At 38.9% G+C, this 72089-nt stretch overlaps 1 protein-coding gene and 1 pseudogene across 2 annotated transcripts; both read left to right on the top strand.

Moving 5' to 3' along the window:
• The first annotated feature begins 14496 nt into the window (after positions 1–14496).
• Positions 14497–14870, top strand: LOC114201306 (large ribosomal subunit protein eL34 pseudogene; annotated as a pseudogene).
• Positions 14871–26974: 12104 nt separating this feature from the next.
• On the top strand, positions 26975–56810 carry HERPUD2 (HERPUD family member 2). Of its 2 annotated transcripts, none has more exons than XM_028093895.2 (9): positions 26975–27063; positions 27240–27639; positions 37927–38004; positions 41042–41155; positions 43101–43255; positions 51326–51448; positions 54046–54369; positions 55104–55194; positions 55945–56810. In XM_028093895.2, the coding sequence occupies exons 2-9, from the start codon at positions 27493–27495 to the stop codon at positions 56104–56106; spliced, it is 1194 nt and encodes a 397-aa protein (XP_027949696.1). In that variant the 5' UTR covers positions 26975–27063; positions 27240–27492; the 3' UTR covers positions 56107–56810. The 2 variants fall into 2 exon arrangements, with proteins under 2 accessions (XP_027949696.1, XP_027949695.1); XM_028093894.2 differs by having other exon boundaries at positions 55077–55194.
• Positions 56811–72089: the final 15279 nt, after the last annotated feature.

Here is a 72089-nt window from a genome sequence, read left to right as displayed (position 1 = left end):
TGGTAATGGGTTGCCTATCCATCGCCCATCCACCCCTGGCTCTTACTCATTGGCGGAGTGCTGGTTTTTTTCAGATGTAACCATCTCCTACCACCAGGGACTACATCTAGGTAAAATTATCCCCCTGGTCAGTGATTCATGTAGGGAAGTGCTTGTGACTTGATCCTGGTCAATAAGAATAAGTAAGTGAAGCAAGTGGTAGAAAGATCCACAAATGTTTCCTTACTCTTAACATGAAACTTAAGAAAATGATATGGTATGGTATGATAGTGGCTATTTGCTAACGAAGCTCATCTAAGGACAAAATTAACATGTGGCAGATGGTAGGGCAGAAAGATGGAAAGAATGTGGGTCCTTGATTGATGATGGTGAGCTACTGAATCCAACTGACCATGGGACTACCCTACTCTAGACTTTTTATTATATAACACACCGCGTTTTTCTTATTGCTTAAGTCAGCTGGGTCAGCATTATCTATTACTTATACCTGAAGGCTTCCTGATACACCTGCCTATGTCCATTAATATGAACACCAAAGAACCTCAGCTGGTAGTCATAGGTAAGTTTTTGTTTGACCATTCTGTGATTTCAGGAGGAAAAGAACAGAATGAGGAATTCACGCCAGGGACTTATTTATTTAATTATGATCAAATTTTTAAAGATAACTGTAGAGCCACATGCAGTAGGAAAAACTAATACAGGGAGACCTGGTATATACCCTTCCACCAGTTTTCCCCAGTTGCACCATCTTACAGAGCTATCACACAGTATCACAACCAGAAAATTGACATTGATACAACCCACTGATCTTCAGATTTCACAGGTTTTATATGTCCTTGTTTGTGTATGAGCCTATTTTGTTGTATGCAATTTTATTCCATGTGTAGGTTTGTGTATTCACCATCATAGTCAAGCTACAGAACAGCTGGCCTTTAGTTTTTCAAGAAACTTCTAAACTTTTTTACCCTTTTGGTATTTCTCACAGTGCTTTTCAAACAGTGTTCCTTGGAATCCTTGAGGATCCACCTCACTTCAGTTGGAGCAGGTCCACATATGTGTATTTTATATTCTGAGCTTCATTACAAGCCTTCATCTGGGGAGTAAGTTCTTAGCTTAAAAACAAACAACAACAACAAAAAATGGAACTGATAATCTATGGTAAATACACCTTTGATATCCAAATAATATTACTTGGAGAGAGCATTTCAAGGCCCTTGATTATGTGACAGCTCTAATTATGTGACTAAACCAATGAACTCATGAAACAAACATGTATGTGATCAATGGTTGTGGGAGGCTTAATGTAGGCATGGTCCACAGGAGCTGAGCAGTTAGAGAAGGAACCCTGGAATTCCATGGCACAAACTCCTCACTCCTCTGCTGGGAAGTTAGCACTGACCCCCTGAAGTGTTTCCCAACTCCCTCCCTTGGTCAGGTCCCACCAGAACTGAACATTAAATCCTTTGTGTCAAAGGACAGGATTTGTTAGGGAACAGGTGATTTCAGCATGGTGCTGAGTAGCATTACAGAAGCTGGGAAGCATTGTTCTATAAGATGGATGCTTTCAGGTTCATCACCTGTCATGCAACAAGGTTCATGATGAATTCCATGAGATCTCAAAGGCTTTACTGGGGAAATTTACAAAGCAAGAATGAACGAGAGAACAGAAGAGATGGACCATAATTCTCTGCTGGACACACCATGGGTGGACATTCCAGGGAAGGGAACTTGTTCCCTCGCTGCTCTCTTTATTGGGCAAGAGTGAGAATGACCTAGATGGTGGGGGGATAACCAAACTTCTTGGATATCATCCAGTCTGGGGTTAGATACTATGTCTTTATGGGAGCTGCCTGGGAAAACCAGTTGTCCAACACTTGAGGACCTTGGTTCTATGGAAGGGAGAAACTGGTTCCATTATAAGTTTGGGTGCAATCCCTTCTGTGGTAAGTGAGGAGCCCAGGTCCCAGCTGGCTCGTCCAAGCAACCCAGAATGAGGTCAGTTTTTGATAACCCTGCTTGTGGCACTGTGAGTCTTATTCATCTTTCCCCAGGACTTAGCACGGAGCCTGGCAAAGGATGGGTACATGAGCAATGCATGGTGCGTTAATGAATAAATACACTTTGGTGCCAACTGAAAACAACGGATTTTGTTCTCACCGATGAAATGAGAGGAGATCAAATAAGAAACGTTGTTGCCCCCATTTCTTGAATCTGGGTAAGTCCATATGCATGCTCTGCCTCTGCTTTGGTAAAATCTCTTTGAAGAATCCCTAACGTTATGAGAAGGCTGCCTGGCAGCAAGGTCTACTTCTACTGAATTTCTATCATTTCCTTGCAACTCTGGCAAATCAGACCGTGGGATCTGGATCTGAGTGTCTGGGATCTGAGACACAGAGTAAAGGAAGTCTCCACAGGCGGCAGCAGCTCTGGAATTTCCCACAGCCACTCCTCCAACAAGCTTTGTAAATCTTCAGTGCTTTGATTGAATGAGATGCAAGCATAATGGGAAATAAGCCACTGTTTGCAAAATGTTTATGAAAACAACTTGAAAATTTACATCCCTAAAACAGTTTTCTGTAGGACAGTGTTTTCTAATCTCTTCCCCACTGAAAACCCCCTTTAATGTGATTTCCCCCACAGAATCCCTGCTTTGACAAGAAGCAAACACATTTGTTAAGTAACAATGAATTTATCTTCCCAAAAGGAAATCAAGGAATCAAGAGGTTTTTATTTTTTTCCAACTAAAAGTCATCCTTGAGGCTTTAAGTAAACAATTACTTTGAAGCCTCCTGAAAAACTGAAAGTAGCAGGAGGAATTCTCCCCTGCCCCCTCAGACTGCAGTTATTACGTTCTGAAACGGCTAAGCTTCTAGGTTTGACACCAGCGTTCCGGATGGCACCAGGCAGATGGCTCAAAATTAACACAAACCTGTGACTTGTAGGTTTTTTGCTATCAGTTTGTCCTCGTGCTGCACTGCGGGAGTTATTCCCGCCCCAAGTTCTCCCTGTCTAGGCGTCCTGCCGGGTGGGGACAGTTTTGTCTGCCAAGACTTTCGCCCCAGCTTTCTGTTAATGTGATACCTCGATGTCCAAAAAGCAAACTGGAGTATCCGATGCCTTTTACCTAAGGAGCTGTCCCTTTGAGATGCAGAATAAGTCACATGTCTCCCTAGATGAACCTTTTTTGTGGTACAAAGTTGTTACTTTAGGATGGGGAAAAAATTCTCAAGTAAGAGCATAATAAAGCAGTAAGCAATACCATTTTCTCAAAGAAAAAAAATAATTATTATCTTCATAAATTGCCATAGCACTTTTTTGGGGGAAAAATTAGAATAAATAGGAGCTTGGAAATCTGACCTTGGCTGGTGTAAGGATAGAGAGAATCTGGTAGTTCTTAATTTCCCATTTAGGTTCTCAGTGTTCCAGGAAGCGGTTTGCTCAAGTTTCTTTTCTCCATTTAGCTCTCCTGAATGCCCAGCTTCAGTGCCTGGGCATTGCTGCCAAGGATCCTGCTGGTGCATTCAGCTGCCATTCAAGGAAACAGCCCTCCACACCGCCTCGTACTTGGAAGTCTGTCTTACAGCATAAAACAGGTGGAAGGACATTCTGCCTTTGGAGTTCTACTGGCATGTCTTGCTACTTCTATTGCTCAATGCCAAGAATGACAAAAATCTTTTGTGTATGTTTGGGGGTGGGAAAGACCAGATAGTACTGTGAATAACAGTTAACTTGCTGTTTGCGCAAGATTCCCAGGGCAGCTGTTGTAACTCAGGCGGCAATAACTCTAACACTTGGCTCTGTTGCTAGGATGGATTGATAGAAACTTTGGACAAATCATTTTAAAAATTATGCTCCTGTGATATGTTGAATATATCACTGATCAACTCAAAAGCTGAATATTTGTTAGTATCATATTAAGGAAGTACAGTGAGCATGTTCATCAACTGGGGTTGTGTTTACACTTCCATTTCCATTCTAATTTTCTGCTTTCAGTAAAGTCACTGGCATCTGTTGGTAAAAATTTGAACTGACCCAAGATTTGCAATCTGTAGTTACAACTGAGACCGGATTACCTTTTTGATATGCTGACAATCTTATTTACACTAACAAGTTAGTTAACTTCACAATGGAATTATAAATTCTAACTTGTGAATTTGCCAATCGTTTTTCTTAGCTAAAGACTTTAACCTACGTTTAATTTTTAGTCTTGATGCATACATGTGCACATACATAAATGTTCTTTTATTTTTTGTGTAAGGAGAAAGATTATGTTAGTATTCAAATGGTAGATATTTACACTAAATTAAACTTAACACTTTAGTGTAAGATAAAAATGTGACCAACTGAAATAAATTATTTCTGGAAAATGTATTCTCGACATAAAGTTACATGAATCTCAACATTGTCAAGTTAAATCTCCTCAAGAGATTAATTAATGAGCATCAGTTTTAAAAATAGCTGCATGGTGGGGTGCCTGGGTGGCTCAGTAGGTTGAATGTCTGACTCTTGGTTTTGGCTCAGGTCATGACCTCAGGGTCTTGAGACTGAGCCAGGCCTCAGGCAAATTCTCTCTGCCTCTTCCTTTGCCCCTCCCCCGCTGCTTGTGCGTGTGTGCACTCTCTCTCTAAAAATAAATTAAAAAATAAATAAAATAGTTGCACGGTTTTGCCTTCATCATTTCCTTTTTGTTGAACACATCCAGACCAACAATAAAGGATACAATTGCCCCTATTTCAGAATGGGTTTAGCATGGGCATTATTGATGCAGTTAATGATCCTGTATCACCAGCAAAGCATAGAATTCAAATTGACCTTGACCTAAAGTGACTTACATTTTAATTCGGTTATTTGATCACAGCTGGAAAATTGGACACATAGTAACAGCCATCTGGCCTGCCCTATGTCTGTTCATGCTGGCCACTCGCTACCTTGGCTTACCTATTTGGTCTCTTCTACTTTCTCATATTTGCCTCAACCTCCCTGATCCAAGCCTAGCATGGCCTCGGCTGTGGCACTGGCCAAGCTGGTTTGTCCTGCCCAGTAGCTGCCGTTCACCTGTGCCAGCTCTCTCTCATTCCTGGTGCCTGATCGGCCCAGCAGCCTCTGCCGGTTTTGCCGGCTGCTTCCTAAGCTGGGCCTCAACAACTCCTGGGGTGGGCTCCTCCACCCTCACGCTTTCCCTTACACGCTTGATTTCTGCCTGTGTTGGCAGCTATCAGCTCAGCTGCTGGTACTTGCGTGTGAGTGCGCCCGAGTACTGATAAAGCCAAAGCACAAGCTAAACTCTTGGCTCTCCCACACCGACTTTGGTCCTTCCCCCAACCTGTGGGACGTGGCACTGGTACTTGATCTTCCTGGGATTCTAATCTTGGTTTTCCACTTTTTCTTTGAGAATTCCTTCCCCCTTGCTGCCCCCTCCTTCCTGCTCTCAGCAATTACAGTAACGGTGAGGCCTCCTTTGTGTTGCCGTCTCGTTAATGCCTGCGAGTGGCCCAGCCCGGCGGGTCCCCAGGCCTGGCTCAGATTCACTTGGATGCTCTTGCTACCACCCGCTTATCTACCCTCCATAATTGCAGCGCTTCTTGGACAGGTTGATAGTGTTGCCTCTGTTCACCTGCCTAGGGTTTAAGGCAAAATATGCCTACAGATCAGAGCAGATACGGCTAAATGTAGGTGGGAAAAGTGAAACTTACTGAGAGGAAGGAGTTATGGGAAAGGAGGTGGGATGCAAGAATCTAAGTGGAGGTATTGGTAGGAGCAAGAACGAAGAGCAGTGAAATGGAAGACCGTGGGAGTGAGGAGGCACTAGAAGGAGATTGTGAGTATTAAGAGAGCTATACTTGACCATGAAATCTTACCCATTCAGAGCCCTGGCATTTGACGATAGCATGCCCTACACACTTAATGGACACACTTTAATAGACCAATCCTCTTTAATTAATCAATGTCCTAGAAGATTTAATGAGAATAAAATGAAGAAAGGAAGTTCTCTTATTCCTTAAACGTGATTTGTGAATTCTCTGGGAGTAAGGCTGTTAGGTAGAGCAGTAAAGGAAATCTGCAGCTTTAACATGAGTTTTTAACGTAATTTTATCATATCCCCAAGAGATGATGTAATTGCTATTCGAGTGCAAAAATCCTGGGGAAAAAATGGACCAAAACATTATGTGATGAGGATGGTTTTCCACAAAATTAGATGGTTTCTTTCTGAAACAAGACAAAATAGGGCAATTCCCCATAGCAATAAGTGAGGGATGCTTCCATACTAAAAAGGAGTGGGAAACAGGTTGTTCAAAGGCAAATCATCATTATAATCTGTTATTCGTGAAAATTTATATTTTTTAAACACAGTATTGGTGGACAAGTTATTAGATACTTGGGCAATCATCAAGATTTATTTTCACACTCTTAGCACCTATGTTGTTTCTATCCCTGATCACACTTTTTAAATTTACTTCAAGGTAAATGGTGGTTTAAAAGAATTTTCTTTTTTAAAGATTTTATTTATTTGACAGAGAGAGAAACAGAGAGAGGGAACACAAGCAGGGGGAGTGGGAGAGGGAGAAGCAGACTCCCCGCTGAGCAGGGAGCCCGATGCGGGGCTCGATCCCAGGACCCTGAGATCATGACCTGAGCTGAAGGCAGACACATAACGACTGAGCCACCCAGGCACCCCTTAAAAAGATTTTCTTGTGTCTCTTTTGAAATTGTGGACAGGAGTTGGTAGGAGTGGGAGGATGAGGGAGATAGAGGGGTGGCATTTTTGTGTTACTATAAAGCTTCCAGTGTTATAAGATTATATTTTTTATTATGCTCGGCCATTTTCCAGACTGATAGTTATTGATATCTACAATCAGAAATTCAAAAATCCTCTAACATGACTTATTTTATTTTCCTGATAAAGGACTGAGGGAGGATTCTACAGGTTGCAGCTTTAATAAAAGACCTTACTCTTATATTTGAAGGGTCCAGGAAGAGTAACTGAAACTGCCAAATATCTGCAGGTGATTCTAATACTATACACTCCCATCTGCAGTCCTTACAATTTGCCTACATATAGATTACAGATGTGAACAAAGTATGTCATGAAGTCAAAATTGTAACTATACACCTACATACTAATTTAAATAGTTAAATACACTCTATGTCCTAAAAAATGGGTATTCATACATTATGCAGTTTCCTTATCAAAGGACTGTAATAAAATTTTATTTCAGACAGAAAATGAAATTCTAAAGCACAGCACTTAAAATAAATTTTAAGCCTTTATAATTTTTATTTAACTATTTCACAGATCATTGAAATTCGTGCCCAGAGGATCTGGTCCAACTGATTCATTTTATAGATGAGAAAATTGAGAGCCCAGAGGACTATAGATAAAGTGCTGAAGACAGTAGAGTCAGGACAAGACTGTAAGACCACTAACTCCCAGGGACAAGAACTCTCCACTCTACCATACAGCCCAAAAGCTCCAAAATGCATTTATTGGTGTTCATTACACATAGAAAAACTTTTGGGGGTATGAATTACTTGAATAGCCTAGGTCATCTTTGGAAACTACATGAAAAAGACTGAAAACAGACCATTTTTCTTAGTCTGTTTTTCCATGGTAAACAGATAAGATTAAAATCATGGCTGTTTCAAAAATTGTTTCCTCCACTAAATGGTAAACTTCTGTAAGGCCAAACTGCCTAATGAATAAGCAAAATCAGAGAGAACTGAGCTGCAGGTCTAAATTAGAACAAATGAAGACTGATGGTAAATGTAGCAAAATGGAGAAATCATTTATCTATATTTTTTTAATTTTTAAGATTTTTACAATTTATTTATCTGAATGAGAGAGAGCGCGAGCGAGCGCGCATGCGAGAGCATGAGCAGGGGGGAGAGGGAGAAGCAGGCTCCCCGCTAAGCTGGGAGCCTGGCATGGGGCTCAATCCCAGGACTCCAAGATCATGACCTGGGCTGAAGGCAGACGCTTAACCGGCTGAGCCCCCCAAGCACCCCTATCTATTTTTAATTCCAGCCTAATTAACATACAATGAGTGTTATATTAGTTTCAGGTGTACAATATAGTGATTTGACAATTCTCTACATTACTCAGCGCTCATCACAGTAAGTGTGCTCTTAATCCCCATCACCTATTTCACTCATCTTCTCACCTACCTCCCCTCTAGTAACCATCAGTTTATTCTCTGTAGTTAGGAGTTTTTTTGGTTTGTCTTCTTTTTTTGTTTGCTTGTTTTGTTTCTTAAATTCCACATATGAACGAAATCATGGCATTTGTCTTTCTCTGACTTATTTCACTTAGCATTATACCCTCTCAATCCATCCATGTTGTTGCAAATGGCAAGATTTCATTTTTTTATGGCTGAGTAATATTCTCAAAATGGGTAAATCTTAAAAATACAATGTTAAGTAAAAAAAGCAAATTGCAGAAGGCTGTATACAATATGGTGCTATTTTTTAGAAAAGGTTAAAATGTTCATTTATATATATTTTATTTAGGAATACATACATATGTTGTCAAGCTATAAAAACATGCACGGGATGATAAACGCCAAATTCTTTGTAGTGGTTACTTGAAGGGAAGGATGATGAGCAGTGGGGTTAGAAGAGATGGTACCAGGGATTTCTTCTGTATCTAAAATATTTTAGTTGTATTAAAAAATTCTTAGGGAAATGCTCAGGCAAATAAGGAAAATGTCAAAAATTGTCTTGGCTGTATAATGGGCACCTGGAAGTTCATCTTATGATTCTTTATAATTTTCTATATCCTGGAAACATCTCATTATTAAAAAGGAATAATAATGGACTCAGGTTGCAGCAAGAGGAAACTGAATATTTGCACAAATGAGACATTTAGGAATATTTAAAAACATTTTTGATCTAAAACTTTGTTGACACAAGTCTATTTATGGATGAAGAATGTTATAGATTTAGCCCCATTTAAGAGTTGTAATTCAAATATAAACTGGTGTTCCATGAGATTCAGCCACTGCAGAGTTTCATTCAAAAAATACGTCTAATCCCAGAAGACATGGGAAATAATGAAGCCTCTAGGGTGGGTGTGGTTGCTGCCATTTGGCTCCCACACTACGCAAATACGCTTGTTTTTGACTGGGGAGATAGTACTATTGACATATGTGACAGCCAGCATAGGGATTTGACCCACCCTTGGGATGTATGACATGACTAGGCTTCTAGGGTTTTGTGTGCATTTATCTTCTCTGGGTAGGATGATAGCTGTGATTTATTCTCTCCCTGATCACCAATTAAATTCCTTATTTCTCTCCCCTTTTACAGAGAACTCTATGAATTATACAAGATTAAATCATTCCCAAACCTGGGATCCAAGATCCTACATTAGTTCTTCTTCCTTATCTATTTGAACATGTTTAAAACGGTGTATTCTCCAAGTCATGACTGTATTTTTTTCCTGATAAGGTGAACTTGTTTAATTTCTACTTTCTCGCTTGGAGTTCTGTAGGCTACACCAAGTTCTGTTTTTAGTTACTCTATAGTGTGTAGAATCAAAAATATGTTCTCTAATTTCGCTGCTGTTTGAATTCAAATTTTTTTTTATCTGATCCCATCATTCGTTAGTTTTCCCAAGCAGATTAGTAAATCAGTTATACAGCTAATTTATTAAATAGCAGTGATTACTAACTCAAGTATTCACATAATTGTGTTCACATTTAGGGACATCTGAGACTCTGAACCATTTATGTTAGATTTCTAGAATTCCTTTCCCCTGAAGGAATGATTCAGGGCTAAAGTAGAATTTTTAAAACAATGACTCTCATTCAAAAATTATATGCTCGACCTAGCAAATGAAAAGGGACAGCAAAAAAGAAAAAGATGGGGATAGGAAATTGAAAAGGAACCAAGAACACAGAAGAAAGTGATAGGTTTAGGGTTGAAAAATTAGACTAAAAGAGAGGATGGAGAAAAAGCTTATCATCAATGCATGAAATGCAAATGTAATGGCATCGAGAAATAAAAATTGAGGTCAGGTTTCTCAGTTATGATTAGACTCAAGGTACAGATCTGTGATTCCAGGGAGATTTAGCCTTAAGGATCCCTTATTCAGAGGCTAACACTGCATCTCTGGGGTTTATTTCTATCTTCTATTCACGAGTCCTTACCAGAACACAATGACATTTTTTCAGAGGCAGAAGTTACCTTTCCAAAAGAGGTAGCTTTCTACTTTTCCAAAAGAAGATACTAAGTTCCTGTCTAGTGGTAACTTTCTTTGTTTTTACTGGTATTATTTTATTATAGGACTCTGAAAATGATAGCTATGAAAATAGCTAAGATGTCACAAATGAAGAATTTTTGGTTCTGATTAAAAAATTGGAATAGGAAATGATGAAACGTTAAGGAAAAAAAGGAAAAAAAGCTTCTCCTTTCCTTTTCTCAGCAGATCAAATGCCGTTATCAAAGAACACAAGAAAATACTGCATACACAAGCAGAACTGTTTCTAAATAAAATGTTGAGAATGTAAATGCTGCATCAGTTCCTAATTAAGCATTCTGTAAATAAAGCCTTACTCTTCATCTTCGGTTTTATTGGAAACTTCCACTGGCAGAGATAGTGAATGGAGTGAAACAGTAGAGCCACCCAGTGGCTAATGTGGTTAACCACAGCAATAGTGCATTTCATGGTTCATTCTGTTTCCTGTTCTACAGATGAGTATATTTCCTCATGAAAATACGACACTAAGTACCTCTAAGAATAAATTTAATAATGTGATAGTAAATATGAAATCCGTACCTTGAATATAACTCTCAAATTAGGTCTTCATCTAAAATTCTGAAGAATTTGTGAGCAAATTTTTAAAATAAAAATATCATTCAATCCTGCTTACTCTCCAAAAAAAAGTAGTTTTTTAAACCACCAAAGTAGGTTACTTTTTTAGTATCAGTTTTGATTTTAGAAAATGTTCCTTATAGAGATTAAAACTTAAAACATGAAATTAACTTAAAGCCTCATGTCTGACTCCATCCAGATTGTCAATAAACAAAATACATTAGTATTTTAAAATATAAGCATTTAGGGCGCCTGGGTGGCTCAGTCGTTAAGCGTCTGCCTTCGGCTCAGGTCATGATCCCAGGGTCCTGGGATCAAGTCCCACATCGGGCTCCCTGCTCAGCGGGAAGCCTGCTTCTCCCTCTCCCACTCCCCCTGCTTGTGTTCCTGCTCTCACTGTCTCTCTCTGTCAAATAAATAAATAAAATCTTAAAATATAAGCATTTATTTTTTTAAGATTTTATTTATCTATTTGACAGAGAGAGAGAGAGTGCACATAGGCAGGGGGAGTGGCAGGCAGAGAGGGAGGGAGAAGCAGGCTCCCCGCTGAGCAGGGAGCCTCATGACCCCAGCTGAAGACAGATGCTTAACCAACTGAGCCATCCAGGTGCCCCAAAATATAAGGGTTTATGGAAAGAACTGGTTGTCCTTGTAAAATGTATATTTTATTTAAAAATAAGAAAGGCCAAAACTGAGAATAATGCCAACACAGCTTGCTGCTGAATCAAGTGATAAGTGAGCTTTTGGGCGCCTGGGTGGCTCAGTTGGTTAAGTGATAAGTGAGCTTTTACAAGTTAAAAATTACTTTTTTCTTATCAAAATAGTAAAACAAATTTATTTAGAAAAATTAGAAAACATGGATAGGCAGAAAGAAGTATGGATAGTAGAAAACATGGATAGAAAACATGGATATGCAGAATTCACCACAATTCCACTATTGATATTTTGGTTAACGTATTTCCAGAAATTGTCTGTCATATATGGATTATATAATTTTCAAATGAAAAGGGGTTTTGCCAAACATAATCTTTGCAGTTTGTTTTTTACCTTATGCCATGAACCACTTCTATGTCAGTACATATTTATCTGTACGTAATTTTAAAAAAGCTGTATAATATTGCAGTATATGGTTATGCTATGCTTTATTTAACCAAACCCTCAGTACTGGATTTTTAGTTTTCATTTTTTGCTATTTTAAACAATGATCTAGAATATTCCTACATTCTTTTTAAACTATGGAATCATTATTTAAAGTGAATAGCCAAATAGGTATATTTTGCGACAATTTTTTAAAAAAAATTTATTTATTTTTTAAAATATTTATCTGAGAGAGAGAGAATGAGAGAGAGAGAGCACATGAGAGGGGGGAGAGTCAGAGGGAGAAGCAGACTCCCCGCCGAGCAGAGAGCCCAATGTGGGACTTGATCCAGGGACTCCAGGATCATGACCTGAGCCGAAGGCAGTTGCTTAACCAACTGAGCCACCCAGGTGCCCCTGTGACAATTTTTAAATTGTGAAATATAACATAGAGAAAAAATACAATCGACTTACATACTTTAACCAACAGTTATAAAGTAAACAAGTGTATCTACCACCCAAGTCAAGAAATTGAATATTACTGGCCCTCAGAATACATCCCTACCCCTTCCTGATTACAGTCCTCTTTTACAATTTTGATATGCATTACCAAATTGTGCCCCAGAAATGTAGAATTCATTTACACTCCTGCAAGCAGTACATCAGGTGTCCACCTGAGAGAACAGTCATGAAGTAGCTGCAATCTGTTGGTCTATGAACCCAATAGTAAAAACTCATGGAATTATATCACATGTCACATTGGCAATGCTTATATTGTATGTTTGATTCCTATACAGTATTTGGAAATATAGCTCAGGTTTGAATTTCAGCTCACTTCTACCGTGATATTTCATACACACATCTTGGGCCTTTACTGACCTCTGAGGGAAGCTGCACCTACCCAAGTAGGAGTCTAATATAAGTGCAACACAGTTTGGGTACAGGAATGGGCTGTGGTTCAAACCATTTTCTCAGTTTCCTGTCCTTTCCCTTGGGTTGATCACTCCTCAGTGTCAGACTGATACAGCACTGGACTTTGAAGTGGTTTTAAGATGTAAAGGGCCCATGAGAGGAAGACAGCCTACTTTTATTGGTATGGGGCCTGGATCTCCAAACCATATGTGTGAATGTATGTAGATATATAGTGTGTATGTATGTTTGTGTGTGTATACGTACATACCTCATACACTTAGAATTCACTACCCTTTGTCAACCTGTGTATTATCAACTGAATAGGAAGTTAATCTTTTCCTATAGAAAAAAACAGTCCGATACCTGTTTGGGTCGGCTTTGGTAATTAAAGTATAATAACAAATAATGGCATGAAATAAATGAGTGAAATCTGTAGCTCCAAGATTTTTATGAAAATATATTTTAAGCATATGGTAATGACAAAAGTCTTTTGAATGAACACATTTTCAATTTCCCTTTCTGAATCTGGTAGATTAACAAGTTGCTTCCAAGGGAAAGAAAAATGGGTATAATTATTTGATGTCTTGGTATAGGCTTCTTTTGTGATTACCCTGTGATAATGATAAGTGAATGGCTCTAGCAACTGAATAGCTAAAAATGACATAACAGTTTTATTTGAAAATAAAACTATTTATAAAATGCCAGGAATAATATCTTTTTTTGTAACTATTTAAACTCATGATGAAAAACTTTAGATGTCAGCTTAAAAATGCATGAGGGGTTTCACAGTTTAAAAAAATTATTTTGGAGCTGTAAGAACAAAAAGTTTTGAAGATTACTATTTTAGGCCCTAAGACCCACCTGTAGCCAAATGAAAAGGAGGTTTCTTTATAATTTGGCCTTTTGGGTCAGAAGATGATGTCCTCTTTCTTCTTCTTTCTCTTTCCTTCCTCTTTTCCTTTCCTCTCCTTCCCCTCTTGCTTCTTCCTGTCTTTCTCCTCCTCCCCCTTCTTCTTCCTCCCCCTCCTCCTTCTTCCTCCCCCTCCTCCTCCTCCTTCTTCATCATCAACATCAAGCAATTCTCATTTATTGAGGTCTTACTATGTGCCAGGCACTGAACTAAGCAGTCTGCAGGCTTTATCTCTTTTAATCCTCACAGCACCCATGAGGTAGAAATTATTATCCTTATTTTATATTCAAAAGTACTAACACTCCCAGAGGTTAACTCACTTGCCCAAGATCATATAGATAAGTGATAGAGCCACATTTGAGCACAGGTTGGTCTGACTCCAGAGCCTAAGCTCTTAACTACTTCTACTGTGTTGCACAATAGTGTCATGGGAATAGAGAGCATGTATTGGCTAGCCTTTCCTTCTACATGTGTATTTTCTCTGGGGACTAGCTGAATGGACAGAATTCAAGGGTGAGATCCTGGGTCCCAGGCAGCTCTTACATCCTTTTCACCAAAGATATGACTAGTTATCTAAATGGGGAAAAAAGGGGCACCTGGGTGGCTCAGTAGGTTAAGCATCTGCCTTCAGTTCAGGTCATGATCCCAGGGTCCTGGGATCAAGGCCCGCATTAGGCTCCCTGCTCAGCGGGGAGTCTGCTTCTCCCTCTGCATCCTCTCCCCCAGCTCGTGCTTACTCTCTCTCTCTCTTTCAAATAAAATATTTAAAAAAATAAAGGGGGGGGACGGCGTCCGTAGGCATTCAGAATGGTCCAGCGTTTGACCTACCGTCGTAGGCTGTCCTATAATACAGCCTCTAACAAAACTAGGCTGTCCCGAACCCCTGGTAATGGAATCGTTTACCTTTATACCAAGAAGGTTGGGAAAGCACCAAAATCTGCATGTGGCGTGTGCCCAGGCCGACTTCGAGGAGTTCGTGCTGTGAGACCTAAAGTCCTTATGAGGTTGTCCAAAACGAAAAAACACGTCAGCAGGGCCTATGGTGGTTCCATGTGTGCTAAGTGTGTTCGTGACAGGATCAAGCGTGCTTTTCTTATTGAGGAGCAGAAAATCGTTGTGAAAGTGTTGAAGGCCCAAGCACAGAGTGAGAAAGCTAAATAAAAAAATGAGAAGCTTTTTTGAGTAATAAAAAAAAAATCAGAAGGCTTGAAAAAAAAATAAAGGGGGAAAAATGAATTCCTAGTATAAGGGGAGTATCTAAAGGTGCTCAGATGTCCCTCCTCTCCTGAAAATTCTGCCTTTCTTACTCCTTTCTGATTGTCCTCAATTAAAAACAAACCAACTTTTGGGGCACCTGGGTGGCTCAGTCATTAAGCATCTGCCTTCAGCTCAGGTCATGATCCCAGGGTCCTAGGATCGAGCCCCACACCGGGCTCCCTGCTCCGCGGGATGCCTGCTTCTCCCTCTCCCACTCCCCCTGCTTGTGTTCCCTCTCTTGCTGTGTCTCTCTCTAATAAATAAATAAAATCTTAAAAAAAAATAAAAACAAACCAACTTTAAAGAAGATAGGAATTTGAAACCTGGGTCTTAATTTCATTTTTCAGTTTGTTTTCAACTCTGCTAACTGAAAGTAGGTTTTGACAGGAAACAGGTTAGAAAGAACATTAGGTCACTGGACAGTGGAGGGTAGGTCTGAGAGAAAGGAGAAAGAAGCATGCAGTAAAGGGGAGATAAGAGAGAAAGTAAAAATTCTTCACAATCTTAAATAGGTCAAGTTTACATTTACATTTATAAATTTAAAGAAGTTTAAATACAATATAAGTCATACATATGATGGATATGTTGTTTTTGTCTACCAATAGCCCCTCTGAGAAAATCACCTCTCCAAATCCATGGATCCTAGGAGGGCTGTCAGTGCCTTGTTCCCACCACCCCCCCTCCAACAACAAGAGACCAAGATGGACCAATAAGAGTACTACATCTTCATGGACATAATGATTGGTCCAGGGTAGGCATCAGAGCCAAGCAAGGATAATCAGAATCTTTAATGAGATCTGATATATGGAAGTCATAAGTCTTAAAGATGTAGGCCATCTTTTCTACTGTGAGAATGCCCACTAAGGAATGATACCAATATATCATTGGGTAAACAAAGAATGGGAAAGAGAACTGAATCCAGCCATGCCTTTTTGATAGTTAGCTAGTATCGCTTGCAACAAAATAGACAAAATGGCATATTTTCAGAGAATTTCAAAATGTTGATGACTACACATTTTATACTACAGCTGAATTAAAGCAAGTTAAAAATAAAATAATGCCAAATTCTTACTTTCATTTCAAGCTTTACTTCAAGTGATTTAAAAATATAATGGTCAATGAATATCAAGAGTGACAAAATGCTCAGTTCCTTTGACTTAGTAATCATCCTCCTAGCAATATGTTTCAAGAATAAGGGCTAAGCATACCAACATATTTATAGGAGTATTATTTTTATTAATGAAAAATTGTGAACTCACCTATCACTTGAGAAACAACTAAATAAAATTATGGCATGTTAATACAGCATTATATTTTGAAACTCCAGCACTGATAATACGATTTTGTAAAATATAAAAGTAATCAAATAGAAATAAAAAGAATTTACAAAAACACCTCATAAGTGAAAAAAGTCATTTCTAAAATAGTGTATGTATACTATACTATTATTACAGCCTTATAAAACTATACATATACATGGATTCATTATAAATATGCATACATACATAATGAAAATTGGAACATAAAAGATAATGATAGTTGCTAACAATGAGATTATAAAAATCAAACTAAAATTTCTTATAAAGTTAAAAAATAAGCTTTTAATAAAAAAATCATAGCTGATTTGTTTTTTTCCTATGATATTTCTATAAAATAGCAAACTAAAAATGGTTTCTATTAATAATAAGTCAAAATGAAATCATGTACCCAAATGGAGCCTTCTAAAGGAATTTTGAAAAAACTGGAGAACAAATACATAACTGGTGGGGAGCAGAGATCATGTCTCACGTGAATCTGAGAAAAAGTACCAAACTATGCAGAACACTCTCTTCCTTCTTTAAGTTTATTTATTTTCATTAATTCCTTGGCATCCTCACAAATGTGGGTGGTTTTTAGGGAGTGCCTCAAACTTTTCCCTTCCCGAAGCGTTACTCTGTAAGCTGTACTTTGGGGTGAGAGTGAACCGAAGATTGTTGTGTTAACCAAGGAATGGCTTTCATAGACACAAGATAAAAAGGCTACAAGCATATAATAACTATAGGAGATTCCAGTTACATGTAAAATAACAAATAACAAATTAAAATATTGAGTTTGGCAGGGGAGTTATCAGAAAAATGCCTGTGGTCTGGTCAATCATTAAATGACAGAAGGAAGTGTACAGGAGATAAGAATTAGGTATAATGCTGAAATTCCTGTGGTTGTTCGCTCTGTTTTTCTGGGTAGATAACAAATAAGTTTATAGTTAATCAGGGATGCTGCTTTTAGCTCCCTCAGATTCTCAGCAGATGTATGAAGAGTCACATCCCTGCATCGCTTCTGAACTTTGTCTCTGTGACAATTCTGTAGTCTTTTTGCTAATCTCATGGTATAGATCCTTACTGACCCAGATATCTATCCTGTAGTTCTACCAGACACTCTATTGTCTATTATCACACACATGAAAGAGCATATGGATAGTTACACAAAAATCCTACAGAATCAGAAGCTAGAAGTGGTATTAAATAGGAACAAATAGGAAGTGCCATAAAATTAATGGACTTTTTTTTATCAACGGCTCTATCAATTATTAACTGGGTGACTTTGGGCAAATTACTTAGCTTCTCTAGAGCTCTTCTCCCTTCTCTGTAAAATGCGTTTTATCATTTAGTTGATAATATTTATTGTTGTTATACAATAGGAATTGTGCTGGGCAACAGTGATAAAAAATGGTTACGGCAGAATATCTAGTCTCAGGGAGCTCACAGTCAAGAGAAAGAACACACTTATCAAGAGATAATTGTCACATGGTAAATGTGATAGATTTCACATGGAAGCACAAAAAAAGCATCTAAGAATGGGGCAAGTTTGAAAATGGGGACTCAGTGTTTATCTTGAGGGGATTCAAGGAGATCACTGTACAAAAGCACCTAGCACACTCCACATTTGTAATAGACACTCTACCAAAGGTAAGTTGCCTTATTTTCATTCTTAAGTGATTTTAGTTACAAAGTCTTGCAACAGAACTGAGCATTTTGCACTGGGCAACATCAAAGTTGTGAAACATAAATCCCATCAGGGAGATAAAATCCTGCATTCTTTAAGAATGAGTGTTACATAGACTATACTCAAGAAACTGTCCTATATTCTGTAAGCCTGGAATTTAACAAATTTTCTTAAAGCTAGCTTGTTGTTTCAAAGACTCCACCACCTAGTTGACAAGCCATAGGGAGTCATGAAGAGAAATGCACAAAGAAACTAAGAAGGGTAAAAAATAGGAATTCAGCCAAGATTTTTCTCAAGAACTATGGCCTTTCCCCTGACCACTTTTTTTTTTAAAGATTTTATTTATTTATTTATTTATTTATTTATTTGAGAGATAGAATGAGAGATAGAGAGCACGAGAGGGAAGAGGGTCAGAGGGAGAAGCCGACTCCCTGCCGAGCAGGGAGCCCGATGTGGGACTCAATCCCGGGACTCCAGGATCATGACCTGAGCCGAAGGCAGTCGCTTAACCGACTGAGCCACGCAGGAGCCCTATTTTTTTTAAGATTTATTTTAGAGAGAGAGTGTGCGTGTGAGCCAGGGGAGGGGCAGAGGGAGAGGGAGACAAGCAGACTCCCTGATGAGCCTGAAATCAGGACCTGACCCGAAATCAAGAGTCAGATGCTTAACTGACTGAGCTACCCAAGCACCCCACCCCTGACCACTTTTATAACCATTTAAAAACTGTTATACATGTTTTTGGAACTACTTTTCAAGATAAGAAGTACAAAATCTTTGGAGTGTGAAAAGGCATAGAATGAATGAATGAATGAGTGAATGAAATGGGTTTCTAGTGTATAGTGTTTGAAATACTTGACTTAGCTGCCATACCCTCTTTCTCTTAGTCAAACCAATCAATTATTCTGCTGATCCTAGATCTGGCCTCAGAATCTTAACACAATTAACTAGGAAGTCACTACCAACAGAATGAAATTGCCATACTTACTGGAAGTGAAATGGGAGAGATGGTAGAGTGTGAAGAAAGGGGTTGAGGTCATCCTTAAGAATGGCACAGTGAAAAAGAGGCATTAATAAGAGGGAGGTAGGCATGCATGCCTGGTAGTGTGGGGTCCACCTTCTCAGCTCCCTAGTGGCTGAACTGAAAGAGTCTCAGTTGGGCCTGGGGAAAGGCAGTGGATGGGGTTTTAATGAACACATAATCTGGGGGAAATGGGAGGAAAAGTTGGAAAAGGCCGAGGAAAGGAAAAAATTATGTCAAATTAGTTTGCCTTTTGCAAATTGCCCCCGGCCCACTTTGATATAACAGATCACATATATTCCCTTCCTTTCCTCTTCTGCTTTTGGCTGAGGCATGAACTGGCTGGGGTGCAGAAGGGCCTGGGGCACCCCCTTACTTATTGTGTCTTATAGACATTTATGTGCTTCTTGTTTTTTCCGACTAAGTTGCAAACTCCTCGAAGGCGAGTACATCTTACTATTCTTGCAAGTCCTCTGTAATAGTGACTAGCACAATTATTATTATGTAAATGGTGGACATTAAGTATCTTTGCAGTTGAGCTAAGAATCCACGTGCCTCTCTGCATATAATGGTCTCTGATTCAAACCATACTGTGTCCTAGAAAACATTCCCATCCTTTCAGGGTGCTGTCTCCCATCTGGCACCATAACTAGGGAGTTCATCTCAGTAGCAGCACCCCTTTCAGCCATACTTGCTCTACAAACAAGAGCAACCACAGAGCTTTACAAGCATGTGGGTGCTCCTCTCAGTAATGTGTTTCTCAATACCTTAGTGAAGTGGGTGCCTTCTGGGTCTTCTCATGGAACGTCGGAGGGGGTGGGTGGGTGTGAAGGTAACACAGGATAGAGTTTAACATTCCTATCTCCCTAGGCCCTTGGATTTCTTTATCTACATCATGCCAGGAAAGCTCTCGTATCTCAGCTGTATTAAATGTATGTCATGGTTGAGTCCAAATTTCAGTCAGTCAATCAATAAATTGTGAGAGCCACCTTCAGTTTAATGAACTAGCACATTAACTCTGGAATCTCTAGTAAGTACACTCATATTGAATAATTTGTCCCAATCTAGTATTATATTTCACCCCTCTCAGTCTAACACTCTTAGAATATACTGCCATGCGTGTTCCCAATTTCTGCTGATACAGGTTACCAAAGGCTTGCCATTATTTTGGTGTGTAAGCTATTTCTTCCTGGGTCATGGTGTGTACCTGTCCCCATGAAACATGCTGAGATTTAACTCTAGTTGTAAGTCTAGAGGATACAATAGGCAATAGCGGATGGTTATGGTGGGCCTTGAGGAGAATAAACATCCTCCAGATGACATTACCATAGAGTTTTTAAGCAATGAGGCTAGTCTCCTGAGGGCAGGCTACTTTCACTAACCGAGGACCCTTAGAATGACTTGTAGTTTCACAGTTTCATCTGGGTCTAAGCAGATGTCCCCGTTCCAACTGCAGGATCCCATTCGATACACTAACTTTAAAGTGAAAAATTTGATGTGAATTCAATTATTGCTATAATTTAGCAACTCTTAAAATTTTGTGCTTGATTTTCATCAGTATCATCCCTGTGTCTGCAAGAACTAAAAGATTCTTCTATAGCTTTCATGGAAGCATTCTGGTCTTCTACTGTGACTGGAACTGGGAGTTCAAAGATGAGTTTGTCATTTTCTTTTGATAAGTGCTAAAAGTGCCCTCAGAAGAATCATACCACTGTCCTGATGGTCATCTTAACTGCCATAATGGTCAAGTGCATCAACACTTGAGCAATCCCTTGCTACAGATGGCATGTCATCACAATCAATCACAAGTGATAGTTTAATTGTAATGCCCTTATCTCATTTCCCACTGGGAGGAGCTCCCCCAAAGGGCATGACCAAAGCAATTCCTAAATTCTTTGGATGTTTATCTCCTGGGACCACTACTGATGCCAATTCTGTATATCAGGGTCCAATCAAGAGAGAAATCAAACAATATTTTGAACATGGAAGGTTAAATATAAAGAATTATTCCTTATAACAGGGAATTGGAATGATAAAAAGTTGGTTTAGTAGGAGCGAAGAGAATTCTAAAGAATATAGGAAGACCAGATACAGGGATCGTCTAACTGCTTAGGCCTGAGATTGACCCTTGTTAAAGAAGTCCAGTGACTGTGGCTCATTTGAGTTCAAAGCGGTTTGCTGAAGGTGCAAGGCTGCCTAAGGGGTGTGAGGGGCAGTTGTTTCTAGACGGTGTTGTATTGGTGGTCTCCACTGGGAGGCTGCTTGTGAAGCTGTTCATGAGGGTTACCTGCAAAGTTGTCGGAGAGGGCTCGTGGGGACTGCTACACAGCGCAGGCCTCCGGGCACTGTGGGAACCCAGAGCTGCAGAAGTCAGGTGTGCCGCGAGAGCCTACCTAAAGGAACATACGACACTACACAGATAGATAGTTCTTCTTCCTCCAGTGTCCCTCCGGTGCCCCCTACTGACAAAGCTTAGTTTCCTGACAGCTAGAGAAGGAGAACTATTTACAGGGTTTATCTCTATTATCACAAAGCAGGGAGTGAAGAGTATGTTTGGATTTTTGAGGCAAAAACTTGATAATTGGTTCAATAACCCATTTCCTTTAACCGGAAAAAAACTTACAATGAGGACTGGATTTTATTGGGGGCTCTGAAAGGCACTATAAATGGCCCCTTCGAGGAGCTGATAAAAACCATGGACTCTTCGTCTGGATGAATGCACACGTGTACATAAGTGCATGGTTCTGTAGACGATTCAAGGTATATCTCTGAACCCAGATTAAGAGATTAGGCCATGGGTAAGGCCTAATGACTATTCTCCAGTTCAATTTAGTGATTATTCTTAACTTTGTTTGAATGTAGAATAGTAAATGTAATATCCCCAAATTCAACTATGTTTGCTTTTAGTAACAAAGATACACACTTATAAACATTTGAGAAATAGAGCCAATAGTGTTAAGGATGGTTCTAATTTGGGAATGAGGAAATTGGTGAAAGATCTCCAGGGAGAGAGAGAATGTCAGAGGAAAGGCAAGCAGTTGTGAAACAACAAGACTATGATTGGGATTTGGACTTGGATGGTTGTATATAGAAGGAATGGGGTGTCTATTATGACCTGTTATGCTTTGGTAAGGTACATTACGGTAGCTGGCTTCTAATATGAGACTGATGGTCCTTACTCCTGGTATTCATGCTTGTATGTACTCTCCTCCCACGCTGACTCAGGGCTGGTTTCTGTGACCAACAGAGCACCATGGAGGTGACAAGGTGTGATGTCCAAGATGAAAGGCATTCCTGCTTCTGCCTTTGTCTCTTGGACCTCTCATTCTGGGGGAATCCTGCTGCCATGTTGTGAGGACACTCAAGCAATGCCGTGAAGAGACCTACATGGGTAGGAAGTGAGATTTCACATTAAGAACCAGTCCAGCTTGTCAGCCTTACAAGTGAGCCACTTTGGAAGAAGGACCTCCAGTCAGTCCCAACATTGCCTTCAGATAACTGAATGCCAGCTGAAATCTTGGCTACAATTTCATGAGAGACTCAAACTAAAACCACTAGCTAACCTATTCCCAAAATTCTGACCCATGGTTTTGGGTGTATATTGTTTTGCAGCAATAGAAAATCCATACATTTAGGTCAAAATTCTCTAAAGGGTGAAAAGTATAAGGGATTTGCCCCTTCCTGCTTCTCTGATCACCCAAACAAGTCAGTGAGATGTTATTTGGCTACAATTTTCTCCAAGGACTGTCATAAGTAAGTCACTAGATTGAATTATCAGAGAGAGACTTCAGTCTCAGCCAAATGGTCACTCTAAGTATTGACTAAATATATAGTTTCTGAAAAGCAGAAATCCAACTGCTAAACCAGCTTATGAAGATTTCTACTAATATACAAATTAATAGAAATACAGATGTGTCCTTATGAAGACTGTTCTAGGGAAATCATGTGTCTAAATGCTTATTGCAGTCACCATAATTGATGAGGGGTATACAAACTACTGTGTCCAAAGGTGAGTTAGTATTCTGGGTGATCTGGAAACTATTCTTAAGGATGATTGAAGGATCTGGCACTTTTTAGTCTGGAGAAATCATAGACAGCATTTATTCATTTGAAGGGCTGGCATGTGATATAAAAGTAAACATATTTTAGATTCATCAAGAGGAGAAAAGTTGCTTAATGACAAATAATAGGAAGGCATATTTTAATTCGCTTATAATAACTATGGCTGTTTCACAACAGGTCATGCTGTTGTAAAAACAACAGTGTTCCTTCTCCTTGGAATGGTTCAAGTCAAAGTTGGCTGACTATCCTTCAGAGATACGGTGATTCTGGCAGTAGCTGGAAAACTGATCTAGATAACTTCTAAGATGTTGTTCCTGAAAGCCTTCTCCCCCTGAATGTGTCTTGGTATGTATGAATATATTTAAATAAGAAAGTTCAGTGTAGTGGGAAGAGTCTGCATTATAGAGGAATCAGAACTAGCTGTGCGACTTTGGGCAAGACATTTAGCATTTCTGCGCTTCACTGTCCTCACTACCTCTCAGGGCTGTTCTGAGAACTCATTAGATGACACATCCCTCAAATCACCCATTTGGCATTTAATGCATGTGTGGTTTTCTTCCTTCCATTTCCACAATATGGTTTATAATCAAACATCTGGGACCCATTAAGATTTTGAAAGTGTAGTGTTGAAACGAGCTAATTTTCCTAGGCTTTAAGTGTAGGATTTCATTGTTTTTAAACAATGAACTTGATTAAGATTTGATTAGATACTGTGTGGCACAGCATTTAAAAAAAAAAAAAAGACAAGTTTGGTGTAAGAAATAGAAGGAATCAGAAACCAGATGGCCAACATCATCTTTGAAATTTGCAAATGCAAGATCATCACTTGACTAAAGTCTTTCCTCTCAAGATTATTTAAAAAAAACAACAAAATACCAAAACACCACAAACTATATTATTCAACATCAGAAAGCATTTTACCTTCCTGGAAGATATTCCAAATTTCAGTTAAGAAAAGTTCAGTAACAAGCACTTTATTTTCTTTAGATTTTTAGAAGAAATTGGAATCTCACAGAACGAATCAATATACGCTTTTCTAGCTATCCTCCTTCCCACCCCAAAGATGAAAAGAATTGGAAAAAGTCCCACAAATACTGGAAATCAACTCATATGATTTACAAATAATTTTCTTTTAGATTTGCTTTACTTTGTTAACAAAGCTACCTCATTGGCAGAAGTCACCCTGAACTACCGAATTAGCTACTAGAATTATGTGTATTGAATAGTTAATATTGTTCAAGTAGATTTAGTCTTAACCACCACAAATCCTTTATTATCTATTAGCATCACACCCTTAAGTATTCTCATTGGAGACTGTCTTTAAGCAATAATGGCAACTGAGATGTGCAATTGTTCTTTCACATTTTCATTTATCTGTAACATGTACAATGATCTAAATAGGCAGCTCAATGCTCATAGAAGCCTTTAAGTAACTGCAATGTTGCTTCTCCTCAGTACTAACAATTTTTTCTACCCCAAATTCCAAGGTAAACACTATCCATATTTTGGGGACCACCCTTTCATATGATGTTCTATACACACATATACTTAACAAAAAGGGGATCACATTCTAGTATCATTTATTACAGCCAAATTCAACAGCATCAAAAGCATTTCTAGGGGCGCCTGGGTGGCTCAGTTGGCTAAGCATCTGCCTTCAGCTCAGGTCATGATCCCAGGGTCCTGGGATCAAGCCCGGCATCGGGCTCCCTGCTCGGCGGGAGGCCTGCTTCTCCCTCTCCCACTCCCCCTGCTTGTGTTCCCTCTCTCACTGTGTCTCTCTCTGTCAAATAAATAAATAAAATCTTAAAAAAAAAGGCATTTCTAGGCACTTAAATCAGGTGGCTGCGAAATTAAAAAAAAACATTTTTCTCTATATCATCTTTATAACTATATATTTCAGTCTCTTGAATCTTCATTACATTTTTAAATGTTTTTGTCCATACTAGTGAACCTCTGCTTTAAATAGTGAAATGCACATTCTGCCTTAATATTAGTAATTATTAATATATATCTCACTAAAAATGTACACTTCACAGTACCAAGTGAGATGACCACATTAGTCAGTCTGAGTCACAAGCATAAGTGACAAGAGTTGTAGGGTTAGGTGGTGGTGGCTGTGGAAACTTCCAGGCTCAAACAGGAAATGGACAAAAAAGAAGTCTTAGGGCAGACAGCTTAGGACTTACATGGTCGCAAAATGATGCCATAAAGGATCTAGCCTCTTTCAATTGTTCTGCTCTGCCAGCCTTGGAATGCAGGCCTCTGTTCTGTTTGTTGCTTCATGACTGAACTATGGCTGCTGCACCTCTGGCATATTCCTCAAGCAAGAACAACAGGTGTACGACAGGATGAGCTCTGGCCTGCAGAACATGTGGCTGTCCTTTCTTGAAAGGGCCAGTAGCAACTTCAACTTTTGTCTTATTGTCTGGAACTGGGTCAAACAGGCTACCCCTAGATGTATAGGAGTCTGAAAAACTATTTTTAGCTAGAATTAAGTTAAAGTTCCATTAGGATGACTAAATACTAGGTAGAAAAAGACCTGGGTCTGCTATGGAAAACCCAAGTCATAGCAAGCTGTCCTCAGTACAAGACAAAAAAATAAAGGGGGCCTCACTCTTATTTCTGAAGAGCATTTAGAGGATATGGCTCAGATATAGATGCCCTACCACAAAGAAGGAGGTGAAAGTCAGGGTGTAAGGGATCCTGCTGCATTAGCTATAGAGAGGAAGAATTTCCCCTTGGTCACTAACTCAATGGTAGCTAACATTCACTAACCCTTCTGAAGGCAAGAGGGAAAAAGACTAGCTCTCTATATTACCTGCTTGCCTTCTCCTGTAAGTGGAAGCCCGTGAAAATGCACGTCTAACTTGCTGTACTGACCCCCAAACCCGTGCAGAAAATGGAGAATAGAATAAGTCAGTTTTGGGCAGTGGACATAACCTTTACGTTCTATGCCTAAGCCGTAAAACAGAAAAATAACTCTGCCATCCCTCTTCATCTCCCACTGAACTAAACACACAGTAGGGGCTCAGTAAGCACTTGCCGACTTCTGTGAAGACTAAGGGGAAAGAGATGGAAATTAACATTTGAGAGACTGTCATATGCCTGAACTGTACCAGATGGCTTACATACGTGGCTCATTTGCTCATCAACACGCAGTTAGCCATTACCGTTTGGAGAACTAAACTGAGGATCAGAAAGGATAGCCAGGGTCACACGGAAAGTAGAGGCAGATCTCAGGTCTCACTGAAAGCCTTTGCTCCTTACGCAGTGTATCCCATGGTCTCTCGGCCAAAGCTCCTGGTACCGTGCTTTGCAGACACTCGACACAAGACATTTGGAGCGGAAGTTTGATTCCGCATCTGGAAGGACACTAACTTTTGCAGAGAAACTCTTAGGATGGAGAAACACTTCTCAAATCTTTAGGGTGTGGTCAAAACAGGATGTGCTAGCGCCAGCTCAGCTAGTGGTGAGGCCTGAGCGCCGCTGCGGGACGGGACCGAGCGAGCGGTCAGGCCAGGGGGGGCTCCAGCACAGGCCAGCGGCTTCGGGGCGACCCGGAACTCAGCCGGCGGTCCCCCGGGCGGTCAAGGCGAGGCGGTCGGCTCCTGCTGGACCGCCTGAGCCGGGCGCCGGGGCGGGCCGCGCGTGACGCACTTCCGTCCTGCGCCTTCCGGCTTAAAGGGGACCCAGACCGCCCTCATAACAACAACAAAACGAGCGCGCTCGCGCCGGGCGCCTGGGCTTCTAGTCCCCGCCCTCCTGCCACCTGCCGCCGCCTCGGCCGCGCCCTGTCCTGCGCCGCGCTGCCGTGTCCTGCCCGAGGGGTCAGGCGGAAAGCGGGCCGCACCCTTTGGCCAACTTGTCTGGCGGCCACCGCGCCGCCTCGCGAGACCCGAGGCCGGGCCGTGGCTGCCGCCGAGCAGCAGGAAAGGAGCGGCCGCCGCGGAGGACGCCCGGCAGGACTGTGCGGTCGGCGGCCCTACCCGGGCGCGGAGGGCGGCGGTGGCGGGCCCCGCGGCCCTCTTTCAGGTACCCCTGCCCCGGCGGGTCGCCCTGAGCGGCTCGGCCCCTTCTCTGGCCCGCTTGGCAGGGCCGTCGCGTAGGGGCCTTGTTGCGTTTCAGCTTGGGGGTCGCGGCGGGGGCGGGGCGGTGACTCCCTCCCTTATCATTGCTTTCTCTCTTTTCCTCCCGGCCTCTCTCCGCAGTCCGGAGCCCGGCGGAGCCCGGACCTGGCGGGGAAAGCTGCACCCACGGCCGGGTCCCCGGACCCCGCCGCCGCCACAGTCCATCATCCTTGGTACCGGCAATGGCCCTTGTATTGCCCGATGCACTTGTGACTGACTTGGACACGGAATATTAAGAACCTACTTGCTGCCGTCACTGTACCAGTCGCGCCGGCAGTCACCACCTCGGCTCATTTGGGCTGCTCCTCTTGACTCTGTTCAACTCGGGGGCACCATGGACCAAAATGGGATGGAGATTCCTGTGACCCTCATCATTAAAGCACCGAATCAGAAATACAGTGACCAGACTATTAGCTGCTTCTTGAACTGGACCGTGGGGAAACTAAAAACACATCTATCTAACGTGTACCCTAGCAAACCAGTAAGTGTCTAAAAGCTGGGCGCAGCTGCTCTGGTCGGCAACTTTTCGTGCCATGCACTCCCGTCTCTCTGTTCATCCCCTCCCCTCTTGAATCAAATAGGTCTCTTGCTAGACTGCGAAGTATTTTGAGTTCCGAGGTGTGTGTGTGTCTCTTGAGTGTCTCAGCCATCATTAATATCTTCCTCATGAGGTTCAGTTAATTAGTAAGAGTACTGTCTACAAAAATATCAAGGGACATAATAATTGATAGGCATAAAAAAGGACCATTTTCATTGGACTTAAGTCATCGGCCTAATATGGGAGAGACAGATGGATCCTTAAAAAAAAAAGATAAACACTGCAACCTATATTAAAGCTTTTATTGCTTTAGTTAGGCATTGAGACTTCTAGAAGAACTAAAGAAATAGGGCAGTTATTGCAAAAACAGGAGGTTTGGAAATGCAACTCTTAGTTGGCCTTATTTGTTTGTCAGTACTTTTGATACAAATATTTTTAGTAGAGGAACTAAAAACTCTGAGGTATTTAAGTACTTGGAACAAACTAGATGGAAGCCTCATTTTTTTCAGATCTTTGGTTTGAAAGTTAAGATTTACACAAGGGGTAACAAATTTGTTTTAAAGTTTTCTCCTTCACAGAAGATTTCCTATTGCATACGATTCATTTTACACATTTTCAAGGTGGAAAATAGCTTTTTGGAATAATCAGAATTGAAAGTCATAGACTTCCATAGTACTGTTTATAACATAGCCGGATTACCATTCCTAAGTATATGAGTATATACTTGAGCATATATCTAAGTGTGTGTGTGTCTCTCTATATAACGTGTGTTTATACATTTACATTTAGATATATGCTCAAGTATGTGCTTATGTGAGATCTTTATATTGTATGATTAAAAGGGACTTGGTTTGCAGTATGTTAGACCAAGAGTTACCACTTTTCTAAAACTTTTTCTTTTTCAAAAAGTATCTAAGAGAAGAGTGGTGTGAAACCCATTTGCCTTACCTGCACCCAGAAAAAGCCAGTTTTTGGCAGGAGTTCTGCCCTCCTAGTACTAATCTCAAGTACCCATATGGATCACTTGGCTGCTGGAGGATAGATCAGTTGCAAACTTTTCTACACTGTGTCTCCCTGACCCACCTGCTGCTTGTACACACTCTTCCAGGTTTAACTGTGGCAAACCTGACTTTTCTCTTCTCTTCCAGCAAGTCATTTCCAAGTGAATTGTATTTTTTTTTTAAAGATTTTATTTATTTATCTGACAGAGAGAGAGAGAGTGTGTGCACAAGCAGGAGGTGCTGCAGAGGGAGAGGGAGAAGCAGATTCCCCACTGAGCAGAGAACCCAATGAGGGGCTCGATCCCAGGACCCTGGGATCATGACCCGAGCTGAAGGCAGATGCTTAACCCACTGAGCCACCCAGGCACCACTCCAAGTGAATTGTAATATTGAAGTTTATTTCTGGTTAGAGTGGGTGGAACTGGGGGGTGAGGACCATGTGTTTGTTGTCTTAGAACTTCACTGAAAACTTCCTGTGGTTATTAGATTTGACAGGCTTACATTCTAACTTATTTATCACATGAGAACTGATTTGTAGTGTTTTAGTTTTTGAACACACCGACTGTTTCATGATACCCCACAGGTAGTCTTCAGTATGGGAATTGGAGTACTAAAAGATGGTTATTTAGAACAGAGAACATTTTGTAATATAGGCAATATTATATTAATATATTATGAGGGAAATTTGGGTTCTTATGAGCACCCACAAAGACTGCTTAACACTAATTCTGTGTTTAGGTGTCTTAAGTGCTATTTGGTGTTTAACAGGGATTATTTCTTATGCCTGATTCTTTGCACATCTGCCTGGTGGAGGTGGATGATTTGGAAGCAGAGTACGGTTCCAGTGCCTTGTAGAAGCAAGTGTTCTCCAGTAAGGAGTAGAAAAGTGATGGCTCTGGTCAGTACTGCTCTAACTGGGTCTGATGGGCCGAGGGCGGGTGAAGGGCCTTGGTCCCTGTGGGCAGTGGCTTCTAGGAAAGTAAATAGGAGCTGCTGGAGGGAAAGAATGGAGATTTGAAGTTGTCCTTTTAGGATCTCTAAAATAGGTCACATGTCTACTGCTGTTAACAGAATTCTGGCTAAACTCTGCAAGAGTGTGTATAGTCTTAAGACTTTAGCTTTATGGTCAGATACTGATTTGACTTAATCACAGATAATCTCCACATGAATATTTTAAATTCAATTTTCCATCTGTCAATAAACCCACAGCAAATATACCCTTTCCCACCAAAGCATATTTTCTTGGGCTTCATTTATTTATTTAATTAGTATTTTATTGACCTGGCGTTTGGGTGTCTATATGTTACGCATGAAGGTGATGATGATTCCTTTGCTCTTCTGAAGCTCAGGTCTAGCGGGGCATACAGATATGTAAGTAAAAAGCTGTAATATTATGTGACTAGTGTTACACAAGAGGGATGTACTGAATGCTGTAGGAGCATAGGGAGGGAATGGTCATCTCTGAAGGGAAGGTAAGGGAATGTGTAGCTGTTTTAAGAAAAGGTTCACAGTGACAGTGACATTTTTCTTTCTTTTTTTTTTTTAAGATTTTGTTATTAGAGAGAGAGAGAATGAGAGCGAGCAGGAGAGGGGGAGGGTCAGAGGGAGAAGCAGACTCCCTGCTGAGCAGGGAGCCCGATGCTATGCGGGACTCCTGATCATGACCTGAGCGGAAGGTGCTTAACCAACTGAGCCACCCAGGCGCCTCTGGGGACATTTTTCTTAAAGAGTTGATAACAGTTTTAAGCAGATAAGATGATAGCTGCTTTTTTTTTTTATTAAAACCTATTATTTCAGAGGTAATGTTGCTTTGATGATTCTCAACGTAATATAGTACTTTTAAAAAGATTACAGATCCATAATGGGCTACGGAGGGGAAGGTGTCTTCCAGTTAGGAAATAGGGCAGTTGCCATATTTATGCAAACTTCACAGTGCCATCACCAAAAACCTCAGATGTGGAATTGAACTCTTTTGGAGTTTTGTTTAACTTTGAATGGTATTGATAATTGGTTTAGGACTTGGTGTAGGAACTGGAACGTGCATCAGTTCATGTTGATAGTGTATATAGGTAATTGTGAATTATGTTCTGATATGCCATTTGTCATCACTTCATGACTTTACATTTTCAGATCCTGAAATTGGCCTGTAGTGTGAAATAATTATTCTCTAATTTGGGTAATTGCCCCGGGGGCGTGAAGATACCTGTCAAGAAGGCTACTTTTACTTGAGTAGTTTCAGACTTTGATCTAGTTTAGGTTTATTTGCTAGAGATGTAAATATCAAAATAGTTGAACTTTTTATTTTTATTTTTTATTTTTTTAAACATTTTATTTATTTATTTGACAGAGACAGCAAAAGAAGGAACACAAGCAGGGGGAGTGGGAGAGGGAGAAGCAGGCTTCCTGTGGAGCAGGGAGCCCGATGTGGGGCTCGATCCCAGGAACCCAAGATCATGACCTGAGCCGAAGGCAGACACTTAATGACTGAGCCACCCAGGCGCCCCTCAAAATAGTTGAACTTAATGTTATTCAGTAGAATGGACTATCCCAGAGAAAACTTAAAAAGTAAGGATCTTTAAGTCTGATTAGGCATCTTTCTCGTTATTGCTTCTTTCTTACTCTCCTCATACAAACAATAACTAAGATGGACCTGACTCACCGTGAATTCAGTTTTGAAGATAAACCTTTCTGGGGCTTGCCTTGGCTCCTCAGTTTTCAGTCCTGTGGTCAAAATGCCTGTTGAACATGTCCCTCAGCTCTGGGTAGATTCCCTTTGTCTGGGTGCTTTCTATCGTTAAACTAAAGCAGTCAGTATCGTTACTTATGTCTTCTAGCTCTCCTGCTCAGCTAGGAAGTTTGTTCTGCTTTTTCAAATTGCTCTGCGATTCCGTTAGAATTAAAGAAATAGAAATAGAACCAGTTGAATAGGTTCTGTTCTGAGAATATAACATTCCATAACCAAATTGCCTACAGTTCAGATGGAAGTCTTAATTTCATTAGCAGTGGAAATAGCTTGAATAATATAATTTGAGGTTTATATCTGCCTCATTTTTGTAATTCCCTATTACCTTACTCAGGCAGGTCATTTTTAAAACTTACTTAACTATCTCAGAACTGTTGACTTCAAGGTGCTTATAATGCATATATATAAATAATTTTTGCTTTATAAGACTTGTCTTTACAATTTTAGTGCATATGTTTAAGAGGGTTTCATGTCACGTAGCAATATAGTTCATATTTTTAAAACTCTTTGAACAAAGGATATTATTAAATTGAATGTGAAGATTGATGAAAAGTTAAGTTTTGAATGAGTGCTGATTAAATTTGTTTTATTTTTAATTTTTTTATTTTTTAAAAAAATTTATTTGTCAGAGAGAGGGGGAGGGAGAGAGGGAACACACAAGCAGGGCGAGCTAGGGAGAAGCAGGATCCCTGCTGAGGAAGGAGCCTGATGCGGGACTTGATCCCAGGACCCCAGGACCCCGGGATCATGACCTGAGCTGAAGACAGACGCTTAACCAGCTGAGCCACCCAGGCATCCCTAAATTTGTTTATTTAACTCCTTTGTAGCTTTTCCTAATGTATTCTTTTGGAAAATAACAGTACTATGTTTTATTTAATCATGCATCAGTTTTTAAAATAGGATTTATCTAGAACTTTTAGTTTAAGTTTCTCACCTCTGCATTACAAATAGTGATTTCATGGTCTCAAAAGCTTTTATTTAACTGTCATAGTTGGTGCTCAAATTTTAAACTTCCATTTACTAAGTGGTTGCCATGTATATTAGGCATTCTACTAAGTACTTTATATGTTTGATCACATTGATTCCTCATAGACACCTTATGATGTAAGTTTTATTTATTAGCTCTATTTTATAAATAGGAAACTGAGGCTTGATGATAGAACTCCTTAAGTAGTAGAATTGGAATTTGAACCCAGGTTGGTCTGACTTTCAAGCCTTGGTGCTTAAACCATTAATTCACATTGTATATATGGTTATATGTAATAAGATAAAGGCATTTACGGACCTGGCCATCTTAGCTATATGCTTGCAAACTGAAAAGAAGTGAACTATAAAAAGAGGTGTATGTGTTTAAGTGGTTTGTCATTTAAAGGCTGTAGATGAATGGATAACATAGCTTTAATAGTGTTCTAATGCATGTCATGTTAGTGTGTGCTATTTGTTTATTTTGATATATTTTAGGGAAGATATGGGAACCTAGTATCTTAAGACCTCAAAGCACATTGCTTTGCTTTATCGTTTTACATTCTTGCTTGTTTTTATGAACCATAGCAGTCACGTATTTTGGCATTCTCTGTTGTATGTATACCTGATTTGCAAATGGCCCGTGAGTGGAAACAGCTAAGCTGGGGATGTCCCTTTGGAGTTCTAGAGAAAATTATTTTTTAAGCTCCTGTTTGCTGCTTTTGTTTACTGTTGTTGCAAGGAGATAAGGGGTAGAGGCAGTTTGGGTAAACCATGCTTCATTTACAGTGCTTCTGAATTCTCTGGAGCTTTATTTATTTATTTTGTTTAAAGATTTTATTTATTTGAGAGAGAGAATGAGAGACAGAGAGCACGAGAGGGAAGAGGGTCAGAGGGAAAAGCAGACCCCCCGCTGAGCAGGGAGCCCGATGTGGGACTCGATCCTGGCACTCCAGGATCATGACCTGAGCCGAAGGCAGTCGCTTAACCAACTGAGCCACCCAGGTGCCCTCTCTGGAGCTTTAAATTGGGTGAATTTAGTGGGAGTGGGAGGAAGATATGTTGCAGTACAAATTCATAGAATTCATTTCCTACAGAAACGATATGTTGTGCACCTTCTGGGAACCACCTCTTTAAAGCTATTTGGCACTTGTGACTGAGCTATATGTAAGTACTGAAATACTAATAATTACCACTTTCAAAGGACTTGGGTTCTAGTTCTTTGAACTAACATGTAAGTTGAAGATTTTTTACTAAGCTATTTGATTGTGTTGATGTCAGATAGAACATGATTTTTTTAAGCCATCCATAATGAGAGACTGTATTTAGTTCCTCATATACAAAATTTAATCTTTTGATACCAGCGAGGTGACTTTCTAGAAATATGAAACTGTTGTTGGCTTTTTTGTAAACTCATCTATCAGACTCTTGTGAATATTTTAAATGCACAAGGGATGCATAGTATTTTGTCTGTTTTTGATATCTGATGAAATAGTAAAAAGTCAGATACTTTAGATAGTATATGTAAACCTTTTAGGAAGAAAAAAATCTCCCCATTTTATGATTTATTTTTGCATGTTATACTAGCCGATGAACTTTCCTCACCTTGGTTTTTAGCAATGTCTGTTAAGTGAGTGGCAGAATTTTTGGGGCCAGCTAGTTAAGCAGGTATTTATTTGGAGTGGCCTAGTTCTGTCTCTCGGAGTACCATCCTTGGAGTACCATCAGGATGTTTCTAACTTGGTAATTTAGCTGCCTCTACTCTACCATATAATACCAGGTACCATGTATCACTAGGCTTTGTTTAGTGGTAAGCAGTGGAGGCAGTGAAAGTAGCATTATCTGATAGGATTTGCTGGCTATTGGATGTAGGGTGTGAGCAACAAGAAGAATGGTGATGTTAACATAGATGGTCAAGTATATATGTATCTGTGTAGCCAGTATCTTAACAGTAGACTTTTAATTGACAATTTAATTAGTACTTTGTTTTAGATTTACCAATCCTGAGTCTTCTGGATTTTTATATTGAAAGGGTACGATGTGATGGTTTTTTTTTTTTTTTAATTGAGAGAGAAACAAATTTATGTTAAGCTACTGAGATTATGGAGTTTGTTATAGCAGGTAGCATTACTTAATTTAAAACAAATGGATTTTTCAATCAAGATAAATGATACTGTTATTAGCAGGTTTGGATAAATAAAATTGTGTCACTTTTATTAGTGAAGTTGTATTTGAATTGAGATCTCAAAATCTGTGTTTTTCCTAATACTCTAGTTTATGATCCAAAATGGCTTGTTGAAAGTTCGGTCAGTTGATTACTGTGTTGTTTGTTATCATGTCTAACTACTGGTTTTCCAGATAGTTAAATTAATTTATTGATATTTAAAGTGAAGAGGCAATTTATTTAGTGACATAGAAGAATTTTCAGATCTTCTCACCTAAGTTAGGCACATGAAAATTCCTTTTTCCCTGTTTTTCAGTCACAGTAAAATTAAAGAATTCCTTTCTCCTTTTAAAATTTCTGATTATTTGAAGGCATTTGAATAATTTCAAGAAACAATTTTACTTGAGATATAATTCACACACTGTAAAACTTGCTCTTTAACATGTACAACTCAGTGGTTAATTCACAAAGTTGTGTAGTTATTATAACTGTCTAATTTCAGAACATTTTTGTTACCTCAAAAAAGAAAACTTATACTCACTAGAAGTCACTGTCTGTTCTTGGTAACTACTGATCTACTTTCTGTCTATAGATTTGCCTATTCTGGAAATTTCATATAAATAGAATCCTAGTATATGTGGTCTTTTTTGTCTGGCTCCTTTCATTTAGCACAATGTTTACAAGATTCACCTGCATTATAGCATGCATCAGTTCTTCATTACTTTTTATGGGCGAGTAGTATTTATTATATGTATTATGTTTTGTTTATTCATTCATCAGTTGATGGACACTGGGGTTGTTTCTACTTTTTGGCTATTATGACTAATGTTATGGACATTCTTATGCAAGTTATTATGTGGAAGTATGTTTTCAGTTTTCTTTGGTATCTAGGAGTGGAATTGGGCATATCCTGAGTCATTGGGTAACTTTTTTTCTTTTAAGATTTATTTTATTTATTTATTTTTAAAGATTTTATTTATTTGACAGAGAGAGACACAGTGAGAGGGGGAACACAAGCAGGGGGAGTAGGAGAGGGAGAAGCAGGCTTCCCGCTAAGCAGGGAGCCCGATGCGGGGCTCGATCCCAGGACCCTGGGATCATGACCTGAGCCAAAGGCTGACGCTTGATGACTGAGCCACCCAGATGCCCCAAGATTTATTTATTTTAGAGAGAGAGCATGAGCAGGGGGAAAGGCAGAGGGAGAGGGAGAGAGAATCTCAGGCGGACTCAGCTGAGTGTGGAGGCCCCCGTGGGGCTTGATCTCACGACCCTGAGATTGTGATCTGAGCCGAAACCGAGAGTCAGCCGCTTAACTGATCGAGCCACATAGGTGCCCCCCAGTAACTCTTTGTTTAACTCTCTGAGGAACTGCCAAACTTTTTCATAGAGGCTGTTCCATTTTGTGTTCCTACCAGCAGTGTGTGAGGGTTCCGATTTCTCCACATCCTCATCCATACTTGTTTTTGCTTCATGTACTTTGTGGGGGGTGTGCCATGTAATTTTGTTATTTTATTGTATTCTGCCTTTTTGAAAATTGATGTTCCCTTGTTGTGGAAAGATAAAAGTTTATTCAAAGTTGACCCAATTGATATTTATTTTGTTGACTGTGGTAACATTGCAGTTATTTGAAACAAAAACAACAAACCGACCCCAAAACCTGTTCCAGATACATGCTGTTTTTACAGGTGAGAAGAAATGATGTGTGATATTTGTTTTAAAATTCTCTTTCCCCTCAAAAAGGCAGTGGGGGATAGATGAAACAAGAACAGCAAAATATTGATAATTGTTGGAGTTGAGTATTTGGGAGTTCTTGAAGATGCTAGTTTGGGGTTTGTTTTGTTCTCTCCACCTTGTGTATGTTTGAGAATTTTCATAGTAAAGTAAAAAAAAAAAATTCGTAAGACTGATGTCCTTTATGCAGAATGTTATGACATAGAAGTATCTATTAAATGTTTGGACTGATGGAAAAATAATAGTTTATGATGACTGTATTTATCAAAGAAACTTTTTTAGTTTCCAGCTAAATTAATAAGTATATTATGGAAACTTATAAAGCATTATAGAATTCATTTTGTCCAAGGGTTAAATCAATTATTATCTACTTAGCTTTTAACTTATGTTATATAATTCACTATTTGTTCCCCACTCAATATTTATGTGTATTGATTGAAATTTCAAGATTTGTGATATGTATTTAAAAAAAAAACAAAACACCTCTTGTGTTAATTTGGTTGTTTATATACAGGAATTTGAACTTGTGCATTTTAGGAATGGCACACTCAAAAATACTTCCAGGGAAGCTAGATTATGCCTAACAGCTAAGTATCTTGGAAAGACAGCTATACCTTTCTCTTCATCTTGGGTACCTAAGAAACCCTGAACCACAGATCTTACTCAGTATGACAGTTTCTATTATGGTTATTTTTAATGTAAGACCCTTTTTAGTAGCCATGCTGTATACATATATTCTGTTTGAAAATTGTTACAGTTATTGCTTGGATTTGGCATATTTAACAATTGTTGATATAGCTAATATTTAATTGTTTTAATAGAATTCGTGGAACATCTGCTTATTTAGGAGGTCTTATGGGGACTGTACATAAATACTTTGATTTTAAAAACTTTAATACTAGCAGTGTGAGCACTTAGCAGATTTATCATACATACAAAATAGGGCAGAAGTAACCAGAATGTATTTCCTATTCTCGGTTTCATATAGAGATGGCAGCTGAATCTCTATGCACTTGAGTTGATTTTTCTTTAACCTTGTGTTTTTGAAAAACATATAGAGGTATTTGTGAGAATGGCAGATAAAATAAAAACTAGAAGTTACATAAAACTGTAACTAAATTCAAATGACTCTTGAATTAAAACCAGTAAATCGTTCTGTATGATATTAGTAAAGAAGAAAATAAATGTTGTATATTCTTTTAGATTATAAATACTGAGAAAACAATTCGAAATAACTGTGGTGACCTTGAAATTTTATCCCATTGTTGACTATTACTACTAGAAGGCCAGCCATCTTCTCATTTATAGTTTTAAAGGTTTTTAATGATAGTCACACATGCATTGCATTATGGCTGAAAAGGCAAACTTCCAGTGTACCTTTTTTTCCTGTTTTTTAAAAAAATGGTAATTATCTGTATTTTATTATATCTACAATAGACAGACTACCATTTACTGAGCTCTTAATGTCTTAAGTAGAATTTGGAAAAAAAGGTCTTAAATTATGTCAGTTTTCTGCTTATCTGTGCCTAAAGGGAGTTTTACTTTGCTCATTTTTAGGCATATTATTCCCAGCTTCCAATTTGTATAATTAGAAAAAGTTGAATTCTTTTCTTTGTCCCATTTCTTAGTTGACGAAGGATCAGAGATTGGTGTATTCGGGCAGACTGCTTCCCGATCATCTGCAGCTGAAAGACATTCTCAGAAAAGTAAGCTTTTCTAACCACTATTTTATAACAGATACATTTAGAGTGTGAGAAGAGAGATGTTCTGAAGTTTTATCGATATCCAACTAGTTCAGTTTTTAGATACTTAAGATCAACCCTTTTGGGTAGCATAATGGGTAAACATGAATTAGAAAGTAAAGAACATAATGATAGATTCTAGTTAGTTTAGGTAATAGTTTTGTATATCCATCTGATAGCTAAATATAAAATAGGATTATATGTTTCTGTTCAGTTATTTGTTACCTTATATAAGAAAGCAGTATTGACTTATCAGTAGTGCAGGAGTAGAGTGTTCAAGTAGTGGTGAGGGACTTTCATTGATAATCTCTTCTCTCTTAAAGCCCCTTTTGACCAAACTGCATGATGTTTTAATACAAGTTGCTTGAGGTAGGAGTTTAATTTCAGGACAGGAAATGAAAAGGAAGTCCAATTGCTTGATCAGTTGGCAAACTTTGAATGTTGGTGCTATGAGCTAAAATATATTTCAATGTAGTTTTTGACAGCTTGAATGCTAGTTATCGTAATGGCAGCTCTTTTAGCTCATGTTCATTTGTGGAATTAAACTTGTAGAACTTTTCTGCATTTGAGTTGCTGCTTTTTGTTTGTGAATGTAGCAGAATCAAATACATAGCTCTTATGTTTCTTAACTCTTTGACTTAACTCTTAATGTTCTTTTGGATATCCCTAATCTCATTTAGAAGATCTGTGTCCTCTCCTCTATGTTTATGGTCACCTGTGGGAAACTTTAAAAAATCTTATACTGGTATATTTCTTCTGTTTAGATAGTTGAAATTTTAGCTTTGCCAGTGTGACTTCTTGCTGTCATTTTCATTTTAATCAGGTAGTTTCAGGTTGCCAAAGTGGTTTAACAGCCTCTCTTCCCTGGCCCCCCTCGAAAATAGTGGCATTGCGGCAGATTTTTTCCCTCTTTCTTTGATAGACGACTTTTTTTTTTTTTTTTTTTTAATGTAAGCCCTTACGTCCCGCCCGATGTGGGGTTTGAGTTCATGATCCTGAGATCAAAAGTTGCATGCTCTACCTACTGACCCAGCCAGATGCCCTGATAGACTTGAGTTTTTGGAGCAGTTTTATGTTCACAGCACAATAGAGCAGAAGGTATAGAGATTCTCCATATACCCCATGTCTCTACACATCCCTAGGCTACCCCACTGACAAAATTCCACATCAGAGTGGTATATTTGTTGCAATTGACATTGTACACAGTGTACTGCATTGATGCAGCATTATCAGAAGTCCATAGTTTACATTAGGGTTCACCCTTGGTGTGGTACAATTTTGGATTTTCACAAATAATGACATGTATCCACCATGTCATCCACTGAAGAATAGTTTCACTAGCCTAGAAGTCCTCTGTGCTCCACCTTTTCATCTTTCCCCCTGTGTTTATGCTTAAAAACGTTTCTGCTTTATGCTCTTTGAAATACAAAATTTATTATTTTAATCCCAAGGATGGCTAGAGTATGCATATGAATACTTTTTAAAAGGTTTTTGCTTCTATAAATGATTTCTGACCAGAAGAGTTAAAATAAAAATGCTTTGAAGGACTGTTGTGCCCTTTATATAAAACATTTTGAACAATATTTTTATATTTTGAATAGATCTTTAAAGCGTTTTTGTTAAAGTCAGTTACCCCTTTACTTTTTTTCAGGTAGATGCTGCCATTAGCTTTACCTGTTAGTTATAAAATGTTTTGCAGAAACATTCTCCAAAGGTGAATGAAAACTATTAGTTAATTGTGATTAATATGACCTTTGAAACTAGGTTTCTAAGGATAAACATCTTATACTTGAATGCTTTTTAGTATTCTGAAGCTAAGAGGACATTAAATCAGGTGTGCTTTCTACCTACCTTGCTAGGCATAGCTCATGTCCTGCTGTCTCTGGGAATGCCTTTTCCCTAGCATTCTAACCCTATTTAACTCCTTAAGCAATTATAATTTGTGCTTCTCAGTTTTGTGCAAAGACTGTTTTATATATTCCCTAATTGTGTTCTAATGTGGTATACTGATCTTTTAACGATATCATGAGCCTCTTTAGGCGAGGGGCTGACTCTTACCCTTTTTTTGGATTCACCTCAGAATTAAGCACAATTCTAGGTTTATGGGAGGCAGTTGATAAATCTTAGTTTCTGGTAGCTTTGTTTCTCTTCCTCACAAGTGGGAATCTTTCTTTTTTCCTTCCCCCTTTTCTTTATCATTCTTTTGTTTTCTTTTCTTTCTTTCTTTTAAGTTGCTGAGCCATCCTTTGTTCTTCTCTGCTCTCCTTTATTTTCTCTCCTTTCTCCATCTTATATACTAGCTTTATGCCTGACTATAAATATACTCATGAAATCAGTGAGCTTAAATGCCAATCCTAATCCTTATTAGAATATTTTCCTTTAGGCATAGTTGTAAGTTTATGGAAACACATGGAATATGTACAGAATGTAGTTCAAATATACACTTTAAATCTGTGTATAATTGTTATAGGTAAAACTAGTTTTTGAATTAAAAAAATTAAAAAAACTATACATCACCTTGCTAGAATTAAGGCAAATGAGAGTAGGTGCAGTTGAGTTTCTTTATTACAGCTGCGAAGTCTCAAGTAATGGAAATATTTTCACTACTCCCAGTTTGTAGGCCTAAGCTTCAATGTGACTGTTACATAGTTTTGATATTAAGGTGCTAGATGTCTTTATGTTGAAGTAATAGATTGCATTGATGCAACTTCACAGCACTGATTGCTTCAAGACTCCTTGATATACAAAGTAATCATTTTTTCATATAGTAGGTACTGAGTATTTAGACAGTTTTCTACCCGTGGAGTGTATTGAATTCAGAAGGGCCCCAGATACTAAAAGGATACATTACCGTACCTTCAAATGGCAACAATTTACTAATAAAATGTCTATGCCCGAAAGGAACTTAAAATTTGAGTTAAATATTTCAGCTTAGGTACTGACTTTTTGAACTATTTATTTTCCAGTACTACGCTTTCAATGTAATCTTCTTTAATTTTAGCAAGATGAATATCATATGGTTCATCTAGTATGTACTTCTCGGACTCCTCCCAGTTCTCCAAAATCCAGCACCACTAGAGAAAGTCATGAAGCATTGACATCCAACAGCAATTCTGTGAGTTGTTTGTGGAGGAGTAAATGTTGAAATTTTTTGATTAGCCTTTTAAGTGAAAAACAGAACAATTGGAGCTTGGGGGTTGTGAGATTGTGTTTTGAACAGCTTGAGTTACGCGTTTAAACTTGCTTTTTAGAGATCCAGTGCCTAGTGTTATCCCTGGAAACTTGAGTTATTTGTTATTGAAGATCCAATCTTCAGGGGTGAAATACTAAAATACTCAGAAAACAAAGTGAAGATATGATTACATAATTTAAAATCTAGGACCAGTAAAGTTTCAGAAATATTAAAGATACTTGATATACTGTATTTTATTCAAGATGGATTAAATTATTTAAATTTTGAGTATGCTAAATCTTAAAGTAGATTGCTTGGTCAAGAATTTTATTTTTTAAAATGACTGGACTTGGGCATACATTTCAACTTCAGGAAGAAAAATTACTTCACTTAGTCAGTTCTTTCAGACTTCATTTTTCCCTTCTTATTTTTCCATCTGCCTAAACTTCGGAATTTTTAAAATGTTGAACTTTTCAATTTAGATGTAAAGTTTTAAAGACAAATTATGCTAAATTATTTTCAGTTTCCCATTAAAGTTTTATATGACACCTTTGGAGGTGAGAGAAAAGGATTGGATGAGTGGAAGGTTGCTTTAAGACTCTTGGGCAAAGAACTTACATACTGCTAAGTATACGTTCCTTCTTGTGAAGAATCTAGCCAAAACTTGAAGGAGGGGATGGATGGCAGAGGTGATAACTAGTTGAAGGATCTTTCAGTAATTATTAGTTAACTGCTTCTTTAAGAAACTAGACCCTTTAGTTGCTATATTTAATTAGTATGGCCTCAGTGGTAAGTATTTTCCAGCAGTAGCTATGGGAATTTAGCTTTCATTAAACTGAAGTGTGGTTTATCAGTAAACCCAAGGGTCTCTCTACGTTTCCTACCTCTCCTAAGAAGGGACAAAACATTAGCATTCAGGATATAGTCTTTGGACACAGTTGTGTTGCTTCAGTTTTTATTAAGAAAGACCCCTCCTGACTTGTCTCGTGGTTCCTCAGCCATGATTTCATGTCATTAGTATATATATTCAGTTTTTTCAAGCTGTGTTATGAAAATCTGACAAGTATCAAGGGAAAATTAAGTTGAATTACCCTTCGTTTTTTATGGCTGAGAAATTTCAGTGGGATTTGAGAAGGTCTTAAAAATCTAGTCATGAAAGAGTTATCTAATAAGGTCAGAAAAAAATTAGTTCTAACAAAATTAGGCTGTGCTGCCAAATGGCTATGCCTTTCTTCTGTTAATTTTCTTAAAAAATGAATACCATATTATGCTGGTCCATTTAATGAGAAATCTTGACAAAAAGGAAGCTTTTTCCAGTTTATGTCCCTAAGAGTCAAACTCCCTAGTCTGATTAGGTAGATACCTACTTGGTGTCTACTTTATGTGGAATAACCTCTTAAAGAAAGCTTTGTTAGTTTTGCAAAAGACCAGTGTCCTTGGCAGGCACCTTTTACATGGCATGACTTAGGAAGATAGTCATACAAAAAGACATCCAGTCAAAAGGAAGGCAGTACAGGAAAAATAATAATTTTAATGAAGTTGGAAGGATGTTAAAATTATTGGGGTGGTCTTCAAGTGGTTATATTATTTAAAGTTATTGAATCTGTGAGTTAATGACATCATCAGAACATGAGAATTTTAAAATCCTGATTGGTATCTTGTTAATTTTGTAAAGAAATGTATTTGTTGATTTTCTGAACTCTTACTCTCATCAGAATTAAAATATCAGCCTATTATGCTGGGCACAAGATTCAAATCAGTATATTTCTAAAATTCACTTTTTGCAGAGGGATTTCATAAATACATTTTTAACAATGTGTCTCTAATCTCATGATTGCAATGAATTAAATTTCCTTGAAGAAATAATTACATTTTTTTTTTTGTATAGAGTTCAGATCACTCAGGATCAACAACGCCATCATCCAGTCAAGAAACCTTGTCTTTAGCTGCTAGTTCTTCCTCAGAAGGATTGAGGCAACGTACGCTTCCACAAGCACAAACCGACCCAGCACAGAGTCATCAGTTCCCCTATGTAATGCAAGGGTGAGTGAAGTTGTAGTTGTGGGCCTCTTAAAAATCTGTTACTCCTGACTTTCAGGGTAGCCCCTCTGTAATAATCAAAGTACATTGGAAATTTATTCATATTCTTCCTTATACATTTTGAGAATTAGGGGGTTAAGTAGAGCAGTGCTTTTGAAAGCTGGCCATACCTCAGAATCATCTAGGGCAGTGCTTTTCAGTCTTTAATGTTTGTGCTAATCACCTGGGGATCTTGTTAAGCTGCAAGTATGATTCAGTAAGTCTGATGGGCCTGAGATTCTGCATTTCTAGCAAGCTCCCAGGTGATGCTGATGCTTCTGATGCTTTGACCACACTTCGAATAGCAAGGATCTAGGTAGCTAAAAAAATTCTTTTAGTTTCACCATGGATCTACTCAAATTAGCTTTCTGGGAAGCTGATGGGTAAGTGAGGGTGTTCTTGGAAGAGTATAAGGCCCAGTAATCTGTTTTTAAAAAGCTCCACAGGTGTTTCTGATCAGCCAGACTTGGTAATAACTGATGTAGGGTAAAACTGTGGTGTATTATAAAGATAGGTTAACCATTGCTAGGGTCTTTATTAGAGGAGTTTACTCAAGAGGCTTGCTATGGCTACGTTATATTTAGCAATTATAGCAGGCCTTTTGGTTAGGCAGTCCTAGGGGAAATGCAGCCAACAGCCACAGCACATCTTTCAGACAGCTCAAACAGTAGGATCCTGGAAAATACGGTTTGGACCTTGGTTATGTATGAAACCAAGGTATTTAACTGGGGTACTATTATTTGTTACTTTTGAAGTAAAGGAAACATGAGTAATAGGTAGTGAGATCGTTTTGTATTGCATAGCATGCTATGGTCCTGCAGTGTGTGGCAGTGCTCTAGATCTATGCTTGTGAGGCTAGAAACAAGGAAATAGCTAGGACCTCAGAATGGTAGAAGTGACATGACCAAGGAGTAGCCATTGACGGCTATGTTAAACAGGATCAAAAAACATTCAGATACTTTTTACTTAGAACTTTAAACTTAATTCAGTACTTTTTCTTTTATATTGAATTATATTTGACATAAAACTATATAATTAAGGTATACAGCAAAACTCAATTCTTTTTTTTGTTATGTTAATCACCATACATTACATCATTAGTTTTTGATGTAGTGTTCCATGATTCATTGTGTATAATACCCAGGGCTCCATGCAGAATGTGCCCTCTTTAATACCCATCACAAGGCTAACCTAACCCATCCTCCCACCCCCTCCCCTCTAGAACCCTCATTTTGCAAAACTCAATTCTTAATGTTGAAAAACAAAGCTGAGTATATAGCTTAAAATATTTTCTATCTATGACAGTAATTCATTTCCTCTCTTTTTTTGCAGAATAAGACAGTTTCAGTTTCTCTCAATTTGTACAGTGATTTTACTTATTTTATTTGGTGGTAGTGCTGGAAAGTGAGAGTATAATGCGTATAATAAACCTGAAAGAATATATAATGACATGTTAATGATAATAAGATTTTTAAGTCTTTCTCATACTTATAGTGAATATATTTTGTAATAAAACAAAACTTATAAGTTACATGTCTTCATAATAAGACCATAGATACCTTGAGAAAAGATTAATAATTTCTCTAAGATTAATTATTTCTCTAATAATTTCTGTTGAGGAAATCAACATGAGATGAAAGCATTCAGCTCTTAGCAATGTATTAAACAGGTCAGAAAATTCTGGAATAGTGTTTATTTTGCCAAATGTAAGTTTTAAAATGATGAACAATAAAATCTTTAAAGATATTACAGCTTTACTTAGGGAATCTATTACTAGATGAATAATGTTTGGTTTCAAATCAGGAAGGTGGTATAGCTTAGTGACTGTACAGATTCTGGAGCCAGCTTGCCTTGGTTTGAATCTGTCTATTGACTACTAGCTTGCGCAAGTCTTTTCCCTGCTTTGCTTCAGTTTGCTCATTATCTGGAGATAGTAGTACTTACCATACAGGATTCCAGTGTGGATTAAAAGAGTTCATGTATGTAAAGCGTTTAGTGATGTGTTAGCAATTACTTACAAATTTGTTCATACTTACAAGAGAATGTTGTACATTTATTCAGCAAACGGATTTGAATGAATGAATGCCAGTACTAGGTGCTGGAAAATAAATATATTTGGGAAGAGCATTTTGTGATATACAAAGCAATTTACTGAAAGTTTAATAGATTATTCAGTTTAATAATGAATATAATTTAACTTAATCTCATAGGTGTAATTTTTTGCTAATGAAGACTTTAAATCTGTCTTTAAGTAGATTTTATTTAACATAGGCCTTAGCCTTAAATGTGCAAGAGCAGTAATTTAGTGACCTTGATGAACTCACCAACAAAATATAAGCTGTGCATTCCTTTTTCAAAATTCAGTACAGCTTACATTTAACTAGTCACAAGCTTTTCACCATGTAGGTTAGTGTTCTCAGTCTTTAGTGAGCTTGTTAAAACGCCTAAATCCTGGTCCCTACTCCCTGAGATTTTGAATCACTAGGTCTGGAGTGGTGCTCAGGAATTTGCCAACTTAATACTCTGGGAAACTCACTTTGAGAAATCCTAATACAGGTGATTATTTGCCCCTATCTAGGTCTTGAGGAAATATGGGACGACCAAAGCAGTATGTGCACATCATCACATTGGCTGTCCATTTATAATGTCACATTTATAAATCCTAACTGACTGCTTTGGACTTTGTCGTGCTGTCACATTTATTTACTTTAACTCCAAAAATTACCAGTTGGGTTGTAGAATACCCACTGTTTTGTACATCAGTTTTTTTCCCCCTGAAATATTAACAGCTTTGTTTTATAATTAACAAAAACAAAACCTACTCATTGTACCCTTCCATATTGTCTGTTTTTTTTTTAAAGTAAAAATTGCTGGGGTGCCTGGATGGCTTAGTTGGTTAAGCGTTTGATTCTTAATTTTGGCTCAGGTCATGATCTTAGGGTTGTAAGATGTAGCCCTTTGTTGGCCTCTGTGCTGGGCATGGAGCCTGCTTAAGATTCTCTCTCCCTCTGCACCCCCTCAAAAGTAAAAATTGCTTGTAGCTCATCACCTAGAAATAACTATTACTAATATTTTTGTAATATCTTTTCACTTTTCTAAGTAAACTATTATTTTTTTATTTTTTTTTTAAAGATTTTATTTATTTATTCACGAGAGACACAGAGAGAGAGACAGGCAGAGGCAGAGGGAGAAGCAGGCTCCCTGGAAAGCAGGGAGCCCGATGCGGGTCTCGATCCCAGGACCCTGGGATCATGACCTGAGCCGAAGGCAGATGCTTAACTGACTGAGCCACTCAGGTGCCCTAAGTAAACTTTTTTAAATAAAAAATAATACTATTATATTTTGTAAACCTTTTTTAAAAATATAATTTAACCAGGACATATTTCCAGTTCAAATATAAATCTAACACATTTGAAGTCTTGAGACACGTGGCATTCTGGATGAGTTCTTAAATTCACACCAGTGTTTTTTAGACTTTGGTTCAGCATTCATTTAGGGTGATTTAGCTCTGGAGTAGAGTTGGGGGTGGGGATAAAGAGCAGGGAGAAAGACTGTTAGAGCCAGTGCCCAAACAGCAAAATAAAAGCCCTGCAGGTAACCAGGAAGTTCAAAGACCAAGTATTGTTATTTGAACATGAACATGCTTACAAGGCCCTTAATCCCCTTCCCACCACTCTAAGCAGCTTATCGAAATACGTGTAGTTCTCCCGAGAGAAGATCCAAGAAGTACAAGTTTCTCTAGTTGTTTATGTTCCGGTAGTGCCTTAGTTTAATATCCTGGTTGGCTACCCCTTAGTCGTCTTCTTTACCCACCTCTTGTTTGAAACAGCCTTTGTTCAGAACTTTGCCAATCATATTCTTATTATGCACCACCCAATTCAAAGCCCATTCTTTCCAGGGAGACTACTCTGATGCACACAGGACATTTTCTTTTCCCAGCATTATCTCTGTATGTCTCAGCATCTGGTGTCCCTTTATTTAAGAAAGTTTAAGATTTTTCATTATGTGGATATGCCAGTTTGCTCACTCCTCTATTGATGAAGAATGTCATTAGTTGGTTTTACTACATAATGACCTCAAAATCTCAGTGGCTTACAACAACACACTTCATTTTTCTTGTTCACGAATCTTGTTAGTCACTTGGGACAGCTCTGCTTCAGGCTGTAGGTTGAGTTCTGGTCTGTTTCATGTTTCTCATTCTTTGGACTAGAAACTCCCTAGGACAGGTTCTTATGACAAATGACAGGAACATGAGAGGGGAAACTAACCCCTGAGCACACGTACAACCTCTTCATGTGTCACATTCACTAACATTCCATTAGCCAAAACAAGTCACATGGCCATGCTCAATAGCATTGAGGTATTGCCAGGTTACCAGTGGTAAATGCTTTTCCCACGGGGAGGGGGAATAAAGCTGATTTGTAGCATTTGCTGATTTGTCTGGTGTTAAGTACTTTCACCATGGCTGATTTCAAGATACCAAGGGTGGCTCACAAAATTCCTGAACTTGAGCAGTTAGTTTTGTGAGTCAATATTAGCTAGCAGAAGCCAGCTTTGCCACTGTATGCCAGACAGTATGCATGTATAATCCTGTTATAGAAGAGTGAAGAATTGAGGCAATATTCTATCATAAGTGTTTGGGTTGTTTAATTTCTTCCCACTAAACCTCACTACAATCAGTATTCTTAAATACACTAACATGTTAGCAGTTATTCTTTTAGGTTAAGTTGTAAGAAGGGGAATTCCTGGGTCAAAGTGTTTCTTAAGACTTTTTGAGACTCTTAAAGACTATTGCAAAATTGCAGTAAAGAAAAGTTGTACCAGTTTATTCTCCCAATAACAGTTGTTAAAGAGTCTGATACCCCATACAAATATGTACTTGCCAATGTGATAAATTGGAATGTTCCTGTTTTAATTTGAGTCATGATAAAGAGACATTCTTTTTGTTTTGTGAAATACTTATTTGTTGGTGTGTTGCTGTTTTCTGAAATTCATTTGTGACAGTTCTTTATCTAAAAGAATATTAATAATACTTATAGAGCACTTAGCACAAGCTAGGCATTGTGTTAAACACACATGCTATAATTCAGTGCTATACATTGACTTTTACATCAACTCTGTGGTCTAGGTACTTTTTTCTCCCATTTTATAGACGAGAAGGAGGTTTAAAGGCTCTGAGCTTGCCTAAGTTCACAGAAGTGATCAGCAGCAGAACTAGAACTCAAATCCATATCTCACTTGAAAGTCTGTGTTCTTAACAGTCTTGTTGAAGTGACTATTTTGTCATTTGTTTTAGTAGGTTGCCATTTGTATTTTGACTTCATTTATAATGGCGTTTCTCTCCTCTCTGCCCTCCCATTTAAAACTTTATTCTAGTCAGATCTACTGATCAGATTTTAAGTATTGGCGACCGAGTAAGCAAATCTGTTTCTTTGAGGACCTTGTGACTTTCTTCAGTAAAAGTTTACCTTATAATTTGTTATATGCTGGACACTGAAGACAGGAAGATGAATTATGTACTTGCCCTCAATGGAAGTAGGTCAGATAGACAAATTACCATCTGCTGATGTGTTATCATGGTCTTGAAAAAAGTTTTGCAGGAGCCTGGAGAAGTAAATGACTGTCTCTGCTTAGAGGAGTGGGGAGGGCTTCATAGATGGTAATGTTTGAGCTAATTTTAAGGGAAGTTCAGCAGGTAGACCAAAGCAAGTGTGGAGAGTCTTGAGAAGGCATATTCTGGGAGTAAGGTGGGGTTTCCCTGCAGTTGGTGCATCTTGGTATGGAGTGGTAAGGGAAATGGGGCTGACTTCACAGGTTTTTTTTGAAAGAATTTGTTCCTGAATTTTGAAGTTTCCAGTTCCTTTTATCTTCTCTCCTTTGTAATTCCTAACTTTAAAAAACGTACTAATGAGTGTTTCTTGGTATAGCTCTCAAGTATTTGTGAATGACAGTCTTTCAAGTTCTTGGTTTTTGTCATGATCTCTGTTGTACTCAACCATTTCCATGTGTTCCTGTGAATTTCCCTCACCCCTTTTTTCTGTTGTTTAGTTTTTATCAAATAGTACTAACTGGTATAGTCTGTCTGAAAAGGAAAACAAAGCTGTTAGAACTTGTGCCATTAAATGATTTCCTCCCACAGGTATATAACCGCAGTTTCCTCACCGAATTTGCTTATACTTTTTAAACATTAACAAGTACAGAAAATATTATAATGAACCCCCATTTACCTAACACCCAGCTTCAACAACTGTTAACCATTCTTTATCTATTCCCTCTTGTTACTCCTTTTTTTTCTTGGGCTCGAGTATTTTCAAAGCAAAACCTAGATACCCTCTCATTTCATCTGTAAATACTGGGTATCTGTCACAGATAGGACAGATATGGACTATAAGAAAATGTTAACCAAAATACCAGTAGAATACTCAGAAATTCTTTAATATCATCAAATACCCTATTCATATTCAGTTTTTCCTGATTATCTCAAATGTCTTTTCTGGTTTTCTTGATTGAATCAGTATTCAGAGAGGGTGACAGATTACATTTAGTTGATGTTTCTTAAAGCTCTTCTAATCCTTACTCCCTCCTTCCCCTCTTTTTTAAAAAATTTAATGTTTATTTTTTATTTTATAGCTAATAGTTGCTATGTTTTTAACAATATTGCTAATATAAAATATCATTTGTGTAGGGAAGAGATGTGAAATTTTTCCCCATATTTTGTATTTCTCAGTAATTCTCAGAAGCTGAATTACTTGGGCGGTTGGGTAAAAGTGAACATTTTTAAAGGTATTTAATTTTGTAAAATTGTTTTTTAAAGCCTTATTCCAGTTCATCCTGTTAGCAGTGAAATCAGTTATTGCCAATTGTACATTAACAGTCTTGAATATCATATTAAAAATTCATGAAGTTGTTATTGATTCTTGTCTCATTCTGGTTAGACCCAGCTTATATCAGCTAAAGATAAAATTCAAGTAATATGAAGAAAAGGAAAGTTAGCAAGTACACGAATTCTGCATTTACAGAATGGATATGTTTATTCCTGTGGTTGTCTTGATATATGTGAATTTCTACAAATCTCACATCGCACACTTTGGAGTTGTATTCAGATTTAGGGATAAAGGACAGTAAAAATAAAAATAGCTAACATTTATTAAGTACAGACTAACAGTCTTATGAGGAAGAGTCTATTATTAGCCCCATTTTATTTTATTTTATTTATTTATTTTTAAAGATTTATTTATTTGAGAGAGAGAGTACATGAGAGGGGGGAGGTTCAGAGGGCGAAGCAGACTCCCCGCTGAGCAGGGAGCCCGATGCGGGACCCGATCCAGGGACTCCAGGGTCATGACCTGAGCCGAAGGCAGTCGCCCAACCAACCGAGCCACCCAGGCGCCCCATTAGCCCCATTTTAGAGGCAAGGAAACAGGCATAGAGAACTTAAGTATGACCTTCCACAAATTTTATTGAGTTAATAGACATTTAACCTACTTTAAGAATGCATGTATAAATATGTTCTGCCAATCTTGGTTTTTTAACAAAAAAAATATTTTACGGATTTTTATAATGTTTTTTATTTTATAGCTAATAGATGCTATGTTTTTAATAATATTACTAATATAAAATATCATTTTGGTAGGCTCCCCATTCCTCAAAATATTTTGTCGTGAAGTATATTTTAGGGCTTTTGGTTCTTAAGGAGAATGTACTTAAAATGTAATTAAAAGTATTTTTGGCCTTTTCTGCTGAAATGGGAAGATAGCAAAATGTTCAGGCTTGCCACACATTTTGTGGGTGACTTGCTTTATTTTCTTATTAAGATTGGGCTGAAATGTTAGTTGTTCTATAATTTGGGGCCTGGGTCATCCTGTATAAACCATAATATCTTATTTGAAGAATGTTGAAAAATAAGTATTTTTCTTTTCAGTATGATTTAGTATATTTTGTCAATGGGTGGCTTATACTTAAGACGTGAAAATTCCAAGAAATGCTTTCAACTTCTAGAGCACGAAAAGACATTTCTTAATCTCTGTATTGCAGAAATGTGGACAACCAGCTTCCTGGGCAAGCTATTCCAGCTGGATTCCCCGTGTACCCCGCTTTCAGCCCCCTGCAGATGCTGTGGTGGCAACAGATGTATGCTCATCAGTATTACATGCAATAGTAAGTTAATTTGAGTTCGTTTTTTTTTTTTTTTTGCTTAGTGTGCTACTTGCTTTATTTTCTTTTTCATCCTAGGTAAGTTTGATATGGGATTCTATTTGCTGATGTGTTTTATTGGTTTTTAAAAATTACTATGAGAATGAATTTGCCAACATTTCAGCAGATAAATTTCTTTTAAATGATTTGGCTAAAGAGAGAGGGGTTCACATCCAGTTCACATCAGCTAAACCTATTCTTTGTTTCTCCCTCTCTCCCCTAATTACATTTAGCAGTATTGTTTTCTTTAATATAACATTTTATCTACTTAAGAGGAGAAAACTTAGGAAAGTTTCACTGGAAGGCAGCAAATCTACATGAAGAGATAGGATGCTAAATGAAAGGGAATCCTATGTCAGGGAGATTCATGTTGACATAAGGCTAATAATATGCTTTCTGGACTGTCAGCATTTTAGTAAGTCTTGCTTCTGGTCAGCATGGATTGTAGCACCGAGCACAGCTTCTCAGCCTTCATTCTTCTGGACTTCTATGTATTCATTTAACATTTCTAGCTTCTCTTTAATGTTCTCTTGTTTCTGTGATTTTGTTATCCTCTTCATTTTTTCTGTTTTTCTGATCACTCATTTTGTGTTCTTGATGGCTCATTTTTTCCCTTCTTCTAAATGGTAACATTGCTTGTTTAGTTAGACAGATATTTGTGTACTTGCCATGTACCTTATGACAATCTGGTAATGAAGACAGGATTCAGTCCTAGGCCAGTCCTCTTGAATTTTTTTCTTCTGGGGTCTTAGTCATTAGCTCTCTGTGGATGACCCCTTTTCTTTATCTCCTGTGCTTCATCCTGGTTGCTGGAAGATTTCCTTAGGGAAATTTGCCTTTCCTTTAAATTCAGGATGTCTCAAATTTGACATCACCATCCTCTTAAATGTGTTCTCCTTCCTGACTTGTCAGTGACACAGTCTCCTGTTATTCATCCTCCAGGCTCTTAACCTTAATCAGCTTTGACTCTGCCTTCAGTTATCCCTGAACCCAACAATTTACCAAAATGAGTTAATATGTCGTTTCTAACTTTTGTTCTTCCCCTATATCTTCCTTGCAATATTTTGCCCAGATCTTTTCTCATTTTGGACCTACTTTACTGCAATTGTTCTTTTTCCTTTTGGATTCTTTACTATATTTCATTCTGCTGCTGCCAGGTTAATGTGCTTAATACAAAATTGAGCCAGTCATTCCCCATCCTCCCAAATACTTGATGGTTCCCTTGCCTACAATGTGAAGTCTGTATCCTTATCCTTACTCCAGACCTTAACCCCATAAAGCTGATGTGCTTTTTGAACCTCATATCCTAATGTTCTCTTGCATGATCCCTTGGCTGCAGACAGGCTATTTGTACCTTACCTATTGCTGTGGTAATAGTTACCATCTGAGTGACTGCTTTGTGCTTAGTACCGTACTAGATGCTAGATGCTTTACACCCCTTGTCTCATTTATAACTCCTGAGAACTGTGTAAGATAAGTGGGGCTTATTGTAGCTTGTTATAAATCATACATTATTATGTACATTATTTAACTTCTGAGCCTCAAGTTCTCTCCTTTAATGAAATATAACTCACCTATGAATCAGAATATCTGTGAAGTAGGATGTGTTTTGGAAACTAAAAAGCCCCCTACAGATACAAGGTATTAGCATACTGAATTAAATGGGCTTTTGTAGCCTGGGAAACTTCTGTTTTGCTATCCTGATTTTTAAACATTTTATTGTAAAAAAATTTCAGCATGCGAAAAGATAGAATAGTGAAATGAATCCCTGTGTACTCATCACCCAGCCTCATCATTTATCAAATCATGGCATTCTTGTTCTAGAACTTGCCCCTCCTGTGCTGGATAATTTAAAGCAAATCCCAGATATATTATCTTTTTACTGGAAGCCTCATATAGGCAAATTTATTCTTTCAAGCAATCGAATTATAAGCAAACTTCAGGAACACAATTCTTCATAGGTTTATGAGTACCTATTGCAGTGGTTCCCAGTTGGAGTTCCCAAAAGTCAGGATTGGGGTTGAGGGGTTGTTTTCTGGGATCTAGTTAATATCTTAAAACACAAATACAAATCATTTATCACTGACAATGGACACACAGGGTAATGATCAATTTAAATTTTTAAACATATTTTTCAAAAAATGGCTCTAAGGGAGAGGTGGTGGGTGTGGTGGTAGTCATCCCACGTAGAAAAACAAAAGGGGCCATTAGTGAAAAGATTTGGAAAAAGATTTGGTCATTATGTTATAAAGTAATTTAATGAAAGAGAGAAAAGATAATGATTACCATGGCCTTCTTATCTCTTCCACCTCTCCCCTACCATCTTAGACTGTGAGGCTAAGGGAGCATCCTTTCCTGAGCTACTCTCTCCTTCCATCAGTCTTGACCCCACTTTTCCACTGGGATTCATGCTTACCTAAGAAATGTGGTACCGGAGTTGTGATATTCCATATTAGGTTTATGAAAAATACATATGGCTCCCCAAGGAAGTTTTACAAAATACAATAGAGTATGATAAAGTTTTTTTTTCTTCTTAATATTTATTTTGGTGAATATTTCAGTCAAGCTGCAGTTTCAGCTCAGGCCACATCAAATGCCAACCCAGCCCAGCCTGCTGCTTCACAGCCTCTAAATCTGGCACATGTTCCCGGAGAAGAACCCCCACCAGCTCCAAACCTAGTGGCCCAAGAAAATCGACCCATGAATGAGAATGTTCAAATGAATGCACAGGGAGGTCCAGTGCTAAATGAAGAAGACTTCAACCGAGACTGGCTGGACTGGATGTACACGTTCTCACGAGCTGCAATTCTCCTTAGCATTGTATACTTCTATTCTTCTTTTAGTCGGTTTATCATGGTAATGGGAGCCATGCTACTGGTTTATTTGTGAGTGATGCTCGTTAACTTTTTGTGGTTTCTTTTAATTACTTTCTAAAAATGTTCACAGAATTTGGCATATAGTAGTCTGTCATGACTGTTGAGTGAAGGAATAGGAGTTTTGGACTCCAGATATCTAGCACCAAAAGCAAAGTAGGTTATGTTGAATAAATATGTTTATCAGAACTGTCTACAAGCAGATTTTTCTTTTACTGTCTTTCATAATAAAAAATTATTAATTCATTTAGACATGCTCAATCAGTTATTTAGAACTTGAAGTGTCTGATGCACTATTGCATAAGGATATTCTTTTTAGTTATAGTTATCATTAGTAAGACCTATAGGAATAGGTCAGACTTTTTCTTGCCCCCCTTTACCCCAAGAGGCAAAGAAATATGTAGTTGAATTTCATTTTGAAAAATAGCGGAAAAGATGTTATGACTCTCAATATGTGAGGACATTAAGATAGCTAAGTTAGATCTTAAGATAGCTAGCATAGAACCAGCAAAGCCCATGATAGATTTTTAGACTTAAGTCAATTCCTGTTTTGCTGTCATTGCTTTGAGAGGGGCAGTTCTTGGCCCTAAGTAGGAAATTTGGTCTTTTTATTTATTACAGTTGAAATAATTATTCTGTTGTAGGACACTAATGTTTTAAAGCGTTACAAATAAAAACAGTTGCAACTTCTTTTCTTTTCTCTTTATTTTACTGCATAGACACCAAGCTGGATGGTTTCCTTTTAGGCAAGAAGGAGGTCAGCAACAGGCTCCCAACAATAATGCCGAAGTTAACAATGATGGGCAAAATGCAAACAACCTAGAACTTGAAGAAATGGTATGCTAATGAGGCTTTTGTATACTTCAAATATAGATAGATGTTCCTCAGCAGTGTAAGAAACCAACATGATAAAAGAATCTTGGGGCATTCCACAAGTTTTTGTGGAATGGCACGTGAAGAAAAGTTAACATATAAATTGTGTGATTTTATCTGGGAGAACTTAAAATATAATACTGAGTCAGTCATATATTTGAATTAAGTAGGGGGCACGTGGGTGGCTTCGTCAGTTAAGTGTCCGACTTTTGATTTTGGCCCATGTCATGATCTCAGGGTCGTGAAATAGAGCCCTGTGTTGGGCTGTGCACTCAGCGGGGAGCCTGCCTAAGATTCTCTCTCTCTCTCTCTCTCTCTCTCTCTCTCCCCCTCCCTCCCCCCCTCCCTCTCCCCCCCTCTGCTCCCCCATGCTTGTGCTCTCTCTCAAAAAAAACCCCAAAAAACAAAAAACCACAAAAAGAATTAAGCAGGAAGAATTAACATTATTCTTCCTGAAAATAGCCTAGAAAGAAAATTATGCACATGGTGAGAATTTATTGTATTAAATTGGCAGTTATCCCTTTGAATTTGAACACTGAGGAATTTATCAATTTTGGATTTAACAAAGATTTCTAATGACCGGATATGTACCACTTCCTTATTACATGCTCATATTCCTTTTCTGTAGGGAAGAATTTAATTCTGTCTTTTTCTGTCATGCATTAATGCCTACCTCAAATCCCTTAGGAGTATGTTTCTTGTTTTATTTGAAAGGAGCGTCTTATGGATGATGGGCTTGAAGATGAGAGTGGAGAAGATGCAGGTGAAGATGCCGGTGCAGTTCAAAGGCCTGGATTAATTGCGTCAGCTTGGTCTTTTATCACCACCTTCTTTACTTCACTGATACCAGAGGGGCCTCCCCAGGTTGCCAATTAGACCTAAAAAACTGTGCCAGCTACAAAGGAGGGTCTGACTTTAGGAAAGTGTTTTAAATAACAGTGCAATTTCAAAAAAATTTACTACTTTCTTTTCATCATCATGTACAGAGGTGTTTTTTTCTTTAAGCTTCTCATGCATATGAATATTTTAAGCACAAATGGACTACTAAATGTGTGATTTCTTTTTTAAGATCCTAACAGAACATAGTATAACAATATTGATCTTCCAGGTTTTGTTAATTTCAATTATGTGTATTATATCAAGGCAGATCTATTTGTGTGTCTTATTTCTTTAAAGAGCTGCTTCACATATAAATGTCTGTAGCCAACAGCCCAGCCCTTCAGTATATAATTTGAATAAATATATCTATTTTCTGTGAATTATCCTGAAAGTTTTAAACAGAATGACCTCATAGTTTTTAATAAAGAATATTATTTACCTAAAATGTGCTAGCAGCATCTTGCCCAGCCATAAAGCAATAAACTTCTCAATAATCTTAATTTTAACATTTGGATAAATAATGGAAACTTTCTATTTTAAGGGCATGTATCCCATCAATTGGAATTAGTACCTTAAAAAAAAAGGCAGCTCTTCAATGGAATTAATAGTGATATAAATGTTTGATACAGGCAGTACTTTTATAAAATATGCTGGAAATTGCTCCCTGTAATTTTTTTAAATAAAAGGTCAATTATGGTAAACTGTCTTATGGGTTATTTGTTCAGACCTTTCAGTAATGTACCCATTACATGTAAAAATCTATGTACATTTCAATAGTTGTTGGAAAATCTTGCTGAAGTCTTCCAAGTCATTTTCACCTCTTTGTGTTCCAGATGGATATCTCTTAGTTCTCAGTCTGAAACCTTGATAGTCTATTTAAAAATCCCTGTGAAAGCCAATTCAGTATTTTGTAAGAAAAGAGTAAGTTTCTCACAGGGTAGCTAAAAATTAAAATTGGACAAATGAGGATAGGAGAACTTAGTGTGCAAGAACTTTATCTCACATGAAGTGTATTATAAAGTTATATGTGGTACTGGTCTGGTAATATATGATTAGATAATAGAACAAAACAGAAAATTAAGAAAACATGATTTTCTAAGTTGTTTACTTATAATGATAAAAGTGACATTTCAAGGGATAACTGGTTAACTCTTTGAAAAGTAAAATTAGGTTTGTTTATAGATGTCAATCAAGATATCATGATTTAGTATGAGCAACTGAACATGCAACTACTAACAGAAAATATAGATGAATACTTCTATAGGGGTGACAAAATGCCTTTATGGCAGAATCCCTAAAAGAAAAGGTTGCTATGTATATAATATTTTGACATACATAATTAAAAGGCAAACAATTAGGGGAAAAAAGATTAAAAAGATAATAATAAGTCCTAAATTTTGTTAAAAGAAGACAATATCCCAGTAGGAAAGGGGCAGGATAATCTCTAGTCAGGTTGGGCTGGGTGACTTACACAACAAACATTTATTTCTCCCAGTTTTTGAGGCTGAGAAGTCCAAGATCAAGGTGCTGGCAGATTCTATGTCAGGTGAAGGCCCTTTTCTTGGCTTGTAGATGGTCATCTTGCTGTATTCTCACATGGCAGAGAACAGAGCAGAAGCATGCTCTCTCTCATCTCTTCTTACAAGGGCACTGATCCTGTTCCTGAGAGCTCTGCCCTCATGCCCTAATTACCTCCCAAAGACCCCACCTCCTAATACTATCACATTGGGGGCTGGGATTTCAACATGAATTTGGGGTTGGAGAGACACACAAACATTATGTCTGTAACATACAAATATGGGCAATAAATATGAAAACAGATGTAATGAGTCCCAAGGTTAAAACTATCAAATTATTAAAATAATACTCAATGTAGGTGAAGCTGTAGGGGAATATAAAATAGTATATAGCCTTTCCAGCAAGTATCAAATTTTCAAAGTGTGCACAGAATCATTCAGTGTCATCCTATTGTTCTTGGAATAAAGATCAGATTCCTTAACATGTTTACAAAGTTCTGAAAGGTTGCCTTGCACCCCTTCAATCTCTGCTCACCATTAATGCCTCTCTTTTAGCTAGGCTGGTCTTCCAATTCCAGTACTCTCTCTGTCCAACCCCAGGACTTTTTTTTTAAATTGTTCTTTTTGCTTGGAAAACAGAGACTCTTCCTTTTTTTTTTTTTTTTTGCCTTGTTAACATTTACTAATCATTCATGAGATCTCGGCTAATGGCCAGTTCTGTAGAGAAGCTTTTCCCTGGTAGCACTGTTCTTTGCAGATTATACCATTGCAGTTTACATTTCTTTCCTTTTGTCTCTCCCACAAGATACGAGGGCTATGAGGTTAGGGACATATTTATGCTCATTATAATATCCCTAGTCCTAGAAGAGTGCCCAGTAATTAGTTCAATACTGAATGAGTGATTGAAAATGTACATGTCCTTTGAATCAGCAAAAGTTTGAAAGGGTATGGTGCATGTGTGAGATTTAGCTTTTAAGATATTCATTGTTTTAACAGGAAAGAATTAGAACTGATAGATGTTCAACTGGGTGAGCTTTGGTACATTTGTATACTGTTTGGATCACAGTTAGGGATGGCTTGTTTCAGGGCTGATGGAGTGAGTGCATCCAGAGGGAGGGTCTGGATTTTAACCTGGGAGCTAAATAAATAAACTGTCAAAGCTGTAAGAAATGCTTCATGGGTCATATTCTAAACCAGAATGGGTGGGTAGGGTAAGAATGCAGAGATAATTATGAGACAGATTAATCTTTCTTCTTTTGGGAGCTAGAGATGGGAGAATTGGAGCCATAGAATTCATAGAGGGGAACAGCATTGTAGGGGACACCCATGTGGAAGAAATGAACAGGTCTCTGTATCCTAGCCGCAGATAGGGGCTAAGGAGAAAAATGTTAGTCATAGACGCCCCCTCTAAAGATTCTAAGAACAGTGGAATGTGTTGCTGGATTTTAATGATTTTCACTACATTATTAATTCCCTCATGTTAGGCTCACTTTTGGTAAGACTTTGTCAAAACCTACAGCCCAGTGTCAGCTGTGCTTTAAAGGATTAAGGGAGGAGCTGTGTCCATATTGGGGCCAGATGGTGCCTAGGGGGCTGTGGTAGCTTGGAGATGGTTTCCAGATGGCAAAAGAGCAGCACAGAAGCCCAGACACTGGTCTGTAGGCCAAATGCTGACTAGCAACAGCCAGGATGGATTTGTGGGATATAAACACTTCCTAGGACTTCTGTTCCTTACACATCACAATAAAGACTAGAATTTGTACAGCCAGGCAGTATGGGTGAGAGGGTCAGATTATGTTAGGGGGGTAAAAGGAAAGGGAGGGTGATCCTCAGGACTGGAGAGTTGGAGACAGTTCTCTCCATAGTTTGGTGGCATTGTTCAATGCCACCATCCATCATTATTCTAACTGGTTTTTCTGGCTCCATCATCACTATTGAAATTTGGCTTTTCAAATGAGGGGAGAAAAGACCATGTTTGGATCCTCATTTGTACAATCCCAGTGGCTATTTTTGCTTCATTGTGGAAAGACGAAGGTGTGCCAATTTATCGATCAGCTTTCGATAAGTCTGGTATAAATCAGACCGTCAGGCCTGTCATATCTGGAATTGTGTTGCTGGGTCTGCAAAACTGCACCAGGCTCTGGAATGTGGTGTTCTCAATGACAGAGTCTTTCCTGGAGTCCCAGCGTGGCTGGACTCACCACCCCACGTGGCATCATGTGCTCTAACTGTAACCCTGGAAAGTGAAATAAACTGGCCACGTGGTAAGTACAAAACATGCTTCTGGTATTTTATATCTTACATAAATATAGTTTGGATGTTTCAATATTTCAACAATTAAAAGTACTTTAAACATTTTTTGAAAATTTTTTATGTGGTAGGAACATCGAACGTGAGATCTCTATTAACAGATTTTTAAGTGTACAATACAGTAACATTTAAAAACATTTAAGACATTTAAAATGATGCTTCTTGAATTTAAGTGTTGCCTCTTATTAAAATACTATGGAATCTTTGAAATAAAGGCTTTTCTTACAAAGATAGCCCAGAATAATTAGGGTTCTTGTTCCTTAGCACCTGGAGCGTCTCTGTGTCCAGGAGTCATAGTAAGCAGAAAGCTTTTCCCAGCATAATGAGGGCTCAGCCCTAATACTGGGAGGGCAGCAAAAGATCTGTCTCCCTTTTCCAGAGCAAACCTTGGTGGTTACTGTCTCTCATTACACTTAGATACACCCTTGAGGCCATAGCCTAGGAGGGCTAATTTCATGAGTCTTCTTGCCAAAGCTTACTTTCTTGATCCTGCTGCTAAATTCTGACTCTCTTAGTCTACTTTCCAAAATGAACACACGAATACCTGTGTAAACTATTTCATGCGGTGCAGTGAGCCATTCTATCCAAGGGTTCCAAAGCCATAGCTATGAAAGTTGGAAAAATTAAGATCTGTGTTGGGTCTTTAGCAGTTACCACCCCTCACAGAGGGTGCTGTTTTATGTTAATTTACATAATTAATGATAAAAATTATTATAGTACTTTGAAAACTGTTATCACTAACATTTGAGTAACATTTCAGTATTTGCTACATTCCTGGCACTGTGCTCTACCTGCATCTAAAAAAAATCCTTAAAACAACTCAAGGTAGGTGCTATTGTTACTTCTGTTTTTCCAGATGAGGACACCAAGACTCAAGGAAGTTAAATAGCTCACCTAAGTTCACATAGCTAGTAAGTGAGAGAGTCAAGATTTGAACTTGTCTATTTTCTTTCAGAACTTGAACTCTTTACAATTAATTATTCAAGTAAGGCGTGTGGAGTATTCAGCTTCCAGCAGTGGGTGATTAGCTTGTTTTGCACCAACCCTTCTGCTGAGAAAACTAAAAGTCAGAACATGTGTATCTATTAAGACATCAGAGAGCAATCAAGAAAACAAAGGCCAGTATTCTAGACAGGTGCGACCTACATTTGGTGCCACTTTTTCCCACCTCAAAGCCTTGTTCATTCAAGCGTAGTGGCTGGGAAGCTGCGCAAAAATTTTGGGGAGACTCATAGGTAACAAAAATTAGAGTCCAGGATGCACTGAGTGGAAGCGCTTTTGAACACCTCAGGCTTTCTGCTGGGACCCAAAAGGGCTACCTACCCCTCCAGTACACAAACTGGAAATGGGCCTGTTCTCACAGGGACCGAAGCCCACTCTCAAATCACCTCAGCCCCTAACTGAATGAGGCAATTGGGACCAAACCTAATAATATCCAGAAGCAAAAATAAATCCCGACAGAAGATAACATCATGCAGTTTCTCTAATTTCTCTATAGTTTTTTTTTGAATTCTGTTCATTAATAAAAGGTAACTAAGAATACAGAAACACAGGATTTGACCAAAATGAGAAAGTGAATAGAAACAGACCCTCAGAAAATTCAGATGTTTAGCATTACATAACAGACCTTAACGACAGCTAGGATTAAAATGTTCAAGGAAGTAAAGGTTCCGGCCCAAGATGGCGACCTAGGAAGAGCCCGAACTCACGAGCACTCCACCGGAGGCGCCAAATTTCAAACCGAGGGCCCGCTGAACAGCTTCGGCACAGCAAAAGATAGAAGACAAAAGGGAACAGCGAGAGAGACGGAGACAAGGTAAGGAGGGAAGCTCGCTCCGACGGCGCTGCGGAGGGCGCTGGGGAGGGCTAGGACTGAGGGACTGGGGGCAGACCTCTCTGTCCTGGGGCACAGGGAAAAAGGAGTTTAAAAGAGCGACTAGCATATGAAAGTCAGCTCTGGGACTCCGCCAACAGGCCGGGGAGCTGCCGGACTGCTCAGGGGTGGGAGGGGCTGTCCGGGGGGTCCACATTCCCTCTCCACCCTGAAGGTGCAGACTAGTGCACAGGCTGGGCGCCCTAACCCGCCTGCCGCCTCCGTGAACCCCGGGGCCCCAGCCTGCACCAGCCCCAGCCTTGCTCTAGGGCGGCCCCAGGGCGCTGCACACTGGGACACCCCTGATTAGCACTTGCTACAGCTCCAGCCTTCCTGCCAAGGTGACAGAGGCGCCGGGCACCCCGGAGCGCCCCAGCCCCACACCACTTCGGCTTCAGATGGCTTGCTAGAGCAACACCTGCCCAGAGCACTCAAGAACCTGCCGGCTGACGTCTCCTTCAGATCTAGCTGCCTTGCCAGTGTGCCCCCAGAGCCACGTGCTTGGGAACCCCCAGCCGGTGCCTACATCAGTTCCAGCCCCCTTGCCAGGGCACCCTCTGTGCAGAGCATCCCCGAACACTCCCAACCTGCACTGGCTTTGGCTCCAGTCGTCAGACCAGGACCCTCCCTGAGCTGAGCACACCGGGACACACTGGCTTGCACCCAGTTCAGCTTCAGCTGTCCCACCAGGTCGCCTTCAGTATGGAGAGCCCCAGAACAGTTCCCTTGCAACCACTTCAGCTTCAGCCGTCTTCCTAGGGCACATTTTGCACAGAGCCCAGGGACCTGTGCCCTCCTTAGCCTTAGCTGTCCTGCCAGGTCTTCCCCTGAGCAGAGTGCCCAGTACCCTCTGGCCTGGGCCCTGCCTTGGCTCCAGTCACCCCTCCAGGGCACTCTCTGTGTGAAGAGTCCTATAATACCCCAGTTTACACTCATTTCAGCTTCAGCTATCTTGCCGAAGTGCCCTCTGTGCACAGAGCCCTGGATTCCCCTGGCTGGCACCCACTTTAGTTTCAGCTATCCTGCCAGGGCACCCTCTGTGCAGAAGGTCCAGGGACCTCCCAGCCTACACACTACTTCAGCTCCGGCTGCCTCACCAGGGTACCCCTGCAGAGAGTGCCCACAGCCCCTGGCTTGTGCCAGTTCAGCTTCAGCTGCCCCTCAGAGTGCCCTGAGTGCAGAGTGCCGTGGGATACCCTGGATTGCACCCACTTCAGGTTTAGCTGTTTTGCCTGTACCCACCGTGCAGAAAGGTCCAGGACCTCCTGACCTACACCTTGGCTCAATTCCAGCTAGTCTGCCAGGGCACCCTCTACCTGGAGAGCCCCAGGACACCCCAGATAACACCCACTTCAGCTTCAGCTATCGTGCCAAGGTGCTCTCTGTATGTAGAGCCTCAGAACAACCCAGCTTGCACTCACTTTAGCCTTAGCTTCCCAGCAGGGCACCTGCTGCATGGAGAGCCCTGGGACCCCTAGCCCATGCCAGCGGTAGCTCCAGCCAGCCAGCACATTCACCGAGCACACATAGTCTACTCAGGAGATGACCACACACAAGACCATTCCTTCAGGTTTAGGAGAAGTAGCTCTTCTATGTAATCCATAGAAACAAGCACAGAAAGTCAAGCAAAATGGGGAGACATAAGAATATGCTCCAAAAGAAAGAACAAGACACGGCCTCAGAAAAAGAACTAAATGAAATGGAGATAAGCAATATGCCTGATAAAGAATTTAAATTAATGATTGTAAAGATACTCACTGGGCTAGAGAGGAGTGGAAGAACTCAGCGACTTTCAGCAAAGAGATAGAAAATATAAAAATGAATCAGAATTGAAGACTACAAAACTGAAATAAAAAATACACTAGAGGGAATCAGCAGCAGATTAGCAGATGTAGAAGAATGGATTAGCAATCTGGAAGACAAGGTAATGAAAAGCACCCAAGCTAAACAACAAAAAGAGAAAAGAATAAAAAACATAAGGATAGGTTAAGGCATCTCTTGGACAGCATCAAGTGAACAAACATTCACGTTATAGGGGTCCCAGAAAGAGAAGAAAGAGAGAAAAGGGCAGAAAACTTATTTGAAGGAATAATACCTGAAAATTTCCCTAACCTAGGTAAGGAAACCATCAATAAAACAAAAGACAATCTACTGAATGAGAGAATATATTTGCAAATGATATATCTGATAAGGGGTTAATATCCTAAATACATAAAGAACTCATACAATGCAACACTAAAAAACAAACAATCCAGTTAAAAAAATGGGCAGAGGGCTTGAATAGACATATTTCTAAAGAAAACATCCAGATGGCCAACAGACACATGAAAAGATGTTCAACATCACTAATCATCAGGGAAATGCAAAGCAAAATCACCTGTCAGATCATACCTGTCAGAATGGCTAAAATAAAAAACACAAGAAACAACATCTGTTGGTGAGGATGTGGAGAAAAAGGAACCTTGGTACACTGCTGGTGGGAATGCAAATTGGTGTAACCACTGTGGAAGACAGTATGGAGCCTCCTCAAAAAATTAAAAATAGAAATACCAAATGATCCAATAATTGAGTATTTATCCAAAGAGAATGGAAACACTAATTTGAAAAGATACATGCACCCCTATGTTTATTGCAACATTATTTATAATAGGGAAGATATGGAAGCAACCTAAGTGTCCATTGATAGACAAAAGGATATGGAAGATGTGCGTGCGTATGCACACACACAGGAATGTTATGCAGCAATAAGAAGGATGACATCTTGCCATTTGTGACAACATGGATGGACCTAGAGGCTATTATGCTAAGTGAAATAAGTCAGACTGAGAAAGATATATGATTTCACTTATATGTGGAATATAAAAAAAACCATGAATAAGCAAACAAAAAGAATCGGACCTATGAATGCAGAGAACAAACTGATGGTTACCAAAGTGGAGGTGGTAAAGTCATGGGCAAAAGGAGCGAAAGGGAGTGGGAGATACAGGCTTCCAGTTATAGAATGAATAAATTATGAGAATAAGAGGCACAACATAGGGAATTTAGTCAACGGTTTTGTAGTAATGTCATGTGACAATGGTAGCTACACTGTGGTGAGCAGAGCAAAATGTATAGAGAAGTGGAATCACTATGCTGTACACCTGAAACTAATGTAACATTGCGTGTCAACTCTACTCATACAAAAACATTTAAAAATAAAATAAAAAAGTTCAAGGAATTGACAAGAAGGAGAAATTTCAGCAGAGACCTGGAAATCACATAAAAAGGAAATTCTAGGATTGAAGAATAATATAGCTAAAGTTTAAAAATTGGTAGATGGCTTTGATGGTCACAGTTTAAGAGAGAGTTAGTGAACTGAAAGGTCAGCAAATATCCAGACTGATGGAGAGGGAATAGGAGATTAGAGCAGACACAGTATTTGAAAAGACAATGGCTAAGAATTTTCCAAAAGTGATGAAAGATAATGAGCTACAGATGGAAGAAATGCTATTGACCTCCAAGCAAGATAAATACAAAGGAAATCACACCAATTACTTCCTAGTAAAACTGCTGAAAAAAAGACAAATTTTAAAAGTAGCCAGAGAAAAACTTTCAAAGAAGCAGCAGTAAGTAAGCCTAATAGGTGATATTTTCAAAGAGCTTAAAGAAAACAACAGCCAACCTGGGAGAGGATATGCAACAAAAATATCCCTCAAAAGACATTTTCAGGCCAATGAAGATAGACTTTGTCACCATCTGAAAGTACCATAAGTATCAAAAGAAAATACTAATGGGTGTTTGAACATAAGGAGAACAGCCACTGACCACTTGGAGGTGCAGAAAGGAATAAAAAAGCAATGGAAAGGTAAATATGTGTATAAATCTAAAAAGATAATGCCATAAAATAGGAATTTGTTGCTTTATGGGGTCTTACACGTATAACGAACTACAAAAGTAGCCTATACATCTGATGGGAGGTAAATGGAATTGAATATCCCGAGGACCTTAAATTGTCTTGGAAATGGAAATGTTGAAGGCACTAATTTATATTAGGAATTAATAAAGCAGGGTGCACATTTCAATTTCTATGGTATTTACTAAAAGAATAATTAAAATGTAAACCAAACAGATAATGGAAGGGGAATATGGCATTTTAAAAATTCGAAAGAAGGCAAGAAAGGAGAAAAAAGGAGCATAGCACAGATGGGAACAAATGGAGCAAACAGTAAGAAGGTAGATTTAAGCCTGAATAATGCATCAATATTTACATCATAAGTGGACTAAATATTACGATTTAAAGTCAACATTGCCAACCTGGATAAAGAACAAAGCCTAGTCCTATGAGACTTAAAAACAACAAACCCGAAGTATAAGGATATGGGAAGGTTGAAAGTAAAAGAGTGTTTGAAAAAGGCTTCCCATGTAGTCATGAACCAAAAGGAAGCTGGTTTATTTAGTATCCGAAGCAGACTTTAAGGTAGGAAGCATTACTTGAGTAAGAAGGATATTTCATAGTGATTGAAGAGTCAAGGAAGGTGCAACTCTCTGAGGCGTTCGGGCTGTTGATGAAGCCCAGATAGGCTGCCCAGGCCCTGCTGCATCGTGGTCTGGCCCAGGAAGCTAACAGTCCAGGAGCACCAGACTCAAAGTAACTCTTTGAAGATAGAGTGCAGGTGTGTGTGTGTTTTAGGGGAAAACACAAGGGATGGAGTAGCAGCATTCAAAAGGACAAGAAATGTAACATGTAACATTTTCTTTTTATAAATCAAATAAATGCTGGCTCTGAGCCTCCCCACTCCCAGCCCTGCATTTTTGGGTCAGCAACATTAAGAAATATTATTAATACTAGATCACACTCATCAAATGTTGACTCTTCTAAGTGCCTTGCAGGTATTCATTTATTTAATTTTCATAACAACCCTAGGATGTAGGTATGTTTACCACGTTTCTATTTTACAGATGGAAAAACCAGCAACCGGCAGAGCTGGTCTTCAAAACAAGGCAGTCCCCTGTCACAGTCTCTGCTCTAAGCACTCTGCAGTATGGCTTCGGGGTTTTAAAGCGTGTCTGGCTTTTTGGATAAATGTTATCATAGGTCTCATGAACTGTCTTCCATTTCAATGACTCAAGGTTTTCATGGAAATTGTACCCAAGGGGCTAGAGAGGAACATGAAAGGGAATACATATTTATTGGGGGCCGACTATGAACCCAGTGCTCATCGAGGTATTTTATAACAAGCTTAAATGTAACTATGATTAGCCTCACTTTAAATATGAGGAAAATAAGGGTCAGCGACTCTCGGAGGCTGAACAAGACGTTGAATATGAACAGAGAAGGGATTCTCTCCTGGTCCATCTGACTCCAAAGTCTCTCTGCCCAATAAACCACATTGACTTGTCATGCCGAAATTAGTCAACTGATCAAATCCTGACATGTTGCTTCTTCTAAGTTGTCAACCTCTGCTGAATAAATAGTTTTATGCCCGCACTAACAGGGACCAGAGAGGCAGGGAGAGCATTGTTGCACTTTCTTGTTTCAGCACTAGATGGCGATGTCCCACCGCATATCTCTACTGCTGTGGTTCCTAGAGGAAGGTTGCTCAGAGCTTGAGGGCACTGCTGGGCAGAATGCTACGGTCACAGTAGCATGAGAAAGCATGCAAGAGAGAAACCTCTCTCTTGGCCCTGACAGTCTGGTCTTTTATGCTAAACTTGGGGAAGGCTGGAGGCTGTGGCCCCCAGTTAGCTCCAGGATGCACGGTACTGACAGCCTGGTCCTCTCTCAGACAGTTTTGGGTTGAACTCCTCCACCAAGCCCTGGTGAGTGGACTTGGGCACACATTTACCCACAGTGGGCCCCCCCACCTCAGAAATTCCTGCAAATGAGGTGAGATTTCTGGGCTTCTAGGAGCTTGGCACTGTGGTAGAGGCTCAGGAGACCTTAGAGTTAAAAACTGAGCGCAGGACAATCCTGCCCGTGCTCAGCCACTTCCTTATTCTCCTCTTGCTCCTTCTGGGGATTTGCTTGAGGCGGCAGAATCATCTCAGATTGGAACTCATATCACAGCTCTTCCCCGATATGCTGGCAATGATCTGAAGAACTGCCTTCAATAAAACTGTTTTGGGAGATTGCCATAAACTCCAGGGGTTTGTTTTACTCTGTTCAAAAGTGTTAAGGATAAGAAAGACAAAGACAGGGGAACTGCCCCAGACTGGAGACGTGGCCACTAAATGCAGTGTGTGATCCTGGACCAGAAAAAAGGGCATTAGTGGGGCAGCTGGTGACATTTGAAGATTATTTGTAGATTAATTAATAGTATTCCTTCAAAGTTAGTGTCTTGGTTTTGATCATTGTTCTATGGCTATGTAAAATGTTAACATTTAGGGAAGCTGGGTGAAGGGTGTACTATTTTTGCAGTTTGTTGCCTGGAATTACTTCAAGATTGAAGGTTCAATAGGAAAAAAAATCTAGAAAAACATGACCTTAATGTTATTATGGAATATTTCAAACATTCAGAAAAAAATTCAGAGAATAATAACCACTTGTGCAGGTGCCTCAAGGGTGCTGTGGGGGGGGGGTGCTGGAGAGGCGAGTGGTTCCCGGGGAACTAAGCATTGTTGTCTCACTATCTTCCTGTGTCCAGAGTTGACTCCTGGTGGTTGAATCAGACCATTATTTTTCAGGCGAGAGTCATTTAAATTTTTGACAGCCTTTACTTTGGACAAATTCACAGAAACCCCACCATTAAGACCGCAGTTTTTGGTGGTGAGATAACACCCTCTGCCTCATGCCTTACATCACAGTTCCCTTGGGAGACACTTTTCTTCAGTCCTCAGCTCTTATTACAGGGGTTTAATTATTACTGTCTAAAACTCAAGCATATAGATAAAAGTGGCCACAATTGCTTGATGTTTCTTTTGATCTTTTCCTTTAGCTTCTTTAACTTGAGAAAATGAGTGTTTAATTTTAGAACAGTTTTAGATTTACAGAAAAAATTGCAAAGATAGTGCAGAGAGTTCCCATGTACCCTGTACCCAGTTTCGCCTGTTGTTAACAGCTGACGCTAGTATGGTACATTTATTGCAATTAACAAACCAATATTGATAGGTTGTTATTCACTAAAATCCATACTTTATTCAGATTTCCTTAATATTTACCTAATGTCCCTTTTCTATTCCGGAATCCTCTGTAGGATATCACATTACATTTAGTTGTCACGTCTGCTTAAACTAGGCTTTGACAGTTTCTCAAGACTTCACTTGTTTTTGATGACCTTGACAGTTGGAGGAGTACTGGTCAGGTATTTTGTAGGATGTCCCTCATTTGGGATTTATCTGATATTTTTCTCATTAGACTAGGGTCATGAGTGTTTCTGGGGATGATCACAGAGGTAAATTGTCCTTTTCTTCACATCATATCAAGAGTACATACTATCAACATGACTTATCACTCTTGACGTTAACCGTGATCACCTGGTTGAGGTAGTGTTTGTCAGATTTCTTCACTGTAAAGTTACTCCCTTTCCATACTCTGCTCTTTGTAAGAAGTCACCATGTACAGCTCACACTTAAGTGGTAGGGAGTTCTGCTCTACCACTTTGCAGATAGAGTATACTACAGAAATTATTTAGAATTCTTCCATATGGAAGATTTGTCTCTTCTCTCCCATTTACTTTTTCCAATCATTTATTTATGTCTGTTGGACTCATGGATCTTTACCTATTTTGTACTTTGGGTTTTAATCCAATGCTAATTTATTCAGTTGCTCAAATTGTTCCAGCTTTGGCCATTATGAGTGCTTTTAGTTGGCTCCTGTGTCCCTTTGAAATACTCCCATCACTGGGATTTTTCTTTTGAACTGGGATTTTTCTTTTCTTTCTTCCCTTACTTCCTGGCATAACAAGGTGCTCCAGGCTCATCTTGTATATGTCCTGCCCCAGCTCTAGAATTAGCTATTTCTCCCAGGAGCTCTTGGGAGATATTTACTTCCTTGATTACAGTTAGAATTTTCTCATGAGGGAAGTTTGCTGATGGACTGATGGAGCCAAGGACTATGTGATATCATGAAAATTAATTGCAACTTTCCTTCTAGATTTTGCATACAGAAGGCACTAATTTAAGAAAAATGATGAAAGAAGGAATGCATCTGAGAATTCAATCAACAATAGACTGTCTAGAATGAATATGATTTTGTGTTCTTCTCTCACACAGTTAGGTTTGTGCTTCCTAGGCAATTTGTTTTTAACTATAAAGAAAAGCAAGGGAGTCATTAACACGGAAGTCAGGAAGGGGTTGTCTCTTGGAGAAGGGTGCTGTTGCGGAGGCTGTATGCGATGGGCAACGCCGTTTGGATATAAAGAAAGGCTGCATCTGCCAACCTCCTTTACAATAAAGTTGAGGCCATGTGGCAGTTCTCACAAAGAAAGCAGAGATGTGTCACTTCTTGAGAGAGGCAGTTAAAAGCAGATGTGAGTTCTCCATGCTGTCTCTCTTCTTTGTCATACTTGACTAGAGGCAGAAAAAAAAGTCCAAGATGGCAAAATTGTAAGATGGAAATGCCCCAAAATTACATCAAGGAGAGTTCCTTAGGCTGCATGGGCTGTGATGTGAATGAAATATAAATGTATGTGTCTGTATATGAATTTTAAGCTAATGAGATTATGAGATCTGTCTGTAGGTACCACAATATACGAAGGGGGCTTCTAAGGTATTCATAATATTCTATTTCTTAAACTGGGTGATGAGTACATGAGCGTTAACTTTATTATTATTCTTTAAACTTCGTGTATGTTATATATTTTTCTGTATGTAAGATACCTTTCACAATAAACATTTAAAGTCACCCTCTTCTGTACATTGTTGACCACCTTGAATTGAAAATTAATTGATCCTGTTAATTTGGATAGGATATGTAGGAGTATAAATTGGAGTAGTGTTTTGGGAAAGTTTTTCACAATATATCTCAACAACCTAAATATTATCCTTTAATTCAGTAGTTACACTTCTAAGAGTTGAACCTATAGAAATAATACTCAATTTTGGAAAAGTTTTATGCAGAAAGGTGTTGCTCATTGCAATATTATTAACAATCATGAAAAATGGAAAGAAAAGAGCATGGTTCGTTAAAGTAGAGTGTGCCCACCCGAAGGACTGTCACTCAGCTTTTCTAAATGGTGGTTGGAAAGCCTATGTGTAACCTCAAAAATGCTATGATATGCTAGGTCAAAAAGGACGGAACACAAAATCTTGTCTATTGGATGAATATAGTTATATTAAAAAACCGTGAAACAAAAAACTCTGTGCCTAGTATCTGCCAAGTCCGTTTTATGCCTAAGTGTTTTTTAGACCATTACTGTGAAAACAATGATAATTTAGGCATCATCCAATGTGTATACCTTATGCTTAGGAGGAAAATAGAAAGAGTATGTGTTTGAAGTTGGAGATGAGATCCTTTTCCTTCTCTTCTAGAGCAGTTAGAAAAATTCAAACACGGATTTAATAAATCTGATTCAGTTCAGCAATACAGCTGGAAGAATTGAACACATTTGTGTGTGAGGTTGGAGGAGGGAAGAGTGGAAAGGCAGGGTTGTGAAGGGGATGGGGACAAGGTTCATTATGGTCCAGTGGCTAGAACTATAACAGATGGCAGCATTCAGCTCTTTGTCAAATGAGTGGAAGATGACCTCTAAAGTTTTTCCCATTGTGTCTATGACCTTGCATTCCATCATCTGAAAAGAAATTACAAGCCTTTATTATGTTTCTTTTTTCCCAAGGCTTTTCGACCGTCAAGGTTTTCTCGTGAAGGCAGAAGACTCATGGATGAAAAAGTGAGTTTTTAAGAAGATGGCTAAGCATACCTACCCTACGCCCCTTGTTTCCCACCGAAAGAGCAAACTACCCTGCCTTACCATGGTAGGTTTAGTTTTTCACTATCTCTTGTTCACTCTCTCAGTTAAGCCACTATGTTCAAAAACGGTAAGACATTTGGCCACTTCTCAAAGGTCTTTAAATGCCTTCCAACTCTTCCTCTTTGGAAGGCTGCTGGGGTGATGGAGTCTCCGATCACAGACACAGATAAGGATGGACAAAGAAAGAAAAGATACAAGAAGGAGGTAAGAATGTCCATAATGAACTCACGCATCTTGACGAAACCTCTAATCTAATGAGAATGGATTTTGTTGAGAAGATTGTACATGAACAATTAATTATTCATGGCAGAGACGTCATTAGGATTTCATTTTGTTTAAAGGCCTCTAAGTGACTCATGCAATTGGGTTAAGCTGGAGAAGAATTTCAAGAAT

Source organism: Eumetopias jubatus, unplaced genomic scaffold (assembly GCF_037043125.1).
Source record: "Eumetopias jubatus isolate StellerSeaLion01/CBP00866 unplaced genomic scaffold, mEumJub1_p1.0 scaffold_14, whole genome shotgun sequence".
NCBI classification, from domain to species: Eukaryota; Metazoa; Chordata; class Mammalia; order Carnivora; family Otariidae; genus Eumetopias; species Eumetopias jubatus.
The sequence above is the reverse complement of the archived record's forward strand: the minus strand, read 5'-3'. Positions and strand labels throughout refer to the sequence as shown.

Bases quoted from the DNA above. Each gene is read 5' to 3' on its own strand.
- HERPUD2 (XM_028093894.2), top strand. From the start codon at position 27,493: ATGGACCAAAATGGGATGGAGATTCCTGTGACCCTCATCATTAAAGCA. The intron at 41,156-43,100 runs GTGAGTTGTTTG...TTTTTTGTATAG, and splicing joins TGACATCCAACAGCAATTCT to AGTTCAGATCACTCAGGATC. The intron at 55,195-55,944 runs GTATGCTAATGA...TTTATTTGAAAG, and splicing joins ACCTAGAACTTGAAGAAATG to GAGCGTCTTATGGATGATGG.